This window comes from Engystomops pustulosus, chromosome 4 (genome assembly GCF_040894005.1).
Source record: "Engystomops pustulosus chromosome 4, aEngPut4.maternal, whole genome shotgun sequence".
Lineage (NCBI taxonomy): Eukaryota > Metazoa > Chordata > Amphibia > Anura > Leptodactylidae > Engystomops > Engystomops pustulosus.
Window position 1 is genome coordinate 220572940 of NC_092414.1, and position 72089 is coordinate 220645028.

At 45.6% G+C, this 72089-nt stretch overlaps 3 protein-coding genes and 1 pseudogene across 3 annotated transcripts; all 4 read right to left on the reverse strand.

The window, feature by feature from the left end:
• Window positions 1–13087: 13087 nt before the first annotated feature.
• Window positions 13088–14020, reverse strand: LOC140128675 (olfactory receptor 11A1-like). Its single transcript, XM_072150375.1, has one exon. It carries the CDS (start codon window positions 14018–14020, stop codon window positions 13088–13090), a length of 933 nt encoding a protein of 310 aa, XP_072006476.1.
• A 2576-nt stretch (window positions 14021–16596) lies between these two features.
• Window positions 16597–17535, reverse strand: LOC140128676 (olfactory receptor 11A1-like). The gene has a single exon (XM_072150376.1). The coding sequence runs from the start codon at window positions 17533–17535 to the stop codon at window positions 16597–16599; it is 939 nt and encodes a 312-aa protein (XP_072006477.1).
• A 20405-nt stretch (window positions 17536–37940) lies between these two features.
• On the reverse strand, window positions 37941–39987 carry LOC140128677 (olfactory receptor 5p57-like; annotated as a pseudogene).
• A 13411-nt stretch (window positions 39988–53398) lies between these two features.
• LOC140128678 (olfactory receptor 1500-like) lies at window positions 53399–65728 on the reverse strand. Its single transcript, XM_072150377.1, has 3 exons — window positions 65720–65728; window positions 62422–63328; window positions 53399–53631 (listed from the first exon to the last, which is right to left on the reverse strand). Exons 1-3 carry the CDS (start codon window positions 65726–65728, stop codon window positions 53399–53401), a joined length of 1149 nt encoding a protein of 382 aa, XP_072006478.1.
• Between the last annotated feature and the right edge of the window lie 6361 nt (window positions 65729–72089).

Sequence of the window (72089 nt, forward strand, 5' to 3'; positions counted from 1 at the left end):
TCCACGTGTTCGTGGTCAGGTGGACCTTGTCAGAAACGGCGTTGGTCAGTATAAGCTGAGTTTTTCAGCACAAAAAATGTGCTGAAAAACATCCCCTCGGCTTATACGCGAGTCATACAGTCATAAAAAATATTTAAAAAATAATAAACTTATATACTCACCCTCCGGTGGCCCCGACGTGCAGCGCTGCTCCCCCGATGTCCGCACGGGTCCTCTTCTGGCTTGGGCGGCCGTCTTCTGTCTTCTCTAACTTCGTGCCGGGTGCCGCCATGTTTCAATCCCAGGCGGCGCCTAGTATGACATCAGCAGCGGCGCATCATACTAGGCGCCGTCCGGGAGAGAGCAATGGCGGCGCCCAGTAGAAGAAAGAAGACGGTGCGGAAGGCAGAATAGGTGCCGTGCGGACATCGTGGGAGCAGCGTTGCACGTCGGGGCCACCGGAGGGTGAGTATATAAGTTTTTTTTTTTTTTTAATGCTGGGCTCGCTGTATACTACTGGGGGCAGTGCTGTATACTAATGGGGGCAGTGCTGTATACTACTGGGGGCAATGCTGTATACTACTGGGGGCAGTGCTGTATACTACTGGGGGCAGTGCTGTAAACTACTGGGGACAGTGCTGTATACTACTGGGGGCAGGCTGTATACTACTGGGGGCAGTGCTGTAAACTACTGGGGGCAGTGCTGTATACTACTGGGGGCAATGCTATATACTACTGGGGGCAGGCTGTATACTACTGGGGGCAGGCTGGCTACAAACTGGGTAGGTCTGTGACCAATGCATTTCCCATCCTCGGCTTATACTCGAGTCAATAGGTTTTCCCAGTTTTTGATGGTAAAATTAGGGGTCTCGGCTTATACTAGGGTCGGCTTATACTCGAGTATATACGGTATATACTTGTCTATAAAACATATAGAGTAAAAAGTCCAACTCACCTCTCTCCGGTCATGGTGCAGGAAAGTCAAAACTCTGAGAACCTCCAGCCAACAAATCCTTTTTAGTAAATGCTTCAGCACTCAAAGTTCCGGTGAAAAAAGGGTTTACTTTATTCCATTAAAATCCATATCAACGTGCATAGACAGAGGTGACAGTCACAAAACAGGTACAGTTATTCTACCTACGCGTTTCGCATACAGAAGCTTAGTCATGGTCTGAACAAACGCTAGACTCGTTCCCCATTTGAATCCTCGCGGCCCAATCAGGGTGACGTCACTCTCACACCTGAGAAGATCACGTGACTCTCGTGGAGCGCGAGTCTGTTTTAAACAATATTTTAAAAACATATATATTAGAGATGAGCGAACATGCTCGTCCGAGCTTGATGCTCGGTCGAGCATTAGGGTACTCGAAACTGCTCGTTGCTCGGACGAATACTTCGCCCGCTCGAGAAAATGGCAGCTCCCGCCGTTTTGCTTTTTGGCGGCCAGAAACAGAGCCAATCACAAGCCAGGAGACTCTGCACTCCACCCAGCATGACGTGGTACCCTTACACGTTGATAGCAGTGGTTGGCTGGCCAGATCAGGTGACCCTGGGATAGACTAGCCGCTGCCCGCGCTGCTCGGATCATTCTGTGTCTGGATGCCGCTAGGGAGAGAGCTGCTGCTGGTCAGGGAAAGCGTTAGGGTGTTCTATTAGCTTACTGTTAGGCAGGAGTGATTCTCAAAGAACCCAACAGCCCTTCTTAGGGCTACAATAACGTTCTACTTTTTTTATTTTAATTTGCATCTAGTACCATTTTGTGAGGAATTAGCAGGGGGACTTGCTACCGTTGTGTTTAGCTCTTAGTGGCACACATATCCATAGCAAAGACCGAAGTGGGAAAATTTAGTAGGGGTTGGATTTCAATTAGGCACTAACTCAGTGTCATCTCATCTGGCATAGTAGTGTGCTTTGATACTTGGCTAGAAAATAGCCATAGGAGAATACAAAGAGCTTACTTACGCCTACAGTAGCGTTCTATATATTTGATTTCTGGTTGATCTGCTGGTGGCTGTACTTTCTGCAGTGCATGTACTAGCCAATTCTGAGCAATTTGTAGTGAGACTTGCGACCGCTGTGTTCTGCGCTTAGTGACGCACATATCCATAGCAAAGACCGAAGTGGGAAAATTTAGTAGGGGTTGGATTTCAATTAGGCACTAACTCAGTGTCATCTCATCTGGCATAGTAGTGTGCTTTGATACTTGGCTAGAAAATAGCCATAGGAGAATACAAAGAGCTTACTTACGCCTACAGTAGCGTTCTATATATTTGATTTCTGGTTGATCTGCTGGTGGCTGTACTTTCTGCAGTGCATGTACTAGCCAATTCTGAGCAATTTGTAGTGAGACTTGCGACCGCTGTGTTCTGCGCTTAGTGACGCACATATCCATAGCAAAGACCGAAGTGGGAAAATTTAGTAGGGGTTGGATTTCAATTAGGCACTAACTCAGTGTCATCTCATCTGGCATAGTAGTGTGCTTTGATACTTGGCTAGAAAATAGCCATAGGAGAATACAAAGAGCTTACTTACGCCTACAGTAGCGTTCTATATATTTGATTTCTGGTTGATCTGCTGGTGGCTGTACTTTCTGCAGTGCATGTACTAGCCAATTCTGAGCAATTTGTAGTGAGACTTGCGACTGCTGTGTTCTGCGCTTAGTGACGCACATATCCATAGCAAAGACCGAAGTGGGAAAATTTAGTAGGGGTTGGATTTCAATTAGGCACTAACTCAGTGTCATCTCATCTGGCATAGTAGTGTGCTTTGATACTTGGCTAGAAAATAGCCATAGGAGAATACAAAGAGCTTACTTACGCCTACAGTAGCGTTCTATATATTTGATTTCTGGTTGATCTGCTGGTGGCTGTACTTTCTGCAGTGCATGTACTAGCCAATTCTGAGCAATTTGTAGTGAGACTTGCGACCGCTGTGTTCTGCGCTTAGTGACGCACATATCCATAGCAAAGACCGAAGTGGGAAAATTTAGTAGGGGTTGGATTTCAATTAGGCACTAACTCAGTGTCATCTCATCTGGCATAGTAGTGTGCTTTGATACTTGGCTAGAAAATAGCCATAGGAGAATACAAAGAGCTTACTTACGCCTACAGTAGCGTTCTATATATTTGATTTCTGGTTGATCTGCTGGTGGCTGTACTTTCTGCAGTGCATGTACTAGCCAATTCTGAGCAATTTGTAGTGAGACTTGCGACTGCTGTGTTCTGCGCTTAGTGACGCACATATCCATAGCAAAGACCGAAGTGGGAAAATTTAGTAGGGGTTGGATTTCAATTAGGCACTAACTCAGTGTCATCTCATCTGGCATAGTAGTGTGCTTTGATACTTGGCTAGAAAATAGCCATAGGAGAATACAAAGAGCTTACTTACGCCTACAGTAGCGTTCTATATATTTGATTTCTGGTTGATCTGCTGGTGGCTGTACTTTCTGCAGTGCATGTACTAGCCAATTCTGAGCAATTTGTAGTGAGACTTGCGACCGCTGTGTTCTGCGCTTAGTGACGCACATATCCATAGCAAAGACCGAAGTGGGAAAATTTAGTAGGGGTTGGATTTCAATTAGGCACTAACTCAGTGTCATCTCATCTGGCATAGTAGTGTGCTTTGATACTTGGCTAGAAAATAGCCATAGGAGAATACAAAGAGCTTACTTACGCCTACAGTAGCGTTCTATATATTTGATTTCTGGTTGATCTGCTGGTGGCTGTACTTTCTGCAGTGCATGTACTAGCCAATTCTGAGCAATTTGTAGTGAGACTTGCGACTGCTGTGTTCTGCGCTTAGTGACGCACATATCCATAGCAAAGACCGAAGTGGGAAAATTTAGTAGGGGTTGGATTTCAATTAGGCACTAACTCAGTGTCATCTCATCTGGCATAGTAGTGTGCTTTGATACTTGGCTAGAAAATAGCCATAGGAGAATACAAAGAGCTTACTTACGCCTACAGTAGCGTTCTATATATTTGATTTCTGGTTGATCTGCTGGTGGCTGTACTTTCTGCAGTGCATGTACTAGCCAATTCTGAGCAATTTGTAGTGAGACTTGCGACCGCTGTGTTCTGCGCTTAGTGACGCACATATCCATAGCAAAGACCGAAGTGGGAAAATTTAGTAGGGGTTGGATTTCAATTAGGCACTAACTCAGTGTCATCTCATCTGGCATAGTAGTGTGCTTTGATACTTGGCTAGAAAATAGCCATAGGAGAATACAAAGAGCTTACTTACGCCTACAGTAGCGTTCTATATATTTGATTTCTGGTTGATCTGCTGGTGGCTGTACTTTCTGCAGTGCATGTACTAGCCAATTCTGAGCAATTTGTAGTGAGACTTGCGACCGCTGTGTTCTGCGCTTAGTGACGCACATATCCATAGCAAAGACCGAAGTGGGAAAATTTAGTAGGGGTTGGATTTCAATTAGGCACTAACTCAGTGTCATCTCATCTGGCATAGTAGTGTGCTTTGATACTTGGCTAGAAAATAGCCATAGGAGAATACAAAGAGCTTACTTACGCCTACAGTAGCGTTCTATATATTTGATTTCTGGTTGATCTGCTGGTGGCTGTACTTTCTGCAGTGCATGTACTAGCCAATTCTGAGCAATTTGTAGTGAGACTTGCGACTGCTGTGTTCTGCGCTTAGTGACGCACATATCCATAGCAAAGACCGAAGTGGGAAAATTTAGTAGGGGTTGGATTTCAATTAGGCACTAACTCAGTGTCATCTCATCTGGCATAGTAGTGTGCTTTGATACTTGGCTAGAAAATAGCCATAGGAGAATACAAAGAGCTTACTTACGCCTACAGTAGCGTTCTATATATTTGATTTCTGGTTGATCTGCTGGTGGCTGTACTTTCTGCAGTGCATGTACTAGCCAATTCTGAGCAATTTGTAGTGAGACTTGCGACCGCTGTGTTCTGCGCTTAGTGACGCACATATCCATAGCAAAGACCGAAGTGGGAAAATTTAGTAGGGGTTGGATTTCAATTAGGCACTAACTCAGTGTCATCTCATCTGGCATAGTAGTGTGCTTTGATACTTGGCTAGAAAATAGCCATAGGAGAATACAAAGAGCTTACTTACGCCTACAGTAGCGTTCTATATATTTGATTTCTGGTTGATCTGCTGGTGGCTGTACTTTCTGCAGTGCATGTACTAGCCAATTCTGAGCAATTTGTAGTGAGACTTGCGACTGCTGTGTTCTGCGCTTAGTGACGCACATATCCATAGCAAAGACCGAAGTGGGAAAATTTAGTAGGGGTTGGATTTCAATTAGGCACTAACTCAGTGTCATCTCATCTGGCATAGTAGTGTGCTTTGATACTTGGCTAGAAAATAGCCATAGGAGAATACAAAGAGCTTACTTACGCCTACAGTAGCGTTCTATATATTTGATTTCTGGTTGATCTGCTGGTGGCTGTACTTTCTGCAGTGCATGTACTAGCCAATTCTGAGCAATTTGTAGTGAGACTTGCGACCGCTGTGTTCTGCGCTTAGTGACGCACATATCCATAGCAAAGACCGAAGTGGGAAAATTTAGTAGGGGTTGGATTTCAATTAGGCACTAACTCAGTGTCATCTCATCTGGCATAGTAGTGTGCTTTGATACTTGGCTAGAAAATAGCCATAGGAGAATACAAAGAGCTTACTTACGCCTACAGTAGCGTTCTATATATTTGATTTCTGGTTGATCTGCTGGTGGCTGTACTTTCTGCAGTGCATGTACTAGCCAATTCTGAGCAATTTGTAGTGAGACTTGCGACTGCTGTGTTCTGCGCTTAGTGACGCACATATCCATAGCAAAGACCGAAGTGGGAAAATTTAGTAGGGGTTGGATTTCAATTAGGCACTAACTCAGTGTCATCTCATCTGGCATAGTAGTGTGCTTTAATACTTGGCTAGAAAATAGCCATAGCAATAGGATAGCATTGTTTGGTTTTAAAAACTCAAAAAAAAACAAAAAACACAAAAAAAAACAAAAAACACAAAAAAAAACAAAAAACACAAAAAAACCCCCAAAAAAGTTAAAAAAAAAAAAAAGTTATAACTCTCATTTTAAAAATGTTTAACCCGAGGGCTAGGGGTAGAGGACGAGGGCGGGGACGTGGGCGTCCAACTACTGCAGGGGTCAGAGGCCGTGGTCCTGGGCGGGGTGAGACACCACCTGCTGATGAGGGAGCAGGGGAACGCCGCAGAGCTACACTCCCTAGGTTCATGTCTGAAGTTACTGGGACTCGTGGTAGAGCACTGTTGAGGCCAGAACAGTGCGAACAGGTGATGTCGTGGATTGCTGACAATGCTTCGAGCAATTTGTCCACCACCAGTCAGTCTTCCACGCAGTCCACCCATGTCACCGAAATCGCCACTCCTCCAGCTCCTGCACCTCAGCCTCCTCCCCCCCAGTCTGCCCCCTCCCAGGAAAATTTAGCATTTGAACCGGCATACTCTGAGGAACTGTTTTCTGGACCCTTCCCACAGTCACAAACCACTTGTCCGGTTGCTGCTGAGCAATTTTCCGATGCCCAGGTTTTCCACCAGTCACAGTCTGTGGGTGATGATGACCTTCTTGACGTAGTGGAAGTGTGTAAAGAGGTGTGCGACGATGAGGAGACACGGTTGTCAGACAGTGGGGAAGTTGTTGTCAGGGCAGGAAGTCCGAGGGGGGAGCAGACTGAGGGCTCGGAGGATGATGAGGTGACAGACCCAAGCTGGGTTGAGAGGCCGGGTGAACACAGTGCTTCTGAGACGGAGGAGAGTCCTCGACCAGAACAGGTTGGAAGAGGCAGTGGTGGGGCCAGACGGAGAGGCAGGGCCAGAGCTGGTGCATCAGCGCCAAATGTGTCAACTAGTGAAGCTCCCGTGGCGAGGGCTCTTGCGGCGAGGGCTAGATCTTCAGAAGTCTGGAGGTTCTTTAAGGAAACACCGGATGACCGACGGACTGTGGTGTGCAACATTTGCCAAACCAGGCTCAGCAGGGGTTCCACCACTACTAGCTTAACTACCACCAGTATGCGCAGGCATATGAATGCTAAACACCCCACTCAGTGGCAACAAGCCCGTTCACCTCCGGCCGTGCACACCACTGCTCCTTCCCCTGTGTCAGCTGCTAGTCAGCCCCCTGCCCAGGACCCTGCCACAAAAACCCCATCGTCGCCTCCACGATCCTCCACAGCATCCACCAGCGTTCAGCTCTCCATATCCCAGACGCTGGAGCGGAAACGCAAATATAGTGCAACCCACCCGCACGCCCAAGCCCTTAATGTGCACATCTCCAGATTGCTTAGCCTGGAGATGCTGCCCTATAGGCTAGTAGAGACCGAGGCCTTTCGCAACCTCATGGCGGCGGCCGCCCCTCGGTATTCGGTCCCCAGCCGCCACTACTTTTCCCGATGTGCCGTCCCAGCCCTGCACCAGCACGTGTCAGACAACATCATCCGTGCCCTGACCAACGCCGTTTCTGACAAGGTCCACCTGACCACGGACACGTGGACGAGTGCTGCCGGGCAGGGCCACTATATATCGCTGACGGCACATTGGGTTAACTTGGTGGAGGCTGGGACCGAGTCTGACCCTGGGGCTGCTCATATACTGCCGACGCCGAGGATTGCGGGGCCTACCTCGGTCCAGGTGTTTCAGGCCTACTATGCCTCCTCCTCCTCCCACCCCTCCTCCACCTCCTCCTCCGAACTACCATCCGTGGGCACGGCGCCATCAGTCGGTAGCTCTAGGCACAGCAGCAGTGCCGTCGCTAAGCGACAGCAGGCGGTGCTCAAACTGCTGAGCCTAGGCGACAAAAGGCACACCGCCCAAGAGCTATTACAGGGCATCACGGCGCAGACTGATCTGTGGCTGGCACCGCTGAACCTCAAGCCGGGAATGGTTGTGTGTGACAACGGCCGTAACCTGGTGGCGGCTCTGCAACTCGGCAGACTGACACATGTGCCATGCCTGGCCCATGTGTTAAATCTGATAGTTCAGCGTTTCCTCAAGACATACCCCAATCTGTCTGATTTGCTCACGAAGGTGCGCCGCATCTGTGCGCATTTCAGGAAGTCCAGCCCAAATGCTGCCACTCTCAGGGCAGCGCAGCGCCGCCTCCAACTGCCCGCTCACCGACTGTTGTGCGACGTGCCCACGAGGTGGAATTCAACACTGACCATGTTATCCAGAGTTTACCAGCAGCGCAGAGCGATTGTAGACTGCCAAATGTCAACTTCCACCAGAACTGGTAGTCAGGTCAGTCAGCTTCCTCAAGTCTACAATGAGGAGTGGACGTGGATGTCTGATATCTGTCAGGTGCTGAGTAACTTTGAGGAGTCAACACAGATGGTCAGTGGCGATGCCGCCATCATCAGCCTCACCATCCCGCTGCTTGGCCTGTTGAAAAACTCTCTGGTCAGCATGAAGTCGGAAGCTTTGCGCTCGTCACAAGAGACAGGGGAAGAATATTCCCTTGTTGATAGCCAAAGCACCCTCAGGTCTGTTTCTCAGCGCATATCGGAGGAGGTGGAGGTGGAGGAGGATGAGGAGGAAGAGGAGGAGAATGTTGGCGAGACACAAGAGGGGACCATTGTTGAGTCCTTCACTGTTGAGCGTGTATGGGCAGAAGAAGAGGAGTTGGAGGAGTTGGAGGAGGAGGAAATGGACAGTCAGGCCAGTGAGGGGAGTGAATTCTTACGCGTTGGTACTCTGGCGCATATGGCAGATTTCATGCTAGGCTGCCTATCCCGTGACCCTCGCGTTCAAAGAATTTATTCCAGCACCGATTACTGGGTGTTCACTCTCCTGGACCCACGGTACAAGCAAAATCTTCCCACTCTCATCCCTGCAGAGGAAAGGAGTGTGAGAATGCATGAATACCAGCAGGCCCTGGTGCACAAGCTGAAACAGTATTTCCCTTCTGACAGCGCTAGCGGCAGAGTGCGTAGTTCTGCGGGACAAGTAGCGAGGGAGAGTAGGCGAGCAGGCAGCTTGTCCAGCACTGGCAAGGGTACGCTTTACAAGGCTTTTGCCAGCTTTATGTCACCCCAGCAAGACACTGTCACCTGTACCCAGTCTCGGCAGAGTAGGGCTGATCTTTACAGAAAGATGGTGAGGGAGTACGTAGCTGACCATACCATCGTCCTAAATGATCACACAGCTCCCTACAACTACTGGGTTTCAAAGCTGGACATGTGGCACGAACTGGCGCTGTACGCCTTGGAGGTTCTTGCCTGCCCTGCCGCTAGCGTCTTGTCCGAGCGGGTTTTCAGTGCAGCTGGTGGCATCATCACCGATAAGCGTACACGCCTGTCGACTGACAGCGCTGACAGGCTGACGCTTATTAAAATGAATAAAGGCTGGATTTCTCAGAATTTCCAATCTCCACCAGGTGAAGGAAGCTCAACCTGAATAATTGATCCACTCCTCCTCCTCCTCATTTTCCTCCTTCTCCTCCTCTTTGTACAGTAAAGCAGAGGAAAATGGCGATTTTTTGACAGGGCCCACTGGCTCTTGCTATAGTACTTCATGCATTTAATTTTTCTGGAGGGCCACCTACCCGGTCCTCTGTTTGAAACAATTTTTGTGAGTGCCACATACAGGCACTCAATCTATTCCATTTTTCTGGAGGGCCACCTACCCGGTCCTCTGTTTTAAAAAAATTTTGGGACTGCCACATACAGGCACTCAATCTATTCCATTTTACTGGAGGGCCACCTACCTGCTCCTCTGGTTTGAAAAATGTTTGGGACTGCCACATACAGGCACTCAATCTATTCCATTTTACTGCAGGGCCACCTACCTGCTCCTCTGGTTTGAAACATTTTTGGGACTGCCACATACAGGCACTCAATCTATTCCATTTTACTGGAGGGCCACCTACCTGCTCCTCTGGTTTGAAAAATTTTTGGGACTGCCACATACAGGCACTCAATCTATTCCATTTTACTGCAGGGCCACCTACCTGCTCCTCTGGTTTGAAACATTTTTGGGACTGCCACATACAGGCACTCAATCTATTCCATTTTACTGGAGGGCCACCTACCTGCTCCTCTGGTTTGAAACATTTTTGGGACTGCCACATACAGGCACTCAATCTATTCCATTTTACTGGAGGGCCACCTACCTGCTCCTCTGGTTTGAAAAATGTTTGGGACTGCCACATACAGGCACTCAATCTATTCCATTTTACTGCAGGGCCACCTACCTGCTCCTCTGGTTTGAAACATTTTTGGGACTGCCACATACAGGCACTCAATCTATTCCATTTTACTGGAGGGCCACCTACCTGCTCCTCTGGTTTGAAAAATGTTTGGGACTGCCACATACAGGCACTCAATCTATTCCATTTTACTGCAGGGCCACCTACCTGCTCCTCTGGTTTGAAACATTTTTGGGACTGCCACATACAGGCACTCAATCTATTCCATTTTACTGGAAGGCCACCTACCTGCTCCTCTGGTTTGAAAAATGTTTGGGACTGCCACATACAGGCACGCAATCTATTCCATTTTACTGGAGGGCCACCTACCTGCTCCTCTGGTTTGAAAAATTTTTGGGACTGCCACATACAGGCACTCAATCTATTCCATTTTACTGCAGGGCCACCTACCTGCTCCTCTGGTTTGAAACATTTTTGGGACTGCCACATACAGGCACTCAATCTATTCCATTTTACTGGAGGGCCACCTTCCTGCTCCTCTGGTTTGAAACATTTTTGGGACTGCCACATACAGGCACTCAATCTATTCCATTTTACTGGAGGGCCACCTACCTGCTCCTCTGGTTTGAAAAATGTTTGGGACTGCCACATACAGGCACTATCCAAATTAAATTGTCTCCATAGCAGCCTCCACACGTTGTCTCCATTGCTACCTCCAAAAGTCGTCCATATAGCTGCCTCCATACATCGTCCCTTTATCAAACGAGGTGTGTCAGGCAGAAATTTGGGTTGTTTTCATGGATTCCACATCAAAGTTGTTAACTTTGTCGCCACCCTGCTGTGTTATCCACAAAATATACTGGCAAACTTTTACCATTTAGGGATATTATTTCAGCGCTTCTTGCGCATCTGTTTACATTCCCCTCACCCGGCATATCCTAAACTTATAAGAACGCTACTACACTTGATCTTATACAAAAGGTTCTTAGAAGTGCTGTTTGGGGAGTAGCCTAGAGACAGGGGCTTGGATTGGCGAAAGCTCGCCTGGCAGCGGAGCGCCAGCTCCATGCGCATCATGCGCTTCTTGCGCATCTGTTTACATTCCCCTCACCCGCCATATCCTAAACTTATAAGAACGCTACTACACTTGATCTTATACAAAAGGTTCTTAGAAGTGCTGTTTGGGGAGTAGCCTAGAGACAGGGGCTTGGATTGGCGAAAGCTCGCCTGGCAGCGGAGCGCCAGCTCCATGCGCATCATGCGCTTCTTGCGCATCTGTTTACATTCCCCTCACCCGCCATATCCTAAACTTATAAGAACGCTACTACACTTGATCTTATACAAAAGGTTCTTAGAAGTGCTGTTTGGGGAGTAGCCTAGAGACAGGGGCTTGGATTGGCGAAAGCTCGCCTGGCTGCAGAGCGCCAGCTCCATCCCAAGATCCAACTAACATAGTTGCAGCACCTTTAATCTACTACTAGTTCACTGCCTCCATAATAATAATAATAATAATCTTTATTTATATAGCGTCATCATATTCTGTAGCGCTTTACAAATCATAGGAAACAAATACAAATGTAATGTAACAGAGCACAACATTTGTATGGAACAACAGGAGTGAGGTCCCTGCTCGCCAGAGCTTATGGTTTATGAAGATGATGGGGTAACACGAGGTAAAAGAATATTTAATGGTCAAGCCATTCTTCTTAGGGAATAGAAAAAAATATAATAAATGGAATTGCTGTCGCTTGAACCACTCAGCCGTCATCTTATATACCAGGTCCAGGGTGAATGGGACTGCAGAGAAGTCTGGTGCCTGTTGGTTGCTGGATAACAGATGGGAGGACGACACAGGACGGGTTAGTAGAAGAGTTAAAACTTCATGCAGTTAATGAGTGTTATAGGCTTGCCTAAAGAAATGGGTTTTAAGAGCACGTTTGAAACTTTGGAGGTTAGGTATTAGTCTGATAGTCCGGGGCAGAGCATTCCATAGAATTGGTGCAGCTCTAGAGAAGTCTTGGAGACGCGAGTGGGAGGTCCGCACTAGGGTAGAGGTTAATCTAAGATCACTGGCGGATCTAAGAGCACGGGTTGGGCGATAGACTGAGATAAGAGAGGAGAGGTAGGGGGGTGCAGCATTATACAGAGCTTTATGGATGAGGGTTATTATTATTTTAAACTGTATTCGAAAGGAGACTGGCAGCCAGTGCAGCGACTGGCATGAACTGTAAGCATACATGGTCCCCTTATCAAACGAGCTGTGTCAGGCAGAATTTTGGGTTGTTTTCATGGCTTCCATGTTAACTTTGTCGCCACCCTGCTGTGTAATCCACAAAATATACTGGCAAACTTTTATCATGTACCGATATTATTTGAGCGCTTCTTGCTCACCTCCTTTGGTTCCTCTCTGACACCCATTGGTTTGAAGCCTGAGTCCAATTAGGGTATGTCGCCATGCCACTCTCTAGCCTGCTGCCGCTGCCTCTGCATGCCGTCCCCTATAGTGTCAGGGTCAATTATTGCATGTTTTAGATGCTATCTAGCTTCATTCTGTCACTCTGTCATGGCCATGCTGTTGCCCATAATTTTGGCATAATGGTGCGATTAGGCAGCCTCAGAGGCATCCATGCATGCTGCCCCTGCTGTTTCCTGTCCATTTCCGTGGTGTTTCCATCCTTTTCTGAGGTTCCCAGGTGTTTGGCCAAGCTTCCCTGTGCAGAGCCTTGGTCCCCTTGAAAAATGCTCGAGTCTCCCATTGACTTCAATGGGGTTCGTTATTCGAGACGAGCACTCGAGCATCGGGAAAAGTTCGTCTCGAATAACGAGTACCCGAGCATTTTAGTGTTCGCTCATCTCTAATATATATATTAAAATATATAGTCATCTTGTCTATATATTTGGTATTTTACAAAATAATGAAAAAAAAAATAACAACAATTACACTATTATGATTCAATATTTATTCACCCTTGTTAAAATCTGCTGAATCTTACGATAAGCTTCTGTACAGTCCTTGTTCCTCAGGGTGTATATGATAGGGTTAAGCAGTGGGGTCACCACCGTGTACATAAGAGACAGGACCTTACTCAGGGTCAGGGATTTTCCTCTTGTTGGAAACATATAAACAATAATTAATGTCCCAAAAAATATGGAGACCACAGTGAGGTGGGAGCTACAGGTGTAGAAGGCTTTATGTCTCCCGGTACTGGATGGGATCTTCAGGATGGTGATGACAATGTACACGTAGGACGTCACTATTACTATAAAAGGAATTATTACAAATAAAAATCCTAATATAAGTCCCTGGGTATGAATTATGGATGTGTCGGAGCAGGAGAGCTGCAGGATTGGTTCAAAGTCACAGTAGATGTGATCAATGACTTGTGGCCCACAGAAATACAGATTACATATTGAAATTATATAGATTAATATCACTAGAAATCCAATTAACCAAATTATACATACTAATCTCACACAAAGGGCATGACTCATGATAGAGTGATAACAGAGGGGGTTACAGATGGCCACATACCGGTCATAGGACATCACCGACAGGAGAAGACATTCCGAGCACTCTGATGTGACAAAGCAGGAGAACTGTATGATGCATCCGATAAGAGAGATTGTACTTCCACCATACAGGACAGTGTGAAGAAGGACGGGGACAATGTCTGTGGTCAGCAGGAGGTCACAGAATGACAGCTGTGTAATGAAGAAGTACATGGGGGACTGAAGGGTTTTACTCACTAGATACAAGACCATGATGAGAAGGTTTCCTGATATTGTCCCACAGAAGATAAAAACCAGGAGAGAGAAGAAGAGAAATGTGAAGTTCTGAAGATCCGGAAATCCCAGAAGGAAGATGGAGGTGATATTATTTGTCATGGCCATCTGGTAACGAATTTTACGAATATTAGACTTTTATCGTGCCTGGCCAAGATTACAAATATCATATCTTTTAAAAAATACCCTAATCTCTGTCCATATTCTAAATTATGACTTGTAGCTCTTCAGAGATATTTTGGGGGAGTGTGTGTGTGTGTGTGTGTGGGGGGGGGTGGAGAGGGGGGTTAATAGCTGTAGCTACCACAAAAAGAAGTACAGCTGGTTCGGAACCTCATGAATGTATATAAAGCCTCAGGCCCGGGTAATCATCCATGAGTATTAATGAATCTGAAGGCAGTTATGCAGACACCATAGTGGGGCAGATTTACTTACCCGGCCCATTAGCGATCCAGCGACGCGTTCTCTGCGCTGGATTCGGAACCGGACGTCCACTCCTCATTGTAGACTTGAGGAAGCTGATTGACCTGACTACCAATTCTGGTGGAAGTTGACATCTGGCAGTCTACAATCGCATTGCGCTGGATAACATAGTTAATGTTGAATTCCACCTCGTGGGCACGTCGCACAACAGTCGGTGAGCGGGCAGCTGGAGGCGGTGCTGCGATGCCCTGAGAGTGGCAGCATCTGTGCTGGACTTCCTGAAATGCGCACAGATGCGGCGCACCTATGTGAGCAAATCAGACAGATTGGGGTATGTCTTGAGGAACCGCTGAACTATGAGATTTAACACATGGGCCAGGCATGGCACATGTGTTAGTCTGCCGAGTTGTAGAGCCTCCACCAGGTTACGGCAGTTGTCACACACAACCATGCCTGGCTTCAGGTTCAGCGGTGCCAGCCACAGATCAGTCTGCACCGCGATGCCCTGTAATAGCTCTTGGGCAGTGTGCCTTTTATCGCCTAGGCTCAACAGCTTGAGCACCGCCTGCTGTCGCTTAGCGACGGCACTGCTGCTGTGCCTAGAGCTACCGACTGATGGCGCCATGCCCACGGATGGAAATTCGGAGGAGGAGGTGGAGGAGGGGTGGGAGGAGGAGGAGGCATATTAGGGCTGAGAGACCTGGACCGAGGTAGGCCCCTCAATCCTCGGCGTCGGCAGTATATGACCAGCCCTAGGGTCAGACTCGGTCCCAGCCTCCACCAAGTTAACCCAATGTGCCGTCAGCGAAATATAGTGGCCCTGCCCGGCAGCACTCGTCCACGTGTTCGTGGTCAGGTGGACCTTGTCAGAAACGGCGTTGGTCAGTATAAGCCGAGTTTTTCAGCACAAAAAATGTGCTGAAAAACATCCCCTCGGCTTATACGCGAGTCATACAGTCATAAAAAATATTTAAAAAATAATAAACTTATATACTCACCCTCCGGTGGCCCCGACGTGCAGCGCTGCTCCCCCGATGTCCGCACGGGTCCTCTTCTGGCTTGGGCGGCCGTCTTCTGTCTTCTCTAACTTCGTGCCGGGTGCCGCCATGTTTCAATCCCAGGCAGCGCCTAGTATGACGTCAGCAGCGGCGCATCATACTAGGCGCCGTCCGGGAGAGAGCAATGGCGGCGCCCAGTAGAAGAAAGAAGACGGTGCAGAAGGCAGAGAGGTGCCGCGCGGACATCGTGGGAGCAGCGCTGCACGTCGGTGCCACCGGAGGGTGAGTATATAAGTTTTTTTTTTTTTTTTTAATGCTGGGCTCGCTGTATACTACTGGGGGCAGTGCTGTATACTAATGGGGGCAGTGCTGTATACTACTGGGGGCAATGCTGTATACTACTGGGGGCAGTGCTGTATACTACTGGGGGCAGTGCTGTAAACTACTGGGGACAGTGCTGTATACTACTGGGGGCAGTGCTGTATACTACTAGGGGCAATGCTGTATACTACTGGGGGCAGGCTGTATACTACTGGGGGCAGTGCTGTAAACTACTGGGGGCAGGGCTGTATACTACTGGGGGCAATGCTATATACTACTGGGGGCAGGCTGTATACTACTGGGGGCAGGCTGGCTACAAACTGGGTAGGTCTGTGACCAATGCATTTCCCATCCTCGGCTTATACTCGAGTCAATAGGTTTTCCCAGTTTTTGATGGTAAAAATAGGGGTCTCGGCTTATACTAGGGTCGGCTTATACTCGAGTATATACGGTATATACTTGTCTATAAAACATATAGAGTAAAAAGTCCAACTCACCTCTCTCCGGTCATGGTGCAGGAAAGTCAAAACTCTGAGAACCTCCAGACAACAAATCCTTTTTAGCAAATGCTTCAGCATTCAAAGTTCCGGTGAAAAAAGGGTTTACTTTATTCCATTAAAATCCATATCAACGTGCATAGACAGAGGTGACAGTCACAAAACAGGTACAGGTATTCTACCTACACGTTTCGCATACAGAAGCTTAGTCATGGTCTGAACAAACGCTAGACTCGTTCCCCATTTGAATCCTCGCGGCCCAATCAGGGTGACGTCACTCTCACACCTGAGAAGATCACGTGACTCTCGTGGAGCGCGAGTCCGTTTTAAACAATATTTTAAAAACATATATATATTAAAATATATAGTCATCTTGTCTATATATTTGGTATTTTACAAAATAATGAAAAAAAAATAACAACAATTACACTATTATGATTCAACATTTATTCACCCTTGTTAAAATCTGCTGAATCTTACGATAAGCTTCTGTACAGTCCTTGTTCCTCAGGGTGTATATGATAGGGTTAAGCAGTGGGGTCACCACCGTGTACATAAGAGACAGGACCTTACTCAGGGTCAGGGATTTTCCTCTTGTTGGAAACATATAAACAATAATTAATGTCCCAAAAAATATGGAGACCACAGTGAGGTGGGAGCTACAGGTGGAGAAGGCTTTATGTCTCCCGGTACTGGATGGGATCTTCAGGATGGTGATGACAATGTACACGTAGGACGTCACTATTACTATAAAAGGAATTATTACAAATAAAAATCCTAATATAAGTCCCTGGGTATGAATTATGGATGTGTCGGAGCAGGAGAGCTGCAGGATTGGTTCAAAGTCACAGTAGATGTGATCAATGACTTGTGGCCCACAGAAATACAGATTACATATTGAAATTATATAGATTAATATCACTAGAAATCCAATTAACCAAATTATACATACTAATCTCACACAAAGGGCATGACTCATGATAGAGTGATAACAGAGGGGGTTACAGATGGCCACATACCGGTCATAGGACATCACCGACAGGAGAAGACATTCCGAGCACTCTGATGTGACAAAGCAGGAGAACTGTATGATGCATCCGATAAGAGAGATTGTACTTCCACCATACAGGACAGTGTGAAGAAGGACGGGGACAATGTCTGTGGTCAGCAGGAGGTCACAGAATGACAGCTGTGTAATGAAGAAGTACATGGGGGACTGAAGGGTTTTACTCACTAGATACAAGACCATGATGAGAAGGTTTCCTGATATTGTCCCACAGAAGATAAAAACCAGGAGAGAGAAGAAGAGAAATGTGAAGTTCTGAAGATCCGGAAATCCCAGAAGGAAGATGGAGGTGATATTATTTGTCATGGCCATCTGGTAACGAATTTTACGAATATTAGACTTTTATCGTGCCTGGCCAAGATTACAAATATCATATCTTTTAAAAAATACCCTAATCTCTGTCCATATTCTAAATTATGACTTGTAGCTCTTCAGAGATATTTTGGGGGAGTGTGTGTGTGTGTGTGTGGGGGGGGTGGGGGTGGAGAGGGGGGTGAATAGCTGTAGCTACCACAAAAAGAAGTACAGCTGGTTCGGAACCTCATGAATGTATATAAAGCCTCAGGCCCGGGTAATCATCCATGAGTATTAATGAATCTGAAGGCAGTTATGCAGACACCATAGTGGGGCAGATTTACTTACCCGGCCCATTAGCGATCCAGCGACGCGTTCTCTGCGCTGGATTCGGAACCGGACGGGATTTATGAAGGTAGTTCCTCCGCCATCCACCAGGTGGCGCTGCTGCGCTGAAAAGCATCTGAACGCACCGGAATGCACCGAGCTGGACCAAGTGAAGGTAAGTGCATCCCAAGCGACACATTTTCCATTTTTAAACGCGGCGGTTTTTCCGAATACGTCGGGTTTTCGTTCGGCCACGCCCCCCGATTTCCGTTGCGCGCGTGCCGGCGCCGATGCGCCACAATCCGATCGCGTGCGCCAAAATCCCGGGGCAATACAGGGGAAATCGGCGCAAATCGGAAATATTCGGGTAACACGTCGGGAAAACGCGAATCGGGCCCTTAGTAAATCTTATCTTCGTAGATTCTCTGGAATCAGGCTCAATAGCTCAAAGATCGACAACAGTTAATCTTGTCATAATATGTAATAATGGTAAAAAGATGGAGCCCAACAACTACTTACGTTTAGCATCTGTGATAATTAAGATACTTGATGAACGGCAAAGTTCTAGAACAGTATAAATAAACATAACAATTGGTAACAAGGGAAGAGCGGACCCAGTTGGGTTCAGGTTTTGGCAATTTAATGCCAAAACTGTAACAAACGTTCAGTTTGAATACCCAAACCCGAACCCAAACACACTGCTAACACCCCCATTCCCTGCTGGCACTGATCATGGGTGTAAACTCTTTAGATGCCGCCTATAAAGCGGTAACGTGTTGCCGTTCTCGATTGCTGCCAGCAGCTCATCAACCGGCTGAAACGCTGAACCCAAACTTCTGGATCTGCTCATCCTTACTAGTAACCATCATCATGTATCATGTGTAGATCATGTATGTCTAATATGATTGGTTTTGCATAAGGAGATTAGTATGAAGATAGATATGGCTCATGGGGCTAATATAGCAAACCTAGATTCAGCGAGTAATGTACCACACAGCCGTCATGTTTAGGAGCTGTAAAGCAAGGAATGGAAGATAATGGGGCACATTTACTTACCCGGTCCAGTCGCGATCCAGCGGCGCGTTCTCTGCTCTGCATTCGGGTCCGGCCGGGATTTATGAATGTAGTTCTTCCGCCGTCCACCAGGTGGCGCTGCTGCGCTGAAAGTCATCTCATCGCGCCGGAATTCAGCACCTCGGACCAAGTGAAGGTAAGCACTCCCCAAGCGACACTTTTTCGGTTTTTAAATGCGGCGGTTTTTCCGAATACGTCGGGTTTTCGTTCGGCCACGCCCCCCGATTTCCGTCGCGCGCATGCCGGCGCCGATGCGCCACAATCCGATCGCGTGCGCCACAATCCCGGGGCAATTCAGGTACAATCGGCGCAAATCGGAAATATTCGCGTAACACGTCGGGAAAACGCGAATCGGGCCTTTAGTAAATGACCCCCAATATATGCACATTGGTCAAAAAAATATGGTTGTGGAAAAGAATACAAAGTATTTTTGTAAATAGTAAAGACAAATATCAGCAACGTGGTTCCACAAGGGTCAGATTTGCGCCCTATTCTCTTTTGTCTCTTTATAAATGACTTTATCGATGGGATATAAAGAGTTCGGCTTCTGTGAATTCATGTAAAATACTTAAAAATGAGCTTGACTGTAAAATTATAAAATGCAGCACATAAAATATAACAGAATAGGGGAAAACAGAGCAAGAAAAAGATTGGGGTATCCTGTCTGCTTAAAGGGGTCGTCCACTTTCAGCAAATAATTGATGTGGTTTGTGTAATAAAAAGTTATACAATTTTCAAATATACTTTCTGTATCAATTTCTCATAAGTCTCTGCTAGCTGTCAGCTTATGGGAAGCTCCACAATTTTTTTTCCATTGGATAGACATCTGTCCATGGTCACGTGATGTCATACGGGAGCATGAGCCGTTAGTACCACAGACAGTAATCCGAGCTGTGTGATGCTCACCGCTCATGCACCTGTGTGACATCACATGACTATGGTCAGATGTCTGTCCACTGGAAGTAAACTGTGAAGTCTCCCATAGACTGACAGCAAGCAGAGATCTAGAAAACAATAAGGAAGTGATACAGAAAGTATATTGAATAATCGTGTAACATTTCATTACACAAACAATATCAATTATTTGCAGAAAGTGGATGACCCCTTTAACGACCTGTGTAGGAGTTGTAGAATATGTTTTAGGATATGTTGATTACGGAGTGGAGTTCTCTTTCAGTTTATACTCACCTGTAGTATTGCCAGCACAGCAGGTCTATAAAGCTCCTATAGGATGTTACTTGTATCCAAGTGTTTTTTTCTGTATCAAAAAACCCAATAAAAAGAGTTGAAAAAAATAAAATGCCCCTGGTGGCTTTGCTGGTGGCATAACACTGTAGCACTCAATGTCAGGCTGCAGCTTGAAAAGAAAATTCTAAAAAATAAACAGGGGACCCCAATGTAATGTTACTCCTTTATCAATCCCTGGTAAGGCGGCAGCTACAATATGGGATCCGGTAAAGCAACTAGTAGAGCGGGAGAGAGTTCAACAACGATTTCAGGTTCAGGTTTGGAGGGTTTGACCTTAACACCCGTGATTAGTGCTGGCACCGATTGCAGGTGTTAACCCTTTAAATGCCATCCAGAGAAACTCACATAAATACAAGTTACATCATATAGGAGCTATATAGTCCTGCTGTGCTGGCTATACTACCCATAAGTATGGATCATGCTAAATCATGCTGTGATTTCACCGTACCCCTGCAGGGGCATTTTAATACTGTTGCATCAGTCTAGTGCTTGCATTTAAATTCATTTAAATGCCTCCTTGCTGGCATTTTTAGGGTTAACATGGGGGAGCCTAAACGCTTAACCCAAATGCAGGACGTCCGGCTGAAGTTTAGCAATGTTTGACATGGACCCACAGTTCCGTGTGATTATTTGTCCAGCAGTGAATGTTAGTGGTCACATCAGGTCTGTAGGGTTTCTAAGGGACCCTCTATCATACGGACCCTGTGTATCCATGGAGGAATCTGGAATTGGATAAGACTCCACACCTCTGCACACAGGTCACATAAAAATAAAGCAGCATTTCAGCCGAGGTGTGAGAGATAAGGCAATTTTGTCACATGTTATGGAAACCCTAGCAAGTCACATCACAAGTAATGGGTAGACAAACAAACCTATAGGATATAGAAGAGCAGATCATCCCATGTATATCAGGACGTGTCCAGCCAAGACTAATGGAGGATGCATCTGTCTGATGATCGTATGTAGTGACCTCACCTGCTCTGTGATGTGTGTGATCTCCGTACTGTATGTGATGCCAATGGGATCAGAGCAATAAACTCCACATAATACCTGTCCACACAGCGTCATAGGTAGGTAATGGGATAACCCTATGTAATACAGACCTTTATGTGAGGAGAGATCTGTATATGGAGATCACAGAGGGGACTTCACCAGCCTCCCGTGTGTACAAACCCAATATATGAGGAAATTCACCTGAGATATATAATCCTTAGAGACATCAAAATATGAAATACAATCTACTATAAAACAATATAGAAAACATCAAGACATTTATTTAGTTTTGAAAGAATTTGCTCCAGTGCAAAATTACACTTCCTGTTTGCATCAGTGTTACCTCACACTTTCAGGTACCAGGGGCAGTGCACCCACTGGACCACCGCTGGCAATGACTTAAGCCGTCACCTGGGACCAGAATCTAAGTGGCACCAGGTTTTCACCAGAGCCCACTGCAAAGCGGGTTGGACTTGCTGTGGCGTGGTACCACCAGGTTGTTCCACAGGTGAGACTCATCTGCGGTGGCAGCCAAGGCGTAGTACAAAGACGTTGAGCAGAATTGTAGTCGGGAACAGGCAGGAGGTCAGGACTGGCAGCACAGGATCAGAGTCTGTTGTGAAGCAGAAGGTCAGGCAGCAGAAGGGGCATACTCAGGAACTGAACCGGGGTCATAATGGGAATTCAGAACACGAACACAGGGCATCAGGAACAAAGGTTTCTTTAAGGCACAAGGTACAAAGATCTGGAAGGGTGAGGCTGCATTAGAAGAAATTCAGGGAATGGACAGCGCCAATTAACAGTGCCCTAGGAGTCGGGGACATGTGCGAAGGGCTGCTGTACGAGAAACAGGAGCGAGGACAGGTGAGTTGGAGCTGCGGGGTGCTGGGGCACAGAGAGGGGCAAGGGTGAGCCCGTGACCCAAGACGTGTCACGGCAGCACACGTGACAGAACCCCCTTCCCCTTCGGCCTCCCCTTTTTCTTGGGTTGGAGGAATCTCTGCCGGAGGCCACGGTCCAGGATATTGTCCTCAGACTCCCAAGATCTCTCCTCAGGCCTGAACCCCTTCCAGTCAACCAAGAAGAACTGCTTACCTCTCACCGTATTCATGTCTAGGATCTCTTTCACCTCGAAGATGTCGATGGAGTCAGCCTCAGGAGAAGGAGGAGGAACTTGCCAGAAGAAGATGTTCAGAATAACTTGCTTGAGAAGAGATACGTGAAAGAGTTCGGCATATGCATGGTGAGAGGAAGCGCAGCTTGAAAGTCACAGGATTGATGCGCTTCAGCACCTCAAAAGGACCCAGGAAACGTGGACCAAGTTTGCAGTCAGGGATCTTTAGCTGGATATACCTGGAGGATAACCAGACTTTGTCACCTGGAGAGAAAATGGGAGGAGGTCTGCGTCTCTTATCGGCCTGGACCTTGGTTCGAACAGAAGACTGTAGCAAGAAAAGGCGAGTCTGCTCCCAAATGGACTTCAGATCCTGTACCGAGGAACTAGAGATGAGCGAGCACTAAAATGCTCGGGTACTCGTTATTCGAGACGAACTTTTCCCGATGCTCGAGTGCTCGTCTCGAATAACGAGCCCCATTGAAGTCAATGGGAGACTCGAGCATTTTTCAAGGGGACCAAGGCTCTGCACAGGGAAGCTTGGCCAAACACCTGGGAACCTCAGAAAAGGATGGAAACACCACGGAAATGGACAGGAAACAGCAGGGGCAGCATGCATGGATGCCTCTGAGGCTGCATAATCGCACCATTATGCCAAAATTATGGGCAACAGCATGGCCATGACAGAGTGACAGAATGAAGCTAGATAGCATCTAAAACATCCAATAATTGACCCTGACACTATAGGGGACGGCATGCAGAGGCAGCGGCAGCAGGCTAGAGAGTGGCATGGCGACATACCCTAAATGGACTCAGGCTTCAAACCAATGGGTGGCAGAGAGGAACCAAAGGAGGTGAGCAAGAAGCGCTCAAATAATATCGGTACATATTATTAAATGATAAAAGTTTGCCAGTAAAGTTTGTGGATTACACAGCAGGGTGGCGACAAAGTTAACAAGTTTGATGTGGAATGCCCTGTAATAGCTCTTGGGCGGTGTGCCTTTTATCGCCTAGGCTCAGCAGTTTGAGCACCGCCTGCTGTCGCTTAGCGACGGCACTGCTGCTGTGCCTAGAGCTACTGACTGATGGCGCCATGGCCACGGATGGTAATTCGGAGGAGGAGGAGGTGGAGGAGGGGTGGGAGGAGGAGGAGGTATAGTAGGCCTTTGAGACCTGGACCGAGGTAGGCCCCGCAATCCACGGCGTCGGCAGTATATGACCAGCCCCAGGGTCAGACTCGGTCCCAGCCTGCACCAAGTTAAGTGTAGTAGCGTTCTTATAAGTTTGGGATATGGCGGGTGAGGGGAATGTATACAGATGCGCAAGAAGCGCTGAAATAATATCGGTTAATCATAAAAGTTTGCCAGTATATTTTGTGGATAACACAGCAGGGTGGCGACAAAGTTAACAAGTTTGATGTGGAAGCCATGAAAACAACCCAAAATTCTGCCTGACACAGCTCGTTTGATAAGGGGACCATGTATGGAGGCAGTGAACTCCATACATGGAGTTCATGTATGGCGCTCCGCTGCCAGGCGAGCTTTCGCCAATCCAAGCCCCTGTCTCTAGGCTACTCCCCAAACAGCACTTCTAAGAACCTTTTGTATAAGATCAAGTGTAGTAGCGTTCTTATAAGTTTGGGATATGGCGGGTGAGGGGAATGTAAACAGATGCGCAAGAAGCGCTGAAATAATATCGGTAAATGATAAAAGTTTGCCAGTATATTTTGTGGATTACACAGCAGGGTGGCGACAAAGTTTACAAGTTTGATGTGGAATGCCCTGTAATAGCTCTTGGGCGGTGTGCCTTTTATCGCCTAGGCTCAGCAGTTTGAGCACCGCCTGCTGTCGCTTAGCGACGGCACTGCTGCTGTGCCTAGAGCTAGCGACTGATGGCGCCATGCCCACGGATGGTAGTTCGGAGGAGGAGGTGGAGGAGGGGTGGGAGGAGGAGGAGGCATAGTAGGCCTTTGAGACCTGGACCGAGGTAGGCCCCGCAATCTTCGGCGTCGGCAGTATATGACCAGCCCCAGGGTCAGACTCGGTCCCAGCCTACACCAAGTTAACCCAATGTGCCGTCAGCGATATATAGTGGCCCTGCCCGGCAGCACTCGTCCACGTGTCCGTGGTCAGGTGGACCTTGTCAGAAACGGCGTTGGTCAGGGCACGGATGATGTTGTCTGACACGTGCTGGTGCAGGGCTGGGACGGCACATCGGGAAAAGTAGTGGCGGCTGGGGACCGAATACCGAGGCGCGGCCGCCGCCATGAGGTTGCGAAAGGCCTCGGTCTCTACTAGCCTATAGGGCAGCATCTCCAGGCTAAGCAATCTGGAGATGTGGACATTAAGGGCTTGGGCGTGCGGGTGGGTCGCACTATATTTTCTTTTCCGCTCCAGCGTCTGGGGTATGGAGAGCTGAACGCTGGTGGATGCTGTGGAGGATCGTGGAGGCGACGATGGGGTTTTTGTGGCAGGGTCCTGGGCAGGGGGCTGACTATCAGCTGACACAGGGGAAGGAGCAGTGGTGTGCACGGCCGGAGGTGAACGGGCTTGGTGCCACTGATTCGGGTGTTTAGCATTCATATGCCTGCGCATACTGGTGGTAGTTAAGCTAGTAGTGGTGGAACCCCTGCTGATCCTGGTTTGGCAAAGGTTACACTACACAGTCCGTCAGTCATCCGGTGTTTCCTTAAAGAACCTCCAGACTTCTGAAAATCTAGCCCTCGCCGCGGGAGCCCTCGCCACGGGAGCTTCACTACGTGACACATTTGGCGCTGATGCACCTGCTCTGGCCCTGCCTCTCCGTCTGGCCCCACCACTGCCTCTTCCAACCTGTTCTGCTATAGGACTCTCCTCCGTCTCAGAAGCACTGTGTTCACCCGGCCTCTCAACCCAGCTTGGGTCTGTCACCTCATCATCCTCCGATACCTCAGTCTGCTCCCCCCTCGGACTTCCTGCCCTGACAACAACTTCACCACTGTCTGACAACCGTGTCTCCTCATCGTCCGACACCTCTTTACACACTTCTTCCACTACGTCAAGAAGGTCATCATCACCCACAGACTGCGACTGGTGGAAAACCTGGGCATCGGAAAATTGCTCAGCAGCAACCGGACAAGTGGTTTGTGACTGTGGGAAGGGTCCAGAAAACAGTTCCTCAGAGTATGGCGGTTCAAATGCCAAATTTTCCTGGGAGGGGGCAGACTGGGGGGGAGGAGGCTGAGGTGCAGGAGCTGGAGGAGTGTCGATTTCGGTGACATGGGTGGACTGCGTGGAAGACTGACTGGTGGACAAATTGCTCGACAATCCACGACATCACCTGTTCGCACTGTTCTGGCCTCAACAGTGCTCTACCACGAGTCCCAGTAACTTCAGACATGATGAACCTAGGGAGTGTAGCTCTGCGGCGTTCCCCTGCTCCCTCATCAGCAGGTGGTGTCTCACCCCACCCAGGACTACGGCCTCTGACCCCTGCAGTAGATGGACGCCCACGTCCCCGCCCTCGTCCTCATCCTCTACCCCTAGCCCTCGGGTTAAACATTTTGAAAATGAAAGTTATATAACTTTAATTTTTTTTTTTAACTTTTTTTTGTGGTTTTTTGTGTTTTTTAGTTTTTTTTTGTGTTTTTTAGTTTTTAAAACCAAACAATGCTATCCTATTGCTATGGCTATTTTCTAGCCAAGTATGAAAGCACACTGATGAGATGACGCTGAGTTATGAAAAAATAAAAGGAAAATAAAAAGGAAATGGCAGACTGTGCCTAATTGAAATCCAACCCCTAATAAATTTTCCCACTTTGGTGTTTGAGGTGGATATGTGCGTCACTAAGAGCTAAACACAACGGTAGCAAGTCCCCCTGCAAATTCCTCACAATATGGTACTAGCTGCACTACTAGTGCCAGCAAGCCCAGCCACAAGCAAACAAAAAAAAAAAAGTATAACGTTATTGTAGCCCTAAGAAGGGCTGTTGGGTTCTTGTTGAATCACTCCTGCCTAACAGTAATCTACTAGCACCCTAACGCTGTCCCTGACCAGCAGCAGCTCTCTCCCTAGCGGCATCCAGACACAGAATGATCCGAGCAGCGCGGGCAGCGGCTAGTCTATCCCAGGGTCACCTGATCTGGCCAGCCAACCACTGCAATCGACGTGTAAGGGTACCACGTCATGCTGGGTGGAGTGCAGAGTCTCTTGGCTTGTGATTGGCTCTGTTTCTGGCCGCCAAAAAGCAAAACGGCGGGAGCTGCCATTTTCTCGAGCGGGCGAAGTATTCGTCCGAGCAACGAGCAGTTTCGAGTACGCTAATGCTCGAACGAGCATCAAGCTCGGACGAGTATGTTCGCTCATCTCTACGAGGAACGTCCGAGGACACAGGTAGAGGAAGAGGATGGGTGTAGTCCATAAACTGTTAAAAATGGAGCAGAGTCGGCAGATGCCGAGTCCAGGGAATTATATGAAAACTCTGCCCATGGCAACAGAGTCGACCAGTCGTCCTGACAGGCAGAAACAAAATGGTGAAGATAGCAGCCCAAAGTCTGGTTAATCCATTTGACCATTAGACTGTGGGTGATAGGCAGAAGAAAAGTGCAATTTCACTTGAAGCTGGTTGCACAGGGATCACCAGAATTTAGAAACAAACTGTACCCCCCAGTCAGAAACGATGTGCTGGGGAAGTCCATGGAGCCGGAAGATGCTCTACGGCGCAGAGGTATAAGGGATGTATGAAGAAGGCTCACGGGCTGAGTCCTCTTCATACAAAGGTGGGGATTTTTGCATATTGCACAAAACACCCACCGCTAATAACCGCGGTCAGTGCTTGCACCGATCGCGGCAATTAACACCTTCGTTAAAAAACGCCATCTTTATGACGATCGCCGCACCCCCGAACGTCACCGGGGGGCGGCGATCGGTTGCCATGGTAGCCTCGGGTCTTCTTTTGACTCGAGGCTACATGGCTTCTGCAGTTTCGTTACAATGAGCCAGTGGCTCATTGTAATGAAAGTGCTGCAAAAATGCCATATATTGCAATACAGAAGTATTGCAGTATATGGTAGGAGCGATCTGACCATCTAGGGTTAATGTACCCTAGATGGTCTAAAAAATAGTGGGAAAAAAAAAAAAAAGTTTAAAAAATAAAAAAAATTTATAAAATATTAAAAGTTCAAATCACCCCCCTTTCCCTAGAATGGATATAAAACATAATAAACAGTAGAAATCACAAACATATTAGGTATCGGGGCATCCCAAAATGCCCGATCTATCAAAATATTAAAACGGTGGGGGCGTGGCCTGGATGTGCACTGAGACGGACGTGTGAGGGAGAGCTCCGTCTCTAGGCCTGTTAGCGACTTCAAAACAGCGATAAAAAGCAACCCAGAAACCTTGGGAAAATCAGCAAGAAGCCGCCTGAAGAATGATGACTAGGAAAAGAACGGCTAAATCAGGTCCTAAAAGACTTACCGACTTCTTTTCGTCTAGACCGCATGGCGCCGGAAAGATCCAAGATGGCGCCGGATCCTCGGCATCGTCTTCTCCTGCATACTCCGGAGGGAGATCTCCGACAGCATCCACTGTGATATCCCCCGAGCAGACACCAACGAGAGAGGAGACGCCGTTAGACCCCCGAAAGGCGCAGGTAGAAAGAGGAGATCTGCCTGACGGATGAGAAAGAGTAGAGTCGGCGTCTAAAATGGCGCCTAAACTCCCGAGACCTCCGCATACACCGGGCCAGAGTCCGGATAAGCAAAGACCGAGGCTAACGAAGTCACCAAAAGGTATGGACTCACAGTTCTCTGAATGGGGAGCAGAAGGGGAAGATCCCATAAACGATCTACCATCCTCTGACCAGCCAGCATCAGAGGCATTTATTAAATCAATGATCCTGGCACTCAAAGGGTCTCTCCAGAAAGACTTTTCTCAAATGTCTGCCACACTGAATGCCTCCATGGATGATTTAGGCTACAGAGTAGATCATCTAGAAACTAAAATGGCTGAAGTGACCAGCTCTCATAATGAGTTAATTGATGCTCACTACAATTTGGAAGATGAAGTGGAAAAAATGAAACTTAAAATGGCTGACATGGAAGACAGGGGAAGGAGGAATAATGTTAAATTTAGAGGGATCCCCGAGACAGTCTCTCCAGCAGATTTAAACGCATATCTTTCTCAACTAATCTCTACAGTCTTGCCAAATGTACCAAAACAAGAATGCCTGATAGATAGAGCACATAGACTGCCTAAACCTAAGTCCATACAGGAAAATCTCCCAAGAGACACAATAGCAAGGCTGCATTATTTCCATGTTAAGGAACAACTTATGTATGCTTCTCGCAAAATGTCATCTCTTCCAGAACCATTCTCTGATATCCGCTTGTTCATAGATCTTTCTCAAGCCACTCTACAGGCGCGGAAGAAATTTGGTCCAACAACAGCATTATTGAGGGAGAATAACATCCAATATAAGTGGGGATTCCCAACGAAGCTGGTGGTGAGGAAAGACGGAATAACCCACATTTTGGCACAACCTGAAGAAGGTCCTCCACTTCTGAATGCGTGGGGAATCAGGATCAAGGACCCTCCACTTCATCAAGAGAAGGCACGACCGCAAGCAGTTTCCAAGGACTGGGAAGTCGCCTGAAAGGAACTATACAATCTGCAAACAGAACTTTTCTTCAGGCCGAAAAGGCCCCAGGTGAACTTTACCCATACGTGTGTAGGGAATGCTAAGACCTACATCTAAGTTGCTAACCAGTAAAGTTTGGTTTTGTTTACTTAATGTTTATGGAACCACCGTGTGGCGATGGCAGCAGGATTTACTTGTCCCCTCTGTCGCCAACAGGTTCAAAAGTTATTGTTACTGTTTTTGTTGGTTGTTGAAACAGGGTACACTACAAATTTATTCCTCAGAGGATGCTACAGTCTTAATGGGAAGATCCCAGCATAGTCAGTGGTTCATCAAACTCATTCTTGGGTATGGCGGTTAAAATAATGAGTCTTAACGCAAAGGGCCTCAACTCCCCATTTAAAAGATCATCAGTGTGGAAGGATGCACTTAAAAACAAAGTTGACGTTATTTGCCTACAAGAGACCCATTTTGCCAGGGAAAAATGCCCCAAATTTATACACAACAAATTCCCTCATATTTATATGGCCAACTCAGAGACAAAGGTTGCAGGGGTATGTATAGCAGTAAGGGATACGGTCAGGTTTGAAGTACATAAAACTAAAATAGATGAGGGAGGGAGATATATTGTCCTAATCTGCTCTATGAACTCTGTATGTTTTACTCTGGTCAATGTATACAGTCCAAATAGAAGGCAACTCAGCTTCTTAAGGAAAATTTTAAAAGTAACTAGAGAGTCACAAGAAGGTCATGTGATCATTTGTGGAGACTTCAATTTAGTACCAGACCCCAAACTAGACTCCACCAATAGGGGCAGGATATCCCCCCCTTCCATGGGACATTGGCTAACGAAAGAAGGCCTATACGATTGTTTCAGATGTCTCAATCCCACAAATAAGGAATTTTCCTTTTTCTCCCATAGACATAGATCCTTCTCCAGAATAGATCTATTCCTTACAGATAGAGAGACACTATCTTGGGTGCAATCGTCAGAAATAGGTACAACCACATGGTCTGACCATTCACCGATCTTCTTAGAGGTTACTTTATCCCCAAAACTATTACCCACGCGAAAATGGAGAAATAATCCCTTCTTCTTCCACTTGCCTTCATTCAAAAAGAAAATAGAAAAAGACATGAGGGAATTCTTTGATAAGAACAACGTGGAGGGCATTTATCCAGAGGAGCTATGGGTAGCACATAAAATAGGGGGTCAGAGGCTCGCTAATGCAAATAAATGCACAGCACAAGAGAGCCCGTGAGAAAGAAATAGATAAATGGATTCATAAAATTAAGGCTCTGGAACAAGATCTCCAAAGAGAAAACGATCAGGAGAAATATACAGCATTAATGGAGGCTAGACAATCCTTGAGAGCAGCCCTCCTATCCCAATATAATAAACAGCAGACAGGGGCAAAAGCTTCTTACTACTCTACTTATAACAAACCTAGTAGATTAATGGCTTCCAGAACTAAACCCCCCAGGACTAAATCAGACATTCCCTACCTGATCAGAACAAACCAACCCTTAACAAAAGAAACCCACCCCCTGAAGATCTCCAATATGTTTAAGTCCTTTTATGAAGAACTATATAACCTAAAGAATGACCCTAAGACGCACCAACCTACCCTTAGTGCCATCAAAGCCTTCCTCGGAAAGATCAATGCCCCCGTACTGCAAGCGGATCAGCTTGAAAGCCTAAATAGCCCCATCTCTATAGACGAAGTGGAAGAGGTCATCAATAAATCCCCCAAAAATAAAGCCCCTGGCCCTGATGGCTTTGGAAACGAATATTATAAGACATTCCACCATATCTTGGGGCCCTACATGACCCAAGCTTTTAATAGAGCATTGAAACAGGGTATAATGCCGCCGGAAATGCTTGAAGCAACTATTGTCACTTTGCCCAAACCAGGGAAGGACCCTACAACCCCTGCAAACTTCAGACCAATTTCGCTTTTAAATTGCGACACTAAAATCTACGCGAAACTACTGGCCAATAGAATTCTCAAAGTCCTTCCGGGTTTAATTCACAATGACCAGGTGGGATTTACAAAGGGGAGACAGGCCCCAGATGGCACAAGGAGAATCTTGAACCTGGTATCAGCTATGGAATTATCTAGAATGCCTTCTCTGCTCCTTACCCTGGACGCAGAGAAGGCATTCGACAGGATCCACTGGGGATATGCATTTGCTACACTGGAAAAATATGGGTTCAAAGGCCCCATTCTAAACGCAATAAAAGCTTTGTATACCAAGCCATCGGCTAGGGTATTGGCGAATGGATATCTCTCAGATTCTTTCAACATCACAAATGGAACCCGCCAGGGGTGCCCTCTATCCCCCTTGATCTTCGTTATGATTATGGAACCGCTGGCGGAGTCCATTAGATCCAACCCAAACATCGAAGGGATTCGGGTGGGACCTAGACAACATAAAATTGGCCTGTTCGCCGATGATGTAGTTCTGGCGGTATCAGACCCGTTTGCAGTGGGGGAAATTGAAAAGTTTGGGGAAGTCTCTTACTATAAAGTGAACGCTAGCAAGTCCCTCCTTTTGGGAAGCAATATTCCAAATTCCATGAAAAAAATAATAACACAGACATACCCGTTTAGATGGGAAAAGGAGAGTATTCCGTATCTGGGAATCCGAATATGTATCCCCCTTAGCAAAATGATATCAATAAACTTTATCTCCTTGCTAGAGAAGCTACAAAAAGAGCTGACAAACTTGAATAGGAAGGAACACTCATGGTTGGGGAAAATAATCCTCTATAAAATGTTGATCCTGCCAAAAATCCTGTATGCTTTCAGAACAATGGTTATACCTATCCCAAAACACATAATAGATAAATTTCAAAAACAAATGTTGCTTTTCATATGGAAAGGAGGCAAACCTAGAGTGAGCCTTAAAATCTTACAGACTCCTAGAATAGAGGGAGGTATGGGAGTCCCAAACCTCCATTCTTACTATAGAGCAATCACACTGCAACAGTGTAAAGAGTGGGTGGGGGATTCCGAGGCATCCTCTTGGCCATCTATAGAAAAGCAGTTAGCAGGGGATGTCGATCTCCGCACCATATTGATAACCCACACAGCCTGGGAGGATATTCCGTTACCCTCCCATTCCACTCCGACTATTCGTACGTCAGTGGAGACATGGAAACTAGCAAATAAAGCGGTACAGGCTACCTATCCATTAAAAAAAGTGATCCCCATTCCCATAGGGGCTCTGAAAATACTTAATCCAAATCTACCAATCCTTCACTGGATGTATAAGGGCATACAAACAGTAAGTGACTTGTTTGAAGGGGAAAATATTAGACCCTTCCAACAACTAAGAGAAGTATACTCTTTAAATGCATCAGACTTCCTATTGTACTCCCAGGTCAAAAAATGGCTGAAAGACCTTAAGAAACCAGAGCTAGAACTGCCGGATCAATTAGCCAAATTGTTAAATAATCAAAAAAGTAGGGCGTTTAAATCGGTCAGAACTACGTACAATATGCTGGGTGCTTTTGATTCACCTTTCCCAATGGCATCTTTGGTGAAATGGCAGAGGGATTTGGGCAGAGATATTAATAATGTGGAATGGAAACAGGCCAATTACTGGGCGTCCAAAGCATCTCATTCAGCAAGTATAATGGAAGTTCACCAGAAACTATTATCAAGGTGGTACCTAGTCCCCAGTAGGATAGCAAAAATATATACAGGGGCATCAGACTTGTGCTGGAGAGAATGTGGGGAAAGAGGTACTCTACTCCATATATTCTGGGGATGTACGAAGCTAAACCTATATTGGAAAAAAGTATTTAAATTGTGTTCCAAAGTAGCCAATATGAAAATATTCCCTAAACCATCTCTAGCTCTGCTGGGAGTAGGAATCACAAATATACCAAAAAATAGAAGGAAAATAATTGGGCACATTCTATTGACAGCAAAACTGCTTATTGCTAGAGGATGGAAAAATATACTGCCACCTTCTGCCCTTTCACTCACAGATGTTATAGCAGAGCATTGGACTTATGAGAAATTGCTCGCTCTTAGGGAGGGCTCTCTGCTAAGATTTCACGATATGTGGGACCCATGGTCAAGTCTCCACCCCAATCTGACACCTGAGATCCCAGGAATCTCTGCATAGTAAGGATTAATAACCGATCTTAGGCAATGGTTAAACTACTTGGATTTGACATGTGGGACAAAAAGGTATAGGTATCCATGTCTGAGGGGTAAAGTAGTTGAGTAACATAAGGTCCTTCTCCCTCGGGAAGGAGGAGGATCTCTAAGTGTACCCAGTAGGTTTAGGTTTAGGTTTTTGGTTTGGTTGTTATTACATGTAAAAGTTTAGTTATATACAAAAAAAAAAAAACTCCTTAATACTTAATAACAACAGGGTATGAAAATGTCTAAGTATACCAGATTTAAGATCGAACAAAAAGAAAGATGGAAACAAGGAATGCCTTGGATTTGAAGTCAGTAGCTAAGCAAAGATGGCTATATGACCAAGGGAACCAAATACAAAGAATGTGAGATTATAATTGGTAGTCATTAAGGCAACTTTATGATGGTAATGTGTCAAATGTCTGTCTCTGTATTGATACATAACCTTGTTGTATATCGATATGTGAAAAATGTGAAAAATTTTAATAAAAATTTATTTAAAAAAAAAAAAAAAAATTAAAACGGTTACGGCCGGCGGTGACCTCCGAGGCGGGAAATGGCGCCCAAATGTCCGAAATGCAACTTTTACACCTTTTTACATCACATAAAAAATGAAATAAAAAATGATCAAAATGTTGCACAGACCTCAAAATGGTAGCAATGAAAACGATGCCTCATTTCGCAAAAAATGACACCTCACACATCTCCGTGCACCAAAGTATGAAAAAGTTATTAGCGTCAGAAGATGGCAAAAAATGTTTTTTCTTTTTTGTACACATTCTTTTAATTTTTGAAAATGTATTAAAACACAATAAAACCTGTATAAATTTGGTATCACCGCGATTGCACCGAACCAAAGAATAAAGATGACGTGTTATTTTGAGTGCACAGTCAAAGTCGAAAAAACTGAGCCCACAAGAATGTGACGCATGTGCGGTTTTTTTTCAATTTTTCCACATTTGGAATTTTTTTTCAGCTTCGCAGTAGACGGCATGTTAAAATAAATAACATTACGGGATAGTACAATTTGTTATGCACAAAATAAGCTCTCACACAGGTCTGTACACGTAAACGTTAAAAAGTTATGGATTTTTGAAGTTGGAGAGTGCGAAATGAGCCGAAAAACCCTGCGTCCTTAAGGGGTTAAGGAAGAACAGACTGGCAAGGTGTGGAGCAGAGGGCAGACCTGGCAGAAGAACAAAATTAGACATTTTGGAAAACCGATCAGTTACCACCCAGATGACGGTATTACCGAAGGGAGGCGGAAGGTCCGTGATAAAATCCATAGCCACGTGAGTCCACGGGCAGCTGGGTATTGGCAACGGCTGAAGAAGACCAGCAGGTTTGAGATGAGATGGCTTATTTCGGACACAAGAAGTGCAGCAACCCACAAAATCCTGGATGTCCTTGACCAGATCAGGCCACCAATAGAAATGGGAAATAAGGGTGACAGAGCGCCGCACCCCAGGGTGCCCAGACACACATGAGCAATATCCCCAAGCCAGTATCCTCTTCCAAAGAGCAGGTCGGACATAATTCACTGGAGCAGCCATAACCAGTCACTCAGGAGAGATGAAATGCTGAGGAGTCAGTTCTTGCCTAATAATATCTGAGGCAAGAGAGAGGACATTAGCCTCGATGTTCTTCTCAGCCGGACGGAAGTGAATAAGAAAATTAAAACGGGAAAAGAAGAGTGAACATCGAGCTTGTCACGGATTTAGCCACTGAGCAGTCTGGAGATACTGGAGGTTCTTGTGATCTATGTATCTGCAGACTGGAAAATAAGCTCCCTCCACTCTTCTAAGGCAAGTTTTATAGCCAATAGTCCATGGTCCCCTATGGAATAATTCCTCTCTGCAAAGGAGAAAGTCTTAGAGAAGAAGCCACAAGTGAGAGTTGTGGGTGAGCAATGCCCCAAGTCCTACTGAGGAGGTGTCAACCTCCAACTGGAAAGGCTTCTCCATATCGGGCTGTGTTAGAACTGGGGTCGAGGCAAAGGCAGACTTTAAATTAGAGAAGGCTTCTTCAGCTGCAGGGGACCAGTGTCGATGATTGGCACCTTTCTTGGTGAACGCCACAATGGGAGAAACAAGAGAGGAGAAATACAGAATAAACTGCCGGTAGTAATTGGCAAAGCCCAGGAATATCTGTATTGCACGCAGTCCTACTGGGCGAGGCCATTGAAGATCCGTAGACAACTTATCAGGATCCATCTGTAGGCCCCTGTCAGATATAATATAGCTGAGAAAGGGAGACTCTTCTGGTAGAACAGGCACTTCTCAAGTTTGGCATAAAGGCGATTGGCTCTTAAACAAATGAGGCTGTGGTCCATAGAGAACGCCAGGATATCGCCGAGAAAGATCACAACACAGGTATATAGCAATTCTCTGAAGATGTCGTTGACGAATTCCCAAAAGATGGCTGGTGTGTTACAGAGTCCAAACGGCATAACCATTTAATCGAAGTGTCCATTGCGAGTATTGAAGGCGGTCTTCCGCTTGTCACCTTTGCGGATATGGATTAGAGAGAGGAGAGGTTGTATTATAAGGAATTCTGGGCAGTGAGTCCGCGACCCGAGACATCGGTCACGGGAGCACCCGTGACACACACTACCAGTGTAGTCAATTTACTTGTGTTCAGCATTGCTGGTGTTGTTATCACTGACAATAGGTTTTATCTATCCACATCCACTGAACGTTCTCAGATGCATTAAGATGAACTGGGTATAAATCCTGTGCCAGCATCTGAAGTTGGTATAGAGTGAAATACCACATGGTGTGCAGTTTTTCCACTCCTTCAATTATCCTCTTTGTAAATAACTGGGAACACCCAAAGCACCTTTAGTTTTTTATTATTATTTATTATGTGAATCAATATATTAAAAGTTCAAGTAAGTTGCTTAGTTCTAGCTTCCATTACCAAACAATTGACCTCAATAAAGAATGGTTTCCAAACACAAAATATAGAGAACATGGGATTCCTGACATCTCAATGGAGTTCGGTTTCTGACATCTCATTTGACCTGCTGGGTTTCAATGTCATCATCTTGTAAATCTATTAGATTTCCCTCTTTTTGTATTACTGGTACAGTTTTTAAAATGTTTCCAATTTACTGAATTGTAGGGATTGCCCAACAGTGACCTCTAGTATCTATAGCCTGGTGACTGGAGGAAAGGTATGTATTACAATTGTTTTATTTTTTGCATTTTTATTTTTTCATTATTTTGTCATTGGCATATGTTGGATTTTTTTGACTGGCCAGGTTTTTATTTAGTAACCCAAGGTATGTCAGAGAGTGCAGACTCGTGTAATAATATCCTCTTTCCACTTTAGAAAGTGGAGCTGCTTTAAAGACATTGGGGCAGATTTATCAAGCTGTCTGAAAGTCAGAATATTTCTAGTTGCCCATGGCAACCAATCACAGATCAGCTTTCATTTTACCAGTGCTCATGAATATTTTAAAGGGCAGCTGTGATTGGTTGCCATGGGCAACTAGAAATATTCTGACTTTCAGACAGCTTGATAAATCTGCCCCATTGACTGGGATTTATCACTGCTTCTACACCAGATTTCTGTCATAGAAACAGTGGAATAATCGCAAATTCTTAAATTTGTGATTAAAATCATGAATATGCCCCCTCCACACCATGTGGGGGTGGAGGGGGCATAGCGGGGTGCAGGGGTTCTTGTCCCGTGCCAGCATTCTTTTGCAAAACCAGCAATCTTTCGTAGTTTTGTTTGCTTGCCGCACCACACACCAGATACGTCAAGAGGCCTAAGACTCTGCGGCACAATGAATTTGGATGAGTCTTGGTTTAGCCTGTAAAAAGGTAAACATCAATCATCTGACTGTCACCTGGGTAACCATCATCACCAGGGGTGCTGGAGAAAGTTAAATATTTCTATAACCAAACCATCAGGTGAAGTAATGGAGCAGACGTAAGCTTGAATCATCAGTACAAAAAAGTTAATTAGCTCTACCCAATAAAGGAATGTGGGTTGAACCAAAATGTATATGTCCTGTAGAAGAAATGAACATTTATACAACATCTGGAGAAAAAAAAATCAGGGGCATCTACTCTCACATCATTATGCAAAGAAAATCCACTGTATTTACACTGGAAAGGGTTAAACCCGACTGGAGCATCGGTCATTTCATTAATTTAATGTCACTATTGATGGATGTAAATATCTGGATTCCATTTTGACAATGAGATATAACATCTGAATTATAAGAAGGGAAAATCGTCTTAAGGAGGATCCTAGTGGAGCTACATAAGGAGCAGTAGTATCACGGAGCCTTATCTCTGGAAGAGGAAGATGATCTCTTCTGAAATGCGTTGGATGCTTTTGGTTCTAATTATCTGTAGTTTGTAATTATCAATGGTTTGCCAAGCTCTGTGTTCCACTTTTTGTTTCCACTCTTGGCAGGGTACACTGCAGTGAAGGAACAGACTTACACATTTTGGTTATTAAAACACGGAGGACATCTTCTCTGGGAGGATCACAGAGGGCGAAACAAAATGTCCCTGAATACAACAGCAACTATTTAGCTATAATGGAACATGGAGTAGTTCATGTGCCATCTACACAGCCTCAACCTGCAGATAGAAACTGTCTACAACATTTCACTGGTGAGGTCATTCTTAAGCATCTTGGGATACAAACATTTAAATACAAAATTATTAGAAAGTCCAGATTTTACGACCTCTGATCATCACCAATCCGAAATACTCAGATTAAAAAAAAATGTTGTGATACCATTTACTTTGCAGGGTTTCTTATGTTAATATGTTGTACCTATTTTTTTATATTTTAAGGTTCTATACTGTGGATGTATGACCATTGGATTGGACCTTACCGGATTTGGTTTCTTGTCTAATATGAATTACATGTATGGAATATTGTGGTTGGTCTTCCAGATGTGACATTTACAAAGTATTTCCTGAAAAGACTTTTTAATTTCTTCATTCCTCAGACTGTATATAATGGGATTAATCAGAGGAGTAAATACGGTATAGAGCAGGGAGAGGATCTTACTGATGGTTGATGAGTGTCCTTTCGTTGGAATGATATAAACACCAAACATTGTCCAGTAGAATATGGAGACCACAATGAGGTGGGAGCTACAGGTGGAGAAGGCTTTCTGTCTACCATTTTGGGAGAGGATTTTTAAGACTTCTAACACTATATAGGTATAAGACAGAAGAATGATTGCAGATGGGATTATTACAATGATAAAGCTCAGAAATTACACTTCTAAGTCAACAATGAAGGAAGCAGAGCAGGCAAGTTCTAGTAAGGGGCCAAGGTCACAGAATATATGGTCAATGGTATTCGGGCCACAGAAGTCCATCTTTGCTGTTGTTATGGTGTAGATCAATACAATAGAGAATCCAAATAGCCAACAGGTGGTGATCAATGTTCTAGAATGTTCACTTTTCATTACAGTGTGGTATCGGAGAGGATGGCAGATAGCTACATATCGGTCATAAGACATCAAAGCAAGAAGAAAGCATTCAAATGCTTCTGAGGCAGAGAAGACGTAAAATTGGGTGATACAGCCTATAAAAGTAATACTCCCCCCATTATTCAGTAGGATGTGAAGAAGGTTGGGGACAATATCTGTGGATAACAAGATGTCACTGATGGACAGTTGTGAGATGAAGAAGTACATGGGAGTGTGGAGGTTCCTACTGGTGGACACCAGGGTGATGATCAGGAGGTTTCCACATAGTGTCCCACAGTAAATCAGAAGGAAAAGACAGAACAGATAAGTTCTCAAATCCTGGCTGCCCTGAAATCCTAAGAGAAGGATCACTGTGACGGCCGTCTTGTTGTTCTCCTGTATATAGAAAAAGTAAGTAAAAACCAAAATAAAAAATTCCTTGCACGGGACAAAAAAACAAACCTCTATGTATAATACACAATAAATATTGTTAGACACAATTTATAAAATTCAAAATCGTAGACTTTCCGGAATTGTTATGGTTTATATAGTTGTTATTTTTTGTTCTCTTTTTTGGGGGGAGGGGGCAGAAAGTTGGCAGAACATTCTTATGGAATAACACTATTAACTCAGCTCACCCCAACCTTCATGATAGACAGCTCCAAACTTTTCCTCTGTGCTCGGCAGTCATCCCAAAGCTGTAGAGACACGACATACATGGAACAGATGCATCTCAACAAATAATAATCGCGATTTGTTGCAAGTCTACTTTAATATAAACTTGATTAAAATACAGCACAAGATATTCATTGGTGCATGGACAGACCCAGAAGTTTCGACTCAACAAGCCTCAATCCCGGTTTCGTTGGTATGTTCACGCAATAATTAAGTTTATCATAAAAAAAAAAAATTGTGCCAATCATACATTTCTGAAAATGCATCAGTTTGACATACTTTATGGTATTTACCACTTTTTGCAATTTAGCCATTTACAAATTGCAACATTGATAGAATTGTTTTATTTGTATTTTTCTAAATTATAGTTATATAGTTATAGTTTTTGAATTTTTTAATGAAAGATTTTTCATAAAAGGTGAGACGATATCATGTGCTGTATCTCAGATTTCTGTAACTGTTCCACTGGATGAAGTTTGTAGAAGTCCATGTCATGCAGGATGCCACTGCTGTTTTAAAAATATCACGCTGTAATGAATTATGATCTAATAAAGTTGTTTTCTTCTATCCATTATTGTTAAATGCTTAAATATGTTAAACATTATCTAACAAAAGATACAAATAAATCTGTATTTCTTAAAGTACAAATAACACATTTATGTTAAATTAACGTAAAATTAATGTGATTTTTTTTATCTTTATTGCTCTAAAAACAATCACTCACTTCAAAGATTTCTTCATTTGCAACATTCATTTTCAGAATTTGAATTCTTCTCATCGCTCTCAGGTCTCTAATGGGATTGAAGACCATCTTACCCAGCAGTGCTGTCCACCACATGAAGCGGAGGACATTTATGTACAGAATGTAGGGAGGAAGCCAGGAAGCCAAACTCACAGGAGACGTCTGTGCTTTTGTCTAATGAGTCTCAAGTGTTCTGGTTGATGTCAGAAAATAAAAAATAATAATAAAAAATCTGCCGAATTTTCTGACAATCTAAGAGTTAGATCTATGATTTCTAAAAATGCATAAAAATGTACTTATCCATAAAAAAATTAAAAAGTTTTTCATGTAGAAGTGAATGGACATGTTGTAGTGATTAGGGATAACACTAATGACGTACACCAATGGATGGATTTTTATAATGTTCATTTACCATGTAATAAACTGTTTAGCAGGGGGAAAGGAATTACAGAAATTATTTATTAAAAAAGAATTTGTTAGCGGCTACAAGCCAAGGTTGAAAGGCTGTATTTCAGTACATCCAGTGTGGGCATTTGTTAGCAACCCTGGGCATCTCACACTGATTAGAATTTTAGTAAAATATCATATGTGATTCCCCCTTTATAAAGAAACACCATAGTGTCCATATTGTGCTCCTCATCCAGAGTTATCTTATTTTTTTTCTGAAGCTGCTTGTCAGAAATCTTCCTCAACAGCAGTGAAGTGGGTGGACACTAACCTCTTCCTGTATCTGCCCTCTAGCTGAGTCAAATTGAGTTCTCTCTCACTTCTTTTGATACTTCTGTTCTCTCATTCAGTAATTTAGCTGAAAATTCAGCGAGATTCCTACAAATAAGCGGCTTTCTCCATAGTCCGAACCTTAGGTCTGCATGGGCCCAGGGCTGATTCTAGCCTTTTTACTACCTGAGGAAAAACTTATAATGCTACCTCACACACTAGTAATCAGTGACACAGATATTAGTGACATCTAGTACCTTACAGGTAATGATCTGCTCCATCAGGAAAAGGACGTCTTTACGATTTCTCCCAGCCATGGTTTATCTCACAGTCAAAGTTTTTCAGCTCTATGCAGCACTTCTCCACACGGCGCCCCTAAAAATATCACAGTCACTGGATCATGTTCCTAATATATATTGTCTTCACAACATGAATGAACATACTATTAATAAAGTTACAGTACCCACAATGTATTAGCTCCCCTAATTTACCCTTCCCTTTCATACAGTCTCCAGCAGCCTTCCTGCATACAGACTCCAGCAGCCCCCCTGTAAACACAGCCTGCAGCAGCCCTCCCTCTGTAAACAGCCTCCAGCACACCCCCTTGTATACACAGCCCCTAGAAGCTCTCCTGTATACAACCTCCAGCAGCCCCTTTGTATCCAGCCTCCAACCACCCTGTATAGAGCCTACAACCTCAATATGTATACAGCTTCACGTTAGTTGTAAATTTTGGCTGATAAGTTTTGTGTTTACTGTATATACTCAAGTATAAGCCGACCCAAGTATAAGCCGAGACCCCTAATTTTGCCATCAAAACTGGGAAAACCTATTGACTCGAGTATAAGCCGAGGGTGGGAAATGCATTGGTAACAGACACCCCCCCCAGTATGTATACAGCCTGCCCCCAGTAGTGTACAGTCTGCCCCCAGTAGTATACAGCTTGCCCCCAGTAGTATACAGCTTGCCCCCAGTAGTATACAGCTAGTCCCCAGTAGCATACAGTCAGTCCCCAGTAGTATACAGCTTGCCCCCAGTAGTATACAGCTTGCCCCCAGTAGTATACAGCTAGTCCCCAGTAGCATACAGTCAGTCCCCAGTAGTTTACAGCCTGCCCCCAGTAGTATACAGCACTGCCCCCAGTAGTATACAGCTTGCCCCCAGTAGTATACAGCCTTCCCCCAGTAGTATACAACCACTCCCAGTAGTATACAGTGTGACCCCAGTAGTATACAGCACTGCCCCCAGTAGTATACAGCACTGCCCCCCCCCCTTATATACTCACCCCCCGATGTCCCCCTGACGGCGCCTAGTATGACGCATGAAGTTAGAGAAGAAAGAAGACGGGCGCCGAAGCCAGAAGAGGACCCGCGCGGACATCGGGGGAGCAGCGCTGCAGGTCGGGGGCACCGAAGGGTGAGTATATAAGTTTATTATTTTTTAAATATTTTTTATGACTGTATGACTTATGTATGACTCGTGTATAAGCCGAGGGGACGTTTTTCAGCACATTTTTTGTGCTGAAAAACTCAGCTTATACACGAGTATATACGGTATTTATTAAAAAAAAACATAAATCCGTAATTTTTTGAAACGTTCACCCTTTTTAATATTCTAAATCATCTCATTTTTCAGACAGATAGTTTTGCCACCCAAATAAGTTGCTAAATAGAGATGAGCGAACATGCTCGTCCGAGCTTGATGCTCGGTCGAGCATTAGGGTACTCGAAACTGCTCGTTGCTCGGACGAATACTTCGCCCGCTCGAGAAAATGGCAGCTCCCGCCGTTTTGCTTTTTGGCGGCCAGAAACAGAGCCAATCACAAGCCAGGAGACTCTGCACTCCACCCAGCATGACGTGGTACCCTTACACGTCGATAGCAGTGGTTGGCTGGCCAGATCAGGTGACCCTGGGATAGACTAGCCGCTGCCCGCGCTGCTCGGATCATTCTGTGTCTGGATGCCGCTAGGGAGAGAGCTGCTGCTGGTCAGGGAAAGCGTTAGGCTGTTCTATTAGCTTACTGTTAGGCAGGAGTGATTCTCAAAGAACCCAACAGCCCTTCTTAGGGCTACAATAACGTTCTACTTTTTTTTTTTTTATTTGCATCTAGTACCATTTTGTGAGGAATTAGCAGGGGGACTTGCTACCGTTGTGTTTAGCTCTTAGTGGCACACATATCCACCTCAAACACCAAAGTGGGAAAATTTAGTAGGGGTTGGATTTCAATTAGGCACAGTCTGCCATTTGTCCTTTTTTATTTTACGTTTATTTTGTTTAATAACTCAGCGTCATCTCATCTGGCATAGTAGTGTGCTTTCATACTTGGCTAGAAAATAGCCATAGGAGAATCCAAACGGCTTACTTACGCCTACAGTAGCGTTATATATTTGATTTCTGGTTGATCTGCTGGTGGCTGTACTTGCTGCAGTGCATCTACTAGCCAATTGTGAGCAATTTGTAGTGAGACTTGCGACCGCTGTGTTTTGCGCTTAGTGACGCACATATCCATTGCAAAGACCGAAGTGGGAAAATTTAGTAGGGGTTGGATTTCAATTAGGCACAGTCTGCCATTTGTCCTTTTTTATTTTACGTTTATTTTGTTTAATAACTCAGCGTCATCTCATCTGGCATAGTAGTGTGCTTTCATACTTGGCTAGAAAATAGCCATAGGAGAATCCAAACGGCTTACTTACGCCTACAGTAGCGTTATATATTTGATTTCTTTTTGATCTGCTGGTGGCTGTACTTGCTGCAGTGCATCTACTAGCCAATTGTGAGCAATTTGTAGTGAGACTTGCGACCGCTGTGTTTTGCGCTTAGTGACGCACATATCCATTGCAAAGACCGAAGTGGGAAAATTTAGTAGGGGTTGGATTTCAATTAGGCACAGTCTGCCATTTGTCCTTTTTTATTTTACGTTTATTTTGTTTAATAACTCAGCGTCATCTCATCTGGCATAGTAGTGTGCTTTCATACTTGGCTAGAAAATAGCCATAGGAGAATCCAAACGGCTTACTTACGCCTACAGTAGCGTTATATATTTGATTTCTGGTTGATCTGCTGGTGGCTGTACTTGCTGCAGTGCATCTACTAGCCAATTGTGAGCAATTTGTAGTGAGACTTGCGACCGCTGTGTTTTGCGCTTAGTGACGCACATATCCATTGCAAAGACCGAAGTGGGAAAATTTAGTAGGGGTTGGATTTCAATTAGGCACAGTCTGCCATTTGTCCTTTTTTATTTTACGTTTATTTTGTTTAATAACTCAGTGTCATCTCATCTGGCATAGTAGTGTGCTTTCATACTTGGCTAGAAAATAGCCATAGCAATAGGATAGCATCGTTTGGTTTTAAAAACTCAAAAACACAAAAAAAAAAAAAAAACACAAAAAAAAGTTAAAAAAAAATTAAAGCTATAACTCTCATTTTAAAAATGTTTAACCCGAGGGCTAGGGGTCGAGGACGAGGGCGGGGACGTGGGCGTCCAACTACTGCAGGGGTCAGAGGCCGTGGTCCTGGCCGGGGTGAAACACCACCTGCTTATGAGGGAGCAGGGGAACGCCGCAGAGCTACACTCCCTAGGTTCATGTCTGAAGTTACTGGGACTCGTGGTAGAGCACTGTTGAGGCCAGAACAGTGCGAACAGGTGATGTCGTGGATTGCTGACAATGCTTCGAGCAATTTGTCCACCAGTCAGTCTTCCACGCAGTCCACCCATGTCACCGAAATCGGCACTCCTCCAGCTCCTGCACCTCAGCCTCCTCCCCCCCAGTCTGCCCCCTCCCAGGAAAATTTGGCATTTGAACCGGCATACTCTGAGGAACTGTTTTCTGGACCCTTCCCACAGTCACAAACCACTTGTCCGGTTGCTGCTGAGCAATTTTCCGATGCCCAGGTTTTCCACCAGTCACAGTCTGTGGGTGATGATGACCTTCTTGATGTAGTGGAAGTGTGTAAAGAGGTGTCCGACGATGAGGAGACACGGTTGTCAGACAGTGGGGAAGTTGTTGTCAGGGCAGGAAGTCCGAGGGGGGAGCAGACTGAGGGATCGGAGGATGATGAGGTGACAGACCCAAGCTGGGTTGAGAGGCCGGGTGAACACAGTGCTTCTGAGACGGAGGAGAGTCCTCGACCAGAACAGGTTGGAAGAGGCAGTGGTGGGGCCAGACGGAGAGGCAGGGCCAGAGCTGGTGCATCAGCGCCAAATGTGTCAACTAGTGAAGCTCCCGTGGCGAGGGCTCTTGCGGCGAGGGCTAGATCTTCAGAAGTCTGGAGGTTCTTTAAGGAAACACCGGATGACCGACGGACTGTGGTGTGCAACATTTGCCAAACCAGACTCAGCAGGGGTTCCACCACTACTAGCTTAACTACCACCAGTATGCGCAGGCATATGAATGCTAAACACCCCACTCAGTGGCAACAAGCCCGTTCACCTCCGGCCGTGCACACCACTGCTCCTTCCCCTGTGTCAGCTGATAGTCAGCCCCCTGCCCAGGACCCTGCCACAAAAACCCCATCGTCGCCTCCACGATCCTCCACAGCATCCACCAGCGTTCAGCTCTCCATACCCCAGACGCTGGAGCGGAAACGCAAATATAGTGCAACCCACCCGCACGCCCAAGCCCTTAATGTGCACATCTCCAGATTGCTTAGCCTGGAGATGCTGCCCTATAGGCTAGTAGAGACCGAGGCCTTTCGCAACCTCATGGCGGCGGCCGCCCCTCGGTATTCGGTCCCCAGCCGCCACTACTTTTCCCGATGTGCCGTCCCAGCCCTGCACCAGCACGTGTCAGACAACATCATCCGTGCCCTGACCAACGCCGTTTCTGACAAGGTCCACCTGACCCCGGACACGTGGACGAGTGCTGCCGGGCAGGGCCACTATATATCGCTGACGGCACATTGGGTTAACTTGGTGGAGGCTGGGAGCGAGTCTGACCCTGCGGCTGGTCATATACTGCCGACGCCGAGGATTGCGGGGCCTACCTCGTTCCAGGTGTTTCAGGCTTACTATGCCTCCTCCTCCTCCCACCCCTCCTCCACCTCCTCCTCCGAACTACCATCCGTGGGCACGGCGCCATCAGTCGGTAGCTCTAGGCACAGCAGCAGTGCCGTCGCTAAGCGACAGCAGGCGGTGCTCAAACTGCTGAGCCTAGGCGATAAAAGGCACACCGCCCAAGAGCTATTACAGGGCATCACGGCGCAGACTGATCTGTGGCTGGCACCGCTGAACCTGAAGCCAGGCATGGTTGTGTGTGACAACGGCCGTAACCTGGTGGCGGCTCTGCAACTCGGCAGACTGACACATGTGCCATGCCTGGCCCATGTGTTAAATCTGATAGTTCAGCGTTTCCTCAAGACATACCCCAATCTGTCAGATTTGCTCACGAAGGTGCGCCGCATCTGTGCGCATTTCAGGAAGTCCAGCACAGATGCTGCCACTCTCAGGGCAGCGCAGCGCCGCCTCCAACTGCCCGCTCACCGACTGTTGTGCGACGTGCCCACGAGGTGGAATTCAACACTGACCATGTTATCCAGAGTTTACCAGCAGCGCCGAGCGATTGTAGACTGCCAGATGTCAACTTCCACCAGAACTGGTAGTCAGGTCAGTCAGCTTCCTCAAGTCTACAATGAGGAGTGGACGTGGATGTCTGATATCTGTCAGGTGCTGAGTAACTTTGAGGAGTCAACACAGATGGTCAGTGGCGATGCCGCCATCATCAGCCTCACCATCCCGCTGGCCTGTTGAAAAACTCTCTGATCAGCATGAAGTCGGAAGCTTTGCGCTCGTCACAAGAGACGGGGGAAGAAGATTCCCTTGTTGATAGCCAAAGCACCCTCAGGTCTGTTTCTCAGCGCATATCGGAGGAGGTGGAGGTGGAGGAGGATGAGGAGGAAGAGGAGGAGAATGTTGGCGAGACACAAGAGGGGACCATTGTTGAGTCCTTCACTGTTCAGCGTGTATGGGCAGAAGAAGAGGAGTTGGAGGAGTTGGAGGAGGAGGAAATGGACAGTCAGGCCAGTGAGGGGAGTGAATTCTTACGCGTTTGTACTCTGGCGCATATGGCAGATTTCATGCTAGGCTGCCTATCCCGTGACCCTCGCGTTCAAAGAATTTATTCCAGCACCGATTACTGGGTGTTCACTCTCCTGGACCCACGGTACAAGCAAAATCTTTCCACTCTCATCCCTGGAGAGGAAAGGAGTGTGAGAATGCATGAATACCAGCAGGCCCTGGTGCACAAGCTGAAACAGTATTTCCCTTCTGACAGCGCTAGCGGCAGAGTGCGTAGTTCTGCGGGACAAGTAGCGAGGGAGAGTAGGCGAGCAGGCAGCTTGTCCAGCACTGGCAAGGGTACGCTTTACAAGGCTTTTGCCAGCTTTATGTCACCCCAGCAAGACACTGTCACCTGTCCCCAGTCTCGGCAGAGTAGGGCTGATCTTTACAGAAAGATGGTGAGGGAGTACGTAGCTGACCATACCATCGTCCTAAATGATCACACAGCTCCCTACAACTACTGGGTTTCAAAGCTGGACATGTGGCACGAACTGGCGCTGTACGCCTTGGAGGTTCATGCCTGCCCTGCCGCTAGCGTCTTGTCCGAGCGGGTTTTCAGTGCAGCTGGTGGCATCATCACCGATAAGCGTACACGCCTGTCGACTGACAGCGCTGACAGGCTGACGCTTATTAAGATGAATAAAGCCTGGATTTCTCATAATTTCCAATCTCCACCAGGTGAAGGAAGCTCAACGTGAATAATTGATCCACTCCTCCTCCTCCTCATTTTCCTCCTTCTCCTCCTCTTTGTACAGTAAAGCAGAGGAAACTGGCTATTTTTTGACAGGGCCCACTGGCTCTAGCTATAGTACTTTATGCATTTAATTTTTCTGGAGGGCCACCTACCCGGTCCTCTGTTTTAAACAATTTTTGGGAGTGCCACATACAGGCACTCAATCTATTCAATTTTTCTGGAGGGCCACCTACCCGGTCCTCTGTTTTAAACAATTTTTGGGAGTGCCACATACAGGCACTCAATCTATTCAATTTTTCTGGAGGGCCACCTACCTGCTCCTCTGGTTTGAAAATTTTTTTGGACTGCCACATACAGGCACTCAATCTATTCCATTTTACTGGAGGGCCACCTACCTGCTCCTCTGGTTTTAAAAATTTTTGGGACTGCCACATACAGGCACTATCCAAATTAAATTGTCTCCATAGCAGCCTCCACACGTTGTCTCCATTGCTACCTCCAAAAGTCGTCCATATAGCTGCCTCCATACATCGTCCCTTTATCAAACGAGGTGTGTCAGGCAGAAATTTGGGTTGTTTTCATGGATTCCACATCAAAGTTGTTAACTTTGTCGCCACCCTGCTGTGTTATCCACAAAATATACTGGCAAACTTTTATCATTTACCAATATTATGTCAGCGCTTCTTGCGCATCTGTTTACATTCCCCTCACCCGGCATATCCTAAACTTATAAGAACGCTACTACACTTGATCTTATACAAAAGGTTCTTAGAAGTGCTGTTTGGGGAGTAGCCTAGAGACAGGGGCTTGGATTGGCGAAAGCTCGCCTGGCAGCGGAGCGCCAGCTCCATGCGCATCAGCCGCTTCTTGCGCATCTGTTTACATTCCCCTCACCCGCCATATCCCAAACTTATAAGAACGCTACTACACTTAACTTGGTGCAGGCTGGGACCGAGTCTGACCCTGGGGCTGGTCATATACTGCCGACGCAGAGAATTGCGGGGCCTACCTCGGTCCAGGTCTCAAAGGCCTACTATACCTCCTCCCAACCCTCCTCCACCTCCTCCTCCTCCGAATTACCATCCGTGGGCATGGCGCCATCAGTCGGTAGCTCTAGGCACAGCAGCAGTGCCGTCGCTAAGCGACAGCAGGCGGTGCTCAAACTGCTGAGCCTAGGCGATAAAAGGCACACCGCCCAAGAGCTATTACAGGGCATTCCACATCAAACTTGTTAACTTTGTCGCCACCCTGCTGTGTAATCCACAAAATATACTTGCAAACTTTTATCATTTACCGATATTATTTCAGCGCTTCTTGCGCATCTGTTTACATTCCCCTCACCCGGCATATCCTAAACTTATAAGAACGCTACTACACTTGATCTTATACAAAAGGTTCTTAGAAGTGCTGTTTGGGGAGTAGCCTAGAGACAGGGGCTTGGATTGGCGAAAGCTCGCCTGGCAGCGGAGCGCCAGCTCCATGCCAAGATCCAACTAACATAGTTTTAACTGCAGCACCTTTAATCTACTACTAGTTCACTGCCTCCATACATGGTCCCCTTATCAAACGAGCTGTGTCAGGCAGAATTTTGGGTTGTTTTCATGGCTTCCATGTTAACTTTGTCGCCACCCTGCTGTGTAATCCACAAAATATACTGGCAAACTTTTATCATGTACCAATATTATTTGAGCGCTTCTTGCTCACCTCCTTTGGTTCCTCTCTGCCACCCATTGGTTTGAAGCCTGAGTCCATTTAGGGTATGTCGCCATGCCACTCTCTAGCCTGCTGCCGCTGCCTCTGCATGCCGTCCCCTATAGTGTCAGGGTCAATTATTGGATGTTTTAGATGCTATCTAGCTTCATTCTGTCACTCTGTCATGGCCATGCTGTTGCCCATAATTTTGGCATAATGGTGCGATTATGCAGCCTCAGAGGCATCCATGCATGCTGCCCCTGCTGTTTCCTGTCCATTTCCGTGGTGTTTCCATCCTTTTCTGAGGTTCCCAGGTGTTTGGCCAAGCTTCCCTGTGCAGAGCCAATCATGATGACAATGAAGATGGCGCCCGCATCCTGTCTAGAAACAGGCCAAACATGATGACAATGAAGATAGTGTCTGCATCCTGTATGGAAACAGGCCTCACATGATGACAATGAAGATGGCGCCTGCATCCTGTATGGAAAGAGACCAAACATGATGACAATGAAGATGACGCCTGCATCCTGTCTAGAAACAGGCCTAACATGATGACAATGAAGATGGCGCCTGCTTCCTGTATGGAAACAGGCCTCACATAACAACAATGAAGATGGCGCCTGCATCCTGTATGGAAACAGGCCTCACATGATGACAATGAAGATGGCGCCTGCATCCTGTATGGAAACAAGCCTAACATGATGACAATGAAGATGGCGCCCGCATCCTGTATGGAAACAGGCCTCACATGACAACAATGAAGATGGCGCCTGCATCCTGTATGGAAACAGGCCTCACATGATGACAATGAAGATGGCGCCTGCATCCTGTATGGAAACAGGCCTCACATGACAACAATGAAGATGGCGCCTTCATCCTGTATGGAAACAGGCCTCACATGACGACAATGAAGATGGCGCCTGCATCCTGTATGGAAACAGGCCTTGACCAAAACTGCGCAGACTACGTCCCCACAGCCAAAGTGACTACACCAATCAAGAATGTGGCTCTAGTAAACCCGGATACAAGGCTGGATCATAGGGGGGGGGGGCGCGGGGCACTAGCCCCGGGGCCCCCACCACTTCTGCTCTTAAAGGGGCCCCCACCAAATGTGGGCGATTCTAGCGGTCGCATGACCCCCCCGATTCGCCCACTTCTTGCGCATCTGTTTACATTCCCCTCACCCGGCATATCCTAAACTTATAAGAACGCTACTACACTTGATCTTATACAAAAGGTTCTTAGAAGTGCTGTTTGGGGAGTAGCCTAGAGACAGGGGCTTGGATTGGCGAAAGCTCGCCTGGCTGCAGAGCGCCAGCTCCATCCTAAGATCCAACTAACATAGTTGCAGCACCTTTAATCTACTACTAGTTCACTGCCTCCATAATAATAATAATAATAATAATCTTTATTTATATAGCGTCATCATATTCTGTAGCGCTTTACAAATCATAGGAAACAAATACAAATGTAATGTAACAGAGCACAACATTTGTATGGAACAACAGGAGTGAGGTCCCTGCTCGCCAGAGCTTATGGTTTATGAAGATGATGGGGTAACACGAGGTAAAAGAATATTTAATGGTCAAGCCATTCTTCTTAGGGAATAGAAAAAAATATAATAAATGGAATTGCTGTCGCTTGAACCACTCAGCCGTCATCTTATATACCAGGTCCAGGGTGAATGGGACTGCAGAGAAGTCTGGTGCCTGTTGGTTGCTGGATAACAGATGGGAGGACGACACAGGACGGGTTAGTAGAAGAGTTAAAACTTCATGCAGTTAATGAGTGTTATAGGCTTGCCTAAAGAAATGGGTTTTAAGAGCACGTTTGAAACTTTGGAGGTTAGGTATTAGTCTGATAGTCCGGGGCAGAGCATTCCATAGAATTGGTGCAGCTCTAGAGAAGTCTTGGAGACGCGAGTGGGAGGTCCGCACTAGGGTAGAGGTTAATCTAAGATCACTGGCGGATCTAAGAGCACGGGTTGGGCGATAGACTGAGATAAGAGAGGAGAGGTAGGGGGGTGCAGCATTATACAGAGCTTTATGGATGAGGGTTATTATTATTTTAAACTGTATTCGAAAGGAGACTGGCAGCCAGTGCAGCGACTGGCATGAACTGTAAGCATACATGGTCCCCTTATCAAACGAGCTGTGTCAGGCAGAATTTTGGGTTGTTTTCATGGCTTCCATGTTAACTTTGTCGCCACCCTGCTGTGTAATCCACAAAATATACTGGCAAACTTTTATCATGTACCGATATTATTTGAGCGCTTCTTGCTCACCTCCTTTGGTTCCTCTCTGACACCCATTGGTTTGAAGCCTGAGTCCAATTAGGGTATGTCGCCATGCCACTCTCTAGCCTGCCGCTGCTGCCGCTGCCTCTGCATGCCGTCTTCTATAGTGTCAGGGTCAATTATTGGATGTTTTAGATGCTATCTAGCTTCATTCTGTCACTCTGTCATGGCCATGCTGTTGCCCATAATTTTGGCATAATGGTGCGATTAGGCAGCCTCAGAGGCATCCATGCATGCTGCCCCTGCTGTTTCCTGTCCATTTCCGTGGTGTTTCCATCCTTTTCTGAGGTTCCCAGGTGTTTGGCCAAGCTTCCCTGTGCAGAGCCTTGGTCCCCTTGAAAAAAGCTCGAGTCTCCCATTGACTTCAATGGGGTTCGTTATTCGAGACGAGCACTCGAGCATCGGGAAAAGTTCGTCTCGAATAACGAGTACCCGAGCATTTTAGTGTTTGCTCATCTCTATTTATCACCCATTTGCTCCGACCACAGGTATTATGGAAAGATGGCAGCGATATATATCGCTACTAACACCCCGTGTTTCCTGATGACCCATGTTTTCCAAGGACTTACTTTTGCTGCCTTAAGAGCCAAGTTATAGCCCTTCATGCAGTAATAGTAGGTTAAGGAGTGATAAGAGGTTATATATACTGAGGATAACAAAATAACAGATTCTCTAATTCAGTATTATTAACAAAAATGCAGCATTTCAGATCTATTCGATCTTGTGTACAAAATTTTAGTTGTCCCTGGATCCGATCGTAAATCTTCGGACTATGGTATGACACTTCTCATGAAAAGCTTCTCTTATCTGCACACTGCAGTGCTCTCTGCCTCCTGCCCCTCCTTCCTGCATTACAAGACCAGCTCAGACACAGGCACTTCCTGCTGGCAAGCAGAAGTGTGCAGAGACTTACTCTGCAAACTATAGACAGATAAGGTCTTTATCCGCGATGGAGGCATATAGCAGAGCTGACTCTGTGTGTGTTATAGGTGCGTTAGTAGAGCTGAGACTGTAATTGGGGAAGATTTATCTTTTCTCTTTCTAGTTGTCTAGTTCCTATTTTGTCTAGTTTCTTAGTATAAATTGTTTAGGTGGCATAATCTGTGTGTGCTATATAAATAAAGGAATTATTATTATTTTTATTCTCCTTGTGTTAAATTGCACCTGTTTGAAAAGTTGCAACTGTTTGAGCAGAAATGTCTTTCAGTCAGCTGTCCTATAAATCTCCTCCTATTCTGCATATTGCAGCCGAAATACAGTTCATTGGCAGTTTTTTTTTGTTTAAAAATAAAAATGATTTGCATCAGTTTTAAAGTTTTGTCCATTTGTTAAAATTTGCACAACTGTTGATGCATCTAAATAAAGCATTTTTGATCCAAAAAGTTTTTTTCATGCATTTTTCCATTGCTGTCTAAAATGAACTTTCTAAAAAAATTTAATCTAAACAGTTGGACTTGTTAGATAAATACCACAAATCCATTGAAAAACAGTGGCTCACGAGTTGTGTAGCAAATGAGCAAAAGTAAAAAAAACTGCATTGCAGAAAAATATGCAACATTTTTGTTCTAAAATTTAGAAGAAAGATAGGGATAAATCTCTCCCATTGGATTTTATACCCAACTAATGGATGTGATCAGACTCAAAAGGTAAATAAAAGTGTATATAAACCTGTACCCTGATAATCTAAGCACATTAATGAAGCTTAGAGAGTCCCCAACCACATTCTGGAATTTTACAATGACCGTCATTGAGTTATAGGAGCTAAAACAGCAATAAAACAGAGAATAATAGTTAAAAATGATCTTCATAGTGTAAACATCATAATTTAAGGACCGGCTGCTATAGGCAATCACCCTCTCACATCAGTCTTGAACCATTAAGACTCCCATCAGTGTACATCAAGAGCAGGCTATCAAATTTTGCATATGTCAGGAGCGGGGAACTAGTCAGAGTATTTTTCAATGTCTCAAAGGCTCCCCGCTGTCGTGGTCCCCACTCAATAAGACGATTCTTGGGACCTCCCAGCTCATTTAGAGGTCCCACCAGATGAGAGAACATAAACCTCCTGTATTTCCTGTAGGGACTTAGGCTGGGGCCACTTATGGATGGCTTTCACCTTGCTGGGATGTTCCTCTTCCAGAGTGACCACATGTCTCAGGTACTCCAGCCACTGCTGTAACAGTTGGCGCTTCTTGGGCTTGATTTTTAGCCCAAGGTCTTGCATTTGTCTTCGGACCATCCACAGCTTTAGTGGATAATCTTCAAATAAGGTCTCAAACATCACATTGTCCTCCAGGTATATCAATACTGATTCAAAGTTCAGGTCACACACAGGTGAACGAGCAGGAAGTATCACACAGCTCTGATTACTCTCAGTGATACTAACGACTTGTGCTCCGACATGTCCATCACAAGACCATGGACAGATTTCTATCCACTGCAACTAAACATAGACACTTTCTATAGCAGGACAGCAAGCAGAGATCTAGAAAACCATAAGGAATTGATACAGAAAGTCTATTGGATAATTGTAATGACTTCCATTAAACAAACAATATTAATTATTTGCTGAAAGTGGACGACCCCTTTAAGTTGAAGTAATACTAATGAAAGAGAATAAAATAATTCCTTAGTAATGACAAAATAATAATAATAATAATAATAATAATAATAATAATAAAATAACAATAATAATAATGATAAAATAATAATAATAAAATAACAATATTAATAATGATCAAATAATAATAATAATAATAATAGTAATAATATAACAATAATAATAATGATAAAATAATAATAATAATAATAACAATAATAATAATAATAATAATAATAATAATAATAATAATAATAAAATAACAATAATAATAATGATAAAATAATAATAATAAAATAACAATATTAATAATGATAAAATAATAATAATAATAATAATAATAATAATAATAATAATAATAATAATAATAATAATATAACAATAATGATAATGATAAAATAATAATAATAACAATAATAATAATAATAATAATAATAATAATAATAATAATAATAAAATAACAATAATGATAATGATAAAATAATAATAATAATAATAATTATAACAATAATAATAATGATAAAATAATAATAATAATAATAATAATAATAATAATAATAATAATAATAATAATAATAAAATAATAATAATAATAATACATATTTGTTATGATTACTAAATAAATTTATATTTTTATGTTGTTGTCTGGGTTTTTTGTTATTTATTTTCTATTTTTATGTTATGATTTTGAGTGAATATTCTTAAGATTCTTTTGATTTTCTTCTTTGCACACATTGAACAGTTAATCACACTCTATGAATATTCTCTAAGATTTAGTTATAAAGTTCTAATTTCTAAAATTTATCCTTGGTTCATTAGTAATAATTGGGATAAGTAGCGATGATGTCCCCGGGTGACCCCATTACACGCTGGTGACATTGTTTCCATCTATTGCCTTGTGTTCTGTGAGATTAAACTTGTGGGAATTATTTCTGGTCTCTCTCCTGGATCTGTGGGGAGATGAGGCCCAATTACACCTAATAATCATCTCATCTGTTACCGGGAAGATTATGTTAGAGATGATGTCACCGATTTCACAGAACTTTCTATTTCCAATGTTATTTCTAGTAAAGAGACAAAATAATATGTGAATGTGAAATAGAAATCCATGATACATTTAAACCATGGACAAGTTATATGACAATAATATAATATAATCTCTATAAAATATTTATGGGCAAATCATTTTTAGTGAACATACTGTGCATTGAGTAACAACATGTACATATCTTACACTGATATGATCTACAAGTTGCAAACTAAAGCGATAATCTACACGAAACAAAGCATCATGAGAGCTTATGGGCATAACTTGATATATAAATAGTAAATCCAAAAGTAAACCGTAATATAAGTGAAAAAGGGAGGTTCTCAAGGACTGAGTGTTAGGGTTCGAGGTCAGTGGACCCTTTGGCCCACCATGGGAGATGGTACTAGCCGACACCTGGGACCGGAGTCTAAGTGGCATTTGGTCTTCACCAGAGCCCACCGCAAAGCGGGATGGTCACCAGGTCGTTCCACACGTGCGACTAGCCCGCGGTGGCAGCCAAGGTAGTAATTCAGACACAGTCGGAGCCCAGGATGACAGCGGGAGAACAGCACTGGAAGGAACACTGAAACTCATGGCAGAAACACAGGAGCTGGCATACAGAACAGGATCGCAGGAATGGACTGGAACACGGAACATTCAGGAGCAGGATCATGGGAACACAGGATCGGGAACACAGGAATAGGAGCAGGAACTGGAACGCAGGAACCAGAGGCGTAACTAGGAAAGGCAGGGCCCCATAGCTGATTTCTGAATGGGACCCCACTTGTCACTTAAAAATATACATACAGTATATAAACTCCATATATACACACATACATACACTACCATATATACCCATACATCATATACATAGACATACCGCATTTACACATCACTTATGCAAACACATTTGGAGCATATACACATCACAAACACATACATATAGCATATTCACACCAAATACTCCAGATGACGGGGCTCCCTGACACTATGGGCCCCATAGCAGCTGCTATGGCTGCTATCCCTGTAGTTACGCCCCTTGCAGGAACACAGGAACGGAGCACAAACACTCAAGAGACACGGGAACACTGGAACGCAGGAGGGCTTTCACTTCACTGGGAATGGCTTGAAGATCCGGCGAGGAATGATGGGAGATACCGGATTGAATAGCAAACCCAGAAGTGGCCAGCGCCAATCACCTGTGCGCTGGCCCTTTAAATCTTTTAGGAAAGAACATCAGGGTAACACATAGAGGATCCGTGTCTGGTAAAGATGACTAAGTAACGACAGCTAAATATCTCCTGAAGAAAGCCAAGAGGTTGTGGCTGCTGAGGTCCGAAATGTAGACCAGGTAGACCAAGCCTTATGAAATGTGCTGTCTTTATCATTATCTCAAGCCGTGAGCTCTTCTATTCTCATAATATGATTGAGACAATCCACAAATTCTGTCCTAGACGGAGGGGACAAAGACCTCCAATGACATGGTATAACCTTATGGGCTGCACTTAGAAAATGTCGGGGGAGTCCTTTCTTAGCTTTCGTAATAGAGTATGGAGATAACGACAATAAAGCTAATTCCGGAGAAGGTGAAATTACTTCCCTGCGTACTCTAGTGTATAGGTCCTAGATCGCCTCCCACAACTCTTTGATTAAGGGGCACCCCCACCAAAGTATGTAGGTACGATCCTTCAAAAGCGAGACAGTGTCAACAAGAATCATCTACCTCAAGGAAGATCTTGTGCACCTCCCAGAGATCGATGACTGATGAGTCATGGTAAGTATTTTCATTCTCTCATCTTCTGAGAAGAATCTTACAAGGTCTTCCTCCCATCTAGTCAGAGAAGGCGGGGGCGGTATACAATCCATATCCCGTCCCCCACTTGTAAGCAGTGTGTAGACCCAAGATATTGGGGCGCATTTACTTACCTGGTCCAGTCGCGATCCAGTGGCGCATTCTCCGATGAGGATTAGGGTTCTGCCGGGATTCACTAAGGTTGTGCGCCCGATATCCACCAGGTGTCGCTGCTGCGCCGAGGTCCGCCGGAGTTCACCTTCTTCTTCCTGGTGCATGTGAGTGCTGATCTTGCGACACAAAGTCTTTTTAAAATTCCGAATCCGTTGGGTTGTCTGATGGCCATGGGCCCCGATTTCTGTCGCGTGAAAGCCGGCACCAATGCGGCAAAATCCGATTGTGTGCGCCAAAATCCCGGGGTAATTCGACACAAATTGTTGGGAAACTGTTAGTTGGGGACTGTTGGTAAATGAGCCCCATTGTGTGTGAAGTAGGGGTGGGTTGTATGCATGTTTCTTCGGATATTGTTAAACTGTGGCTCAATGTATTGATCGGACCTATAGATTCCAGTTGATAAGTAGTTACATGTTCTACCCTTATGTATTGTGGTTCGCATATATATTTATAATATAATTATTTGCACATATTCTTGCATTTCACTCTGTACAGGTATATTTACACTTTGCATAACATACCCTTTTTTGCTTTGTTGGCATTTTTGCACGTATCATAGTTTTTATATTGGTTTTAGCACTTCGATAGCCATTTGGCACCATAAGGTTGTATTTGCATTAGATTCCGATGTATTTTTATTATGTCTAATGAACATTTAGACCGTTAATATGCAGACACTAATTTCTCCATCTGCCGTTTTCCAATATGGTGCCCAGGTATTTTGAGAGGATGTGCGCAATGCTCGGCGGCCGTTGTGTGCCTGAGCACCCAGACGGCTTGCCATTGCATCATTCGGATCATGTGGTTGCTTCGGATGTTGCATCTGTCTTGCCGCACTGCCGTGCTTCCACATAAGCCACTGGAAATGTGCCATGCGATCCTCCACTCCACGCCCTCTACTTTATATATAGGTTTGTCCATGCAATTTGTTGCTATTGGTTAGGTTTTTTCATCTTCAATCTGCTATTGGTCAGTTAAGATGATATAATCTCCTCCTAGCCCCACCCCTTTACAATGGGGAAGGTTTTGTTTTTTGATGGTGCCCTTATACTGCATGATGCTTGATGGCACATCCTATTGCCGTATATACATTAGATCCTGGCAGTGCCGACATATTGATAACATTATTCTTCCCTCCCATGTACGCACTCTACACACCTCCATGTGATATCCAGGTGCTTTGGCTTTTCTCTTAGAAAAATCTTTTATTTGGAGGCACAATAGGATATTTATCGTTTTTTCCGGCCATTAACCCCGGTGTTGTGCGGTGACACTATGTGGTAATGCTTAGCCACTCAGCATTTGCTTTATCCCACTTTATCCTGTTCTTATATCATTGTATTTCTTATATTTGGGCAGGGCCGGATTAAGGTTGGTGGGGGCCCTGGGGCGCAAAATCTGGTGGGGGCCCCTATTGAATGTGGCCCAGATGAGGAAAAGAAATCGCTATACACAGGCCCCCAGCAATCGCTATATGCGGTTCCCCAGCAATCACTATATACATCTCCCCCCAGAAATCACTATATACATTTCCCCCCAGCAGTCACTATATACATCTCCCCCCAGCAATCACTATATACATCTCCCCCCAGCAATCACTATATGTATCTCCCCCAGCAATCACTATATACAGCCCCCCCAGCAATCACTATATACAGCTCCCCAGCAATCACTATATACAGCCCCCCAGCAATCGCTGTATACAGCTCCCCCATCAATCACTATATACAGCTCCCCCAGCAATCATTATATACAGCTCCCCCAGCAATCGCTGTATACAGCTCCTCCAGCAATCGCTGTATACAGCTCCCCCAGCAATCACTATATACAGCTTCCCCCACCAATCAGTGTATACAGCCCCCCTGCAACCACTGTATACAGCTCCCCCAGCAATCATTGAATACAGCTCCCCCAGCAATCACTGAATACAGCTCCCCCACCAATCACTATATACATCTCCCCCCAGCAATCACTATATACATCCCCCCCAGCAATCATTATATACAGCTCCACCAGGAATCAATATATACAGCTCCACCCAGCAATCACTATATACAGCTCCCCCCAGCAATCACTATACACAGCTCCCCCCAGAAACCCCTGTATTCAGCTCCCCCAGCAACCACTATATACAGCTCCCCCAGCAACCCCTGTTTACAGCTCCCCCAGTAATCACTGAATACAGCTCCCCCAGCAATCACTATATACAGCTCCCCCAGCAGTTCAAGGTAAAATAATAAAATTATACTTAACCTACCTCCGTTCCCCCGATGCGTGCCGTCCTCGTCTTCTTTCATCCGGTTATCCTTGGAGGTGTCCCAAGATGGCGGCGCCCCGCTGGTGGCTTCGGCGCAGTGTGTGACGTCGCACAATGCGCTGACGCCGCAACGTCAAACACTGCGCCGGCGCCACCAGTGGGACGCCGCCATCTTAGTTTGATCGTCAAATGGCAGAGCAGGGAACTTATTGTTCCCTGGCTCTGCCATAGGCTCAAGTCGGGGTGCCCCTTTTCCCGGCCCTGTCAGTGCAGACTTAGTTACACAGTGGGCGAATCGGGGGGGTCATGCGACCGCTCGAATCGCCCACATTTGGTGAGGGTCCCTTTAAGAGCAGAAGTGGTGGGTGCCCCGCGCGCCCCCCCCCCCCCTCCCTATGATCTGGCCTTGTATCCGGGTTTACTAGAGCCACATTCTTGATTGGTGGAGTCACTTTGGCTGTGGGGACGTAGTCTGCTCAGTTTTGGTCAAGACCTGTTTCCATACAGGATGCAGGCGCCATCTTCATTGTCGTCATGTGAGGCCTGTTTCCATACAGGATGCAGGCGCCATCTTCATTGTTGTCATGTGAGGCCTGTTTCCATACAGGATGCAGGCGCCATCTTCATTGTCGTCATGTGAGGCCTGTTTCCATACAGGATGAAGGCGCCATCTTCATTGTTGTCATGTGAGGCCTGTTTCCATACAGGATGCAGGCACCATCTTCATTGTTGTCATGTTTGGCCTGTTTCCATACAGGATGCAGGCACCATCTTCATTGTCATCATGTAAGGCCTGTTTCCATACAGGATCCAGGCGCCATCTTCATGGTCACCCTGTGAGGCCTGTTTCTAAATAGGATGCAGGCGCCATTTTCATTGGCATGTGAAGCCTGTTTCCATACAGGATGCAGACACTATCTTCATTGTCATCATGTTTGGCCTGTTTCTAGACAGGATGCAGACACTATCTTCATTGTCATCATGTGAGGCCTGTTTCCATACAGGATGCAGACACTATCTTCATTGTCATCATGTTTGGCCTGTTTCTAGACAGGATGCGGGCGCCATCTTCATTGTCATCATGATTGGCCTATTTCCATACAATATGCAGACACTGGGGCAGATTTACTTACCCGGTCCATTCGCGATCCAGCGGTGCGTTCTCTGTGGTGGATTCGAGTCTGGCCGGGATTCATTAAGGTAGTTCCTCCGGCGTCCACCAGGTGGCGCTGCTGCGCTGAAGAGCATCGGAACGCACTCAAATATACCGGCCTATCCTGGATGAAGGTAAGTGCAAGCTCCGCGACACTTACGGTTTTTTAAATGTGGCGTTTTTCCTAAATCCGTCGGGTTTTTGTTTGGCCACGCCCCCCCTGATTTCCGTCGCGTGCATGCCAGCGCCGATGCACCAAAATTCGATTGCGTGCACCAAAAAATCAGAAATTCAGAATCAGAAATTTGTTTGACGCCGCAACGTCAAACACTGCGCCGGTGCCACCAGTGGGGCGCGGCCATCTTAGTTTAATCGTCAAATGGCAGAGCAGGGAACTTATTGTTCCCTGGCTCTGCCATAGGCTCAAGTCGGGGTGCCCCTTTTCCCGGCCCTGTCAGTGCAGACTTAGTTAAACAGTGGGCGAATCGGGGGGGTCATGCGACCGCTCGAATCGCCCACATTTGGTGAGGGTCCCTTTAAGAGCAGAAGTGGTGGGTGCCCCGCGCCCCCCCCCCCTATGATCCGGCCTTGTATCCGGGTTTACTAGAGCCACATTCTTGATTGGTGTAGTCACTTTGGCTGTGGGGACGTAGTCTGCTCAGTTTTGGTCAAGACCTGTTTCCATACAGGATGCAGGCGCCATCTTCATTGTCGTCATGTGAGGCCTGTTTCCATACAGGATGAAGGCGCCATCTTCATTGTTGTCATGTTTGGCCTGTTTCCATACAGGATGCAGGCGCCATCTTCATGGTCACCATGTTAGGCCTGTTTCCATACAGGATGAAGGCGCCATCTTCATTGTTGTCATGTTTGGCCTGTTTCCATACAGGATGCAGGCGCCATATTCATGGTCACCATGTTAGGCCTGTTTCCATACAGGATGCAGGCGCCATCTTCATTGTCATCATGTGAGGCCTGTTTCCATACAGGATGCAGGCGCCATCTTCATTGTCATCATGTGAGGCCTGTTTCCATACAGGATGCGGGCGCCATCTTCATTGTCATCATGTTAGGCCTGTTTCCATACAGGATGCAGGCGCCATCTTCATTGTTGTTATGTGAGGCCTGTTTCCATACAGGAAGCAGGCGCCATCTTCATTGTCATCATGTTAGGCCTGTTTCTAGACAGGATGCAGGCGTCATCTTCATTGTCATCATGTTTGGTCTCTTTCCATACAGGATGCAGGCGCCATCTTCATTGTCATCATGTGAGGCCTGTTTCCATACAGGATGCAGGCGCCATCTTCATTGTTGCTATGTGAGGCCTGTTTCCATACAGGATGCAGACGCCATCTTCATTGTTGTCATGTTTGGCCTGTTTCCATACAGGATGCAGGCACCATCTTCATTGTCATCATGTAAGGCCTGTTTCCATACAGGATCCAGGCGCCATCTTCATGGTCACCCTGTGAGGCCTGTTTCTAAATAGGATGCAGGCGCCATTTTCATTGGCATGTGAAGCCTGTTTCCATACAGGATGCAGACACTATCTTCATTGTCATCATGTTTGGCCTGTTTCTAGACAGGATGCAGACACTATCTTCATTGTCATCATGTTTGGCCTGTTTCCATACAGGATGCGGTCGCCATCTTCATTGTCATCATGTTTGGCCTGTTTCTAGACAGGATGCAGACGCCATCTTCATTGCTGTTGCGCAGAGCTTATTTCAATATATACATAGACAAAAAAGAAACCAGGAGCTGAATGACAGCATTTTCTGTTATTCAGAGGACTTTAGGATTTACTTTATTAAGATACTTTTGACCCCACAATATTAGTATCAATATATTAGAAGTTAGAGTAAAAGGCTTTACTAAACAATCGACCACAATAAAGAACGGTTTCTAAGCATATAATATAGAGAATAAGGGATTCCTGACATCCTGCTTAAGAAACATGACTCTTTTAAGATTACAGTTCAATTCTGTTCATGTATGACCATTGGACCTTACCGGATTTGGTTTCTTGTCTAATTTGAATTACCTGTATGGAATATGGACTTTTTAATTTCTTTATTTCTCAGACTGTATATAATGGGATTAATCAGAGGAGTAAACACAGTGTAGAGCAGGGAGAGGATCTTACTGATGGTTGATGATTGTCCTTTCGTTGGAATGATATAAACACCAAACATTGTCCAGTAGAATATGGAGACCACAATGAGGTGGGAGCTACAGGTGGAGAAGGCTTTCTGTCTATCATTTTGGGAGGGGATTTTTAAGACTTCTAACACTATATAGGTATAAGACAGAAGAATGATTGCAGATGGGATTATTACTATGGGAAAGCTCAGAAAATATAATTGTAAGTCAACAATGAAGGAAGCAGAGCAGGCAAGTTCTAGTAAAGGAACGAGGTCACAGAATATATGGTCAATGATATTTGGGCCACAGAAGTCCATCTTTGCTGTTGTTATGGTGTAGATCAATGCAAGAGAGAATGCAAACAGCCAACAGGTGGTGGTCATTGTCCTAGAATGTTCACTTTTCATTACAGTGTGGTATCGGAGAGGATGGCAGATAGCTACATATCGGTCATAAGACATCAAAGCAAGAAGAAAGCATTCAAATGCTTCTGAGGAAGAGAAGACGTAAAATTGGGTGATACAGCCTATAAAAGTAATAGTCCCCCCATTATTCAGTAGGATGTGAAGAAGGTTGGGGACAATATCTGTGGATAGCAAGATGTCACTGATGGACAGTTGTGAGATGAAGAAGTACATGGGAGTGTGGAGGCTCCGGCTGGTGGACACCAGGACGATGATCAGGAGGTTTCCACATATTGTCCCACAGTAAATCAGAAGGAAAAGACAGAACAGATAAGTTCTCAAACCCTGGCTGCCCTGAAATCCTAAGAGAAGGATCACTGTGACGGCCGTCTTGTTGTTCTCCTGAATATAGAAAAAGTAAGCGAAAAGCAAAATAATTCTCACAAATTAAAACCTCTATGTACAATACATAATAAATATTGTTAGACACATTTAGAAAAATGTATAAAACAAAATTTTCCAGAATTGTTAGGTTTCCTTTACTGATCAGTTTTTTATTTTTTTTGAGGAGCAGATGGTTAGAAAAAGTCTGCTCCATCCCAAAGCCCTAGAGATATGACATACATTGGACAGAAGCCCTTGCGTAACACCAAGGCAATTCTCGTTTGTTGCAACAGCACAACAAATCTAGCGGTACATGGATAAACTCTAGCATTACAACTCAATGGGGCACATTTACTTACCCGGTCCATTCGCGTTCCAGCGGCGGCTTCTCTGACGAACGTTTGGGTCTTCCGGCGATTCATGAAGGTCCTACGCCTGATGTCCACCAGGTGGCACTGCAGCGCCGAGGTCTGCCGAGATGCCCCGAAGTTTATCGTCTTCATCGTGGTGCATGTGAGTATGGCCCGTGCGACCAATTTTTTTTTTTTAAATGCGGTGGTTTTTCCGAATCCGTCGGGTTACCGTTCCACCGCGCTCCCCGATTTCCGTCGCGTGCATGCCAGCGCCGATGCGCCACAAACCGATAGCGTGCGCCAAAGTCCCGGGGCAATTCAGGGAAAATCGGAGCAAATCGGAAATATTCGGGTAACACGTCGGGAAAACGTGAAACGAGCCCTTAGTAAATGACCCCCATTAAGTCTTAATAACGGTCTTGTTGAGCATGATTAGGTCTCGTAGAGTCGAAATGCTTGAGTATGATCACGCTCCCTTGAAAATGTTGTCCTGTTTTATGAAGAATTGCACAAAACGCTGATTAACTTGATGTTATTTACCACTTAATATAATCTAACGATTTACAAATTGCTATCACTGTTAGAATTTTATTTCTTTTTAGTTCTGTAAATGCTAATTACTATTTATACATATGTATGTGTGTGTGTGTGAAGATGCCATGTGGTGTATCTCAGATTTCTGTAGACATTTCTAGAACTCTTCAACTGCACAATCCTATTCCGAACTATGTCATGAAGTCTGTCACTACTGTCTCATAGATATCACACTGTAGTAATTTTTTTGGTTATATTTCTAAAAAGTTTCCTCTATAAATGTTGAAATATGTTAAACAGCATATAAAACAAAAGATGCAAATAAATCTTCATCTACATTTGAGAATGGGAGACAGATGACAGATATATATATATATATATATATATATATATATATATATATATATATATATATATATATATATATGTGGAATTAATGGCAATGTAAACATCACAAGAAATTTGTATCTTTATTGCTGTAACTACATCACTCACTTCAGATGTTCCTCTATTTGTGACATTCATTTTCCGAATTTTTTTCTCAGATCTCTGATAGGATTGATGAACATGCTACAGAGCAGTGCCGTTCGCCTCTATGGCCAAGTAAAGCCACATATCACCGATATTTATGTATAAAAGAAGGGAAGGAGCCAGGAATTAAAACTCACAGGAGGCGTCTCTGCTTTTGTCTAATGAGTCTCCAGTGTTCTGGCTGATGTAAGAATATAAAAGAAAAATTGTAATTTTTCAGAATCTTCTGGAAATCTAGGAGTTATTGAACAGTATATAAAACCTCTAACTCACCCAAACCAGTTCTCTACGCTGTACTGAGGAGACCCAACCAGGTCATGCTTGATGTCACGGATTCTGTCAGGCTCCAGGGGTAGTGGACCCACTGGAACACCCTAGACGATGATGTAAGCTGATATCTGGAATCACAATCTAAGTGACTCCCGGTATTCACCAGAGCCTACTGCAAAGCGGGTTGTACTTGCTGTGGCGTGCTACCACCAGGTTTTTCCACAGGTGCGACTTCGTCCGCGGTGGCAGCCAAGGCGAGGTACACAGACACTAGGCAGAATCGTAGTCGGGCACATGCAGGAGGTCAGGACGGACATAGCAATAGGTCAACAGGAACATGATCAAAGTCAATTGGAGAGCCGCGGTCACAACGGCAATACAGAACAATAGCCCAAGGCATCAAACAAGCTTTTTCTAAGGCTGTGAGGCACAAAGATCCAACAGGGTTGCAGGAAAAGGCCAGTTTTAATAGCAATTAACGGTGCGCTGGCCCTTTAAATCTGCTGAAGTTAGAAGCGCACACATGGCTGACGAACTGGAGACAGGAATGAGGACAGGTGAAAAGCATGGGGGCTGCGCTGGCTGAGCCGGTTACCAGCTATATGAGTCGTGGGAGCACCCGTGACAGTACCCCCACCCTTTGGCCTCCCCCTCTTCTTGGACTGGAGTGATATTTGCAGGAACCCCTTCCAGTCAACCAAAAGAACCGCTTTGCTCTCACCGTCTTCATATCTAGGATCTCTTTTACCTCTAAGATGTCGGTGGAGTCAGCCTCAGGAGCAGGAGGAGGCACTTGTCGGGAGAAGCGGTTTAGAATGACAGGCTTGAGTAGCGACACATAGAAGGATGTCGGGATGCGCATGGTGGGAGGAAGGCGCAGCTTGTAGGCCACTGGGTTTATGTGCCTCAACACCGCGAAAGGACCGAGGAAACGAGGACCAAGTTTATAGCCAGGAATCTTTAGTTGAACATACTTGGAGAACAAACAGACTTTGTCCCCTGGAAAGAAGATGGGAGGAGGCCTGTGTTTCTTATCCACTGGAAGCTTGGTTTGAACAGAAGCCTGTAGTAAGGAAAGACGAGTCTGCTCCAAAATGGACCTGCACCAACTCCTCCACTGCAGGAAAATCCAAGGACATAGGCAGAGAAAGAGGAGGACGTGGGTGCAGACCATATTTGATGAAGAATGGGGCAGAGCCGGCAGATGCAGAAGTGGACAAGTCGTCTTGATGGGCAGAAACAAAATGGCGGAGGTAGCAGCCCAGAATCTGATTAACTCTTCCTACCTGAACATTAGACTGGGGATGATAGGCGGAAGAAAATTCCAATTTCACTTGAAGTTAGTTGCAGAGGGAAAGCCAGAACTTAGAGATAAACAACCTTTCGATCAGAAACAATTTGCTGGGGGAGTCCATGAAGCCGGAAGATGTGATGTAAGAACTGGCTGGCAAGGCGTGGAGCAGACAGAAGACCTGTCAGAGGAAAAAAATGGGATCTTTTGGAAAACCGGTCGGTTACCAACCCAGATGACAGTATTGCCAGAGGAAGGCGGAAGATCCGTGATGAAGTCCATAGCCACTTGAGTCCGTTGGGGGTATCGGCAAGGCTGAAGAAAACCAGTAGGTTTCAGACGAGATGGCTTATATTGAGCACAGGAAGTGCAGGAGCCCACAAAGTCCTGAACATCCTTGACCAGATCTGGCCACCGATAGAAACAGGAAATGAGGGTGACAAAGCGCTGCACCCCAGGGTGCCCAGCCACATGTGAGCAATGTCCCTAAGTCATAATCCTCTTGCGTAGAGCAGGTCGGATGTAGGTATTGCCAGGAGGTAGTTGCCGAAGGTCCACTGGAGTGACCACAACCAGTCGCTCAGGAGGGATGACATGCCAAGGCATTGGTTCTTCTCCAATGAAATCTGAGGCACGAGAGACAGCATCAGCCTTGATGTTCTCTTCAGCCGGACAGAAATGGATAAGGAAATTGAAACGGGAAAAGAAGAGTCACCAACGGGCTTGTCGAAGGATTGAGTCGCTGTGCAGTCTGGAGATAGAGGAGGTTCTTGTGATCTGTGAAGATGCAGATAGGAAAATGAGCTCCCTCCAGAAGATAACGCCACTCTTCTAAGGCAAGTTTTATCGCCAATAATTCCCGATCTCCTATGGAGTAATTCCTCTCCGCAGGGGAGAAAGTCTTTAAAATGAAACCGCAAGTAATAGTTCAGCCTTTGGGCCCTTTCTGGGTAAGCACTACTCCTGCTCCTATAAAGGAAGCATCAACCTCCAAGTGGAAAGTCTTCGATGTATCTGGCCGTGTGAGAAAAGCGGCCATTTCAAAGGAAGACTTTAATTTAGAGAAGGCCTCTTCTGCCGCTTGGGGCCAGAGTATGGGATTGGCACCCTTCTTGGTGAGTGCCACGATGGGAGACACCAGGGTGGAGAAGTGCGGAATAAACTGACGGTAGTAATTTGCAAAGCCCAGGAACCTCTGTATTGCACATAGTCCTACTGGACGAGGCCATTGAAGAACCGCAGACAACTTGTCAGGATCCATTTGTAGACCCCGGTCAGAGATACTATAGCCAAGGAAAGGGAAACTCCTCTGATGGAACTGGCACTTCTCAACTTTGGTGTAAAGACGATTGGCCCTTAAACGAGTAAGAACTTGCCGTATGTGGAATTGGTGGGATTTAAGATCCAGAGAGAACACCAGGATATTGTCGAGATAGACCACAACACAGGGATATAGCAAGTCCCTAAATATGTCATTGACAAACTCCTTGAAGATAACCGGTGTGTTACAAAGTCCAAACTGCATAACCAGGTACTCGAAGGGGCACATTTACTAAGGGACCGAACATTGCATTTTCATTGTGTTTTGCAATTTTTTTCAGATTAGCCCTGAATTGCCCCGGGTTTTTGGAGCATGCAATTGGATTGTGGCGCATCGGCACCGGCTTGCATGCGACACAAATCAGGGGGCATGGACATCAGACAACCCGACTCATTCGGACAAACCGCAGAATTTAGAAACCAAATTGTGTCGCAAGATCAGCACTCACATGCACCGGGAGGAAGATGATGAACTCCAGCGGACCTCAACAGGGTAAGTGACACATGCAGGAAATTGGATGCACGATCTTAGTGCATCGCAGTAACTCCAAATCCTCGTCGGACATTCCGGATCAGCGGCGTCAATGGGAGGGGTAAGTAAATGTGCCGCAAAGTGTCCATCACAAGTTTTGAAGGCTGTCTTCCACTCATCCCCCTTGTGAATATGAATGAGGTTATAGGCCCTGCATAGGTCCAGTTTGGAGATGACCTTAGCACCACCTAGGCAGTCGAACAACCCTGTAATCGAAGGAAGAGGATAGCAATTCTTAACGGTGACTTTGTTAAGACTGTGTGGCCAGAGAGAGGAGACCACTCAGAGTAGAGGGAAGGTCATGTGCTGACAGCAAATCTTTAACTGGTCCTGAAAGTCCCTTCTTAAATGTTGCAATCAGGGCTACTTCATTCCAGGCTAACTCTGATGCCAAAGTGAAGAACTGAACCGCATAGTCACCAACGGATGAGTCCCCTTGACATAGATTCAGCAGATTCAGTGCAGTCTCAGCTGAATATGCCTGTGCAGGTTCCTCAAAGTCGGAGCGGAAGGTAATGGAAGGAGAAGGAGGTAATGTCATCTGTAACCGAGTATTTTCTGTCTCAGAAGGGAGTAGCCCATGCCAGAGCCTCACCGGAAAGGAGGCAGATGATGAAAGCCACCATAGACTGTTCCGTAATGAACTGAGTTGGCATAAACTCAATGTGCAAGTAGCATTGGGTTATAAAGCCCCTGCACAACTTGGGGTCCCCATCACACTTAGATTGCATGGAAAGGTTCAACCTGGGTTCAGCGGAAGGCAGGAAAACCGGAGTAGCAGATAAATTCACAGGAACCTGGCGATGTTGCTGAGTAACCAACATCTGCTGCAGCATAGCGGTAAATTGTCTGAGTTGTTGACCTTGTATGGCAATCTGCTGGGACTGCTGAACCACGATGATAGTAAGATTGCCCAATTCAGGCAGGATCCACGTCTGGATCTTACTGTCAAGCTCCAAAGGTAGTGGACCCAGTGGACTTCCGAGGACGATGACATAAGCCGACACCTGGGACCGGAATCTAAGTGGCACCCGGATTCCACGAGAGTATGCCTCAAAGCGGGTTGGACTTGGTGCCGCAACCACCAGGTACCACAAAGTCATTCCACAGTTGCGACTTTGTCTGCGGTGGCAGCCAAGGCGAGGTACACAGACGCAAGGCTGAATGGTAGTAGGGGACAGGCAGGAGGTCAGGACAGGCAGCAGGGGATCGGAGTTGGGGATGTAGTAATAGGTCAAGGCAGGCGGAGCAGGATCAAATTCAATAGGAGAGCTGAGGTCACAACGGAAATACAGGACAGTAGCATGAGGCATCAAACAAGCTTTCCCTAAGGCTGTGAGACACAAAGATCCGGCAGGGTGGGCAGGAAGAGGCCAGTTTAAACAGCATTCTGGGAAATGGCCAGAACCAATTCACGGCGCACTGGGCCTTTTAATTTGCTGAAGCCCTAGAAGCCGGGGATGCACGGGCACTGCTGACAGACCGGAGACAGGAATGAGGACAGGTGAGAAGCGCACGTGCTGCACTGGCTGGCACAGAGGGTGAGCCTGCGACCTGCGATATGGGTTGTGGGAGTACCTGGGACAGGAGCTCTAACTAAAAGAGGCGTTGCTTTTTTCTTATCCCATCCTGGAAATCCTATTTGCAGATTTTCTAAGAACTTTGTTGCAACTATTTAAGTACATTCCCTGCCCTGCCAAATTAAAAAAAGCCACGTATGAGCGATTAAAGCCTAATTTCTTAGACAGTTTCTTTTTGATTTTTCATAACTTGAAGGCTTCTCCATTTTAACAGTTTTAAAATCTTAACCTAAGACTTGGAGATCGCATGGTCTTAGAAACATTACCTGTGTGATTGCCCCTGGGCCAGCCATAGTCAGAATTCCAGATGTTTAACACTTTTGGAGTGACAGTAAAATATTACCGCAGCACCTAAAGGACAATCACAGCACAATCACTACCCCACCAACCACCCCCACCCCCCACACACCAGGAGACATGAGGTCCAACGGAGGACCCCAAGGCTGCCACCAGTGACTTCTAGATCCTGATCTAATTGTGCCAGTATAAGATGATGCCTAGGATGTAGAGATGAGCGAGCACTAAAATGCTCAGGTACTCGTTATTCGAGACAAAATTTTCCCGATGCTCGAGTGCTCGTCTCGAATAACGAGCCCCATTGAAGTCAATGGGAGACTCGAGCATTTTTCAAGGGGACCAAGGATCTGCACAGGGAAGCTTGGCCAAGCACCTGGGAACCTCAGAAAAGGATGGAAACACCACGGAAATGGACAGGAAACAGCAGGGGCAGCATGCATGGATGCCTCTGAGGCTGCTTAATCGCACCATTATGCCAAAAGTATGGGCAACAGCATGGCAATGACAGAGTGACCGAATGAGGCTAGATAGCATCTAAAACATCCAATAATTGACCCTGACACTATAGGGGACTATGCAGAGGCAGCGGCAGCAGCAGCAGACTAGAGAGTGTCTTGGCAACATACCCCAAATGGACTCAGGCTTAAAACCAATGGGTGGCAGAGAGGAACCAAAGGAGGTGAGCAAGAAGCGCTCAAATAATATCTGTGAATGATAAAAGTTTGCCAGTATATTTTGTGGATTACACAGCAGGGTGGCGACAAAGTTAACAAGTTTGATGAGAGAGCCATGAAAACAACCCAAAATTCTGCCTGACACAGCTCGTTTGATAAGGGGACCATGTATGGAGGCAGTGAACTAGTAGTAGATTAAAGGTGCTGCAGTTAAAACTATGTTAGTTGGATCTTGGGATGGAGCTGGCGCTCCGCTGCCAGGCGAGCTTTCGCCAATCCAAGCCCCTGTCTCTAGGCTACTCCCCAAACAGCACTTCTAAGAACCTTTTGTATAAGATCAAGTGTAGTAGCGTTCTTATAAGTTTGGGTTCTGGCGGGTGAGGGGAATGTAAACAGATGCGCAAGAAGCGCTGAAATAATATTGTTAAATGATAAAAGTTTGCAAGTATATTTTGTGGATTACACAGCAGGGTGGCGACAAAGTTAACATGGAAGCCATGAAAACAATCCAAAATTCTGCCTGACACAGCTCGTTTGATAAGGGGACCATGTATGGAGGCAGCTGTATGGACTACTTTTAGAGGCAGGTATGGCGATGACGTGTGGAGGTAGCAATGGAGACAACGTGTGAAGGCAGCTAAAAAGACAACGTGTGGAGGCTGCTATGGAGACAATTTAATTTGGATAGTGCCTGTATGTGGCAGTCCAAAAAAGTTTTCAAACCAGAGGAGCAGGTAGCTGGTCCTCCAAAAAGATTAAATAAATTGAGTGCCTGTATGTGGCAGCCCCAAAAAGTTTTCAAACCAGAGGAGCAGGTAGCTGGTCCTCCAGAAAAAGGACGATGGTATGGTCAGCTACGTACTCCCTCACCATTTTTCTGTAAAGATCAGCCCTACTCTGCCAAGACTGGGGACAGGTGACAGTGTCTTGCTGGGGTGACATAAAACTGGCAAAGGCCTTGTAAAGCGTACCCCTGCCAGTGCTGGACAAGCTGCCTGGTCGCCTACTCTCCCTCGCTACTTGTCCTGCAGAAGTACGCCCTCTGCAGCTAGCGCTGTCAGAAGGGAAATACTGTTTCAGCTTGTGCACCAGGGCCTGCTGGTATTCATGCATTCTCACACTCCTTTCCTCTACAGGGATGAGAGTGGAAAGATTTTGCTTGTACCGTGGGTCCAGGAGAGTGAATACCCAGTAATCAAATAAATTCTTTGAACGCGAGGGTCACAGGATAGGCATCTTAGCATGAAATCTGCCATATGAGTCAGAGTCCCAACGCGCAAGAATTCACTCCCCTCACTGGCCTGACTGTCCATTTCCTCCTCCTCCAACTCCTCTTCTTCTGCCCATACACGCTGAACAGTGAAGGACTGAACAATGGTCCCCTCTTCTGTCTCGCC

Bases quoted from the DNA above. Each gene is read 5' to 3' on its own strand.
- LOC140128675 (XM_072150375.1), bottom strand. From the start codon at position 14,020: ATGACAAATAATATCACCTCCATCTTCCTTCTGGGATTTCCGGATCTT.
- LOC140128676 (XM_072150376.1), bottom strand. From the start codon at position 17,535: ATGGCCATGACAAATAATATCACCTCCATCTTCCTTCTGGGATTTCCG.
- LOC140128678 (XM_072150377.1), bottom strand. The intron at 53,632-62,421 runs GTAATTCAAATT...CCTTATTTGAAG, and splicing joins AAAGTCCATATTCCATACAG to ATTATCCACTAAAGCTGTGG.